Source organism: Salmo salar, chromosome 01, assembly GCF_965601325.2.
Source record: "Salmo salar chromosome 01, fSalSal1, whole genome shotgun sequence".
Taxonomy (NCBI): Eukaryota; Metazoa; Chordata; class Actinopteri; order Salmoniformes; family Salmonidae; genus Salmo; species Salmo salar.
Window position 1 is genome coordinate 165406404 of NC_138291.1, and position 71657 is coordinate 165478060.

General features: G+C 43.7%; 3 protein-coding genes and 1 pseudogene across 4 annotated transcripts; 2 read left to right on the forward strand and 2 right to left on the reverse strand.

Moving 5' to 3' along the window:
* The first annotated feature begins 11992 nt into the window (after nt 1-11992).
* Nucleotides 11993-20198, forward strand: LOC106568598 (torsin-1B-like; annotated as a pseudogene).
* Nucleotides 20199-20538: 340 nt separating this feature from the next.
* LOC106568932 (ribosome biogenesis protein NSA2 homolog) lies at nt 20539-26606 on the reverse strand. Its single transcript, XM_014139775.3, has 6 exons — nt 26412-26606; nt 25749-25936; nt 25379-25529; nt 24890-25069; nt 21375-21567; nt 20539-20929 (listed from the first exon to the last, which is right to left on the reverse strand). The coding sequence occupies exons 1-6, from the start codon at nt 26412-26414 to the stop codon at nt 20862-20864; spliced, it is 783 nt and encodes a 260-aa protein (XP_013995250.1). The 5' UTR covers nt 26415-26606; the 3' UTR covers nt 20539-20861.
* Nucleotides 26607-32419: 5813 nt separating this feature from the next.
* On the reverse strand, nt 32420-48447 carry LOC106568911 (beta-hexosaminidase subunit beta). 2 transcript variants are annotated; one of them, XM_045692491.2, is made up of 14 exons: nt 47997-48447; nt 47368-47519; nt 45824-45889; nt 42211-42257; nt 41802-41912; nt 41544-41645; nt 41087-41219; nt 40663-40843; nt 39741-39827; nt 39479-39551; nt 38814-38988; nt 34711-34801; nt 34465-34569; nt 32420-32838 (listed from the first exon to the last, which is right to left on the reverse strand). In XM_045692491.2, exons 1-14 carry the CDS (start codon nt 48257-48259, stop codon nt 32775-32777), a joined length of 1650 nt encoding a protein of 549 aa, XP_045548447.1. In that variant the 5' UTR covers nt 48260-48447; the 3' UTR covers nt 32420-32774. The 2 variants fall into 2 exon arrangements, with proteins under 2 accessions (XP_045548447.1, XP_045548451.1); XM_045692495.2 differs by lacking the exons at nt 42211-42257; nt 47997-48447 and having other exon boundaries at nt 47368-47409.
* A 2092-nt stretch (nt 48448-50539) lies between these two features.
* On the forward strand, nt 50540-61429 carry LOC106568903 (ectoderm-neural cortex protein 1). Its single transcript, XM_014139709.3, has 4 exons — nt 50540-50925; nt 52614-52841; nt 52985-54594; nt 57911-61429. Exons 2-3 carry the CDS (start codon nt 52620-52622, stop codon nt 54536-54538), a joined length of 1776 nt encoding a protein of 591 aa, XP_013995184.1. The 5' UTR covers nt 50540-50925; nt 52614-52619; the 3' UTR covers nt 54539-54594; nt 57911-61429.
* Nucleotides 61430-71657: the final 10228 nt, after the last annotated feature.

Below are 71657 nucleotides of genomic sequence, written 5' to 3' on the forward strand. Positions count from 1 at the left end.
CTGATCTGGTGGACTCACAAAACACAAATGCTTTGTTTGTAAACTATGTCTGAATCCGTAAATCTGTAAATTAAAAAAGAAATGTATATATATATATATTCTTGCCATCTGTTTTGCTTAATATAAGGAATTGATACAAGTATATTTTAGCAATTACATTTACTTTTAATACTTAAGTATATTTAAACCCAAATACTTTTGGACTTTTACTCAAGTAGTGTTTTACTGGGTGACTTTTACTTGAGTCATTTTCTATTAAGATATCTTTACTTTTACTCAAGTATGACAATTGGGTACTTTTTCCACCACTTGCAATACAACATCTTGGTCTGCCCTGTCAAGGGAATAAAAGAAAAACACTGAAAACACTAAATAAACATTCCCCTGATGATGGCAAATATCGTTCCACCTTATTTTCCTCCTGTTGAAAATCTGTCACTCAATGATGTCCTTAAGAGAGAAAGAGAGATAAAAGAAATGCGGCTGTTTATTTTTCCAATCTGGCTGGAGTGTTTGTGCAGATCCCTTTGGATAACAGAGGCAGATGCTGCCAAGAGTAGATTGGTCCGGGACGGGGAAAGGAGCGTGTGTTGGGATGAGCCCTCTCAGTTTTCAGACTTTCCATGTCTCACAGCTTCTCGCTCTATCAAAGGAATCCCAAATCCCTCAATTTCTCTCCTGTCTTATCTTTGTCTGGAAGAAGGCCTGTGTTTCGTCAGGGGCCATGGCCCTCATTACATCTGACTGTCCCACCGCATTACGAAAAACAGCCTTACACACACATACGAACACACACACACACACACACACACACACACACACACACACACACACACACATACATACAAAGACACACAAAGACACAGAGACAGACACACCGACAGAGACAGACATACAGACACACACAGACAGGGGGGAGGAAGAGAAAACACCCAAAACAGCAGAAAACACCCGGTCCTTTGTTTGGCTTCTTCCCTCACGAGGCAGAGGGCCTGTTTTGGCAGATTTACAGCCAGGCCAAAGACCAGAGAGAGTGCCAGGAAGGCAGGAGAGAGGCAGGTGGGAGTCAGGGGGTCCACATCACCTGACTGATCCTGATTCATTTCTCTAGCTCTGTTGTTCACCAGTCATACAGAAGCTGATGAAAGAGTCCACAGATCTCAGAACAGCCAGATTATATAACAAACAGCCAGGTCATCTTCCATAGCAGCCAGTCAGTCAGGGAGCCCGAGGGCTCTCATTCAACTAAAATACTAGATCTGTTTTGTACCTTATTGTCACACTTTTGCTGCTTTGCTGAATGTTCTAATCATAATGTAAGATTTATTGGAATATCAGTCCAGTATCATTAGTATCATCAGCCATCTTGCCTCTATAAAGCCATAGGCAAAGCAATATTTCCTACCAGTTTTGCAGGAAACCTATTTAGTTTTTCATCTGTTTCCCTCCCCCCCCCCTCCCTTTTTGGTCTCTGTTCCACAATTAAACTTATATTGTTATGTCTGTACATTTACATTCCAACTCACATTCTTTAATATAAACTTGTAAGTGTCACCTCAGCCCTAGCTAGAGTGGGCCAAGCTCCCGGTGGGGAGGCTAGACAGAGAGGGGATAGAACATGTAGCTTCTATAAACCAAACCATTATCTCTCTCTCCCCATTAATAAAATAGAAAGGTTTGATCTGAATGGCCAGAAAGGGAAATTAAGTCAAAGATTAACAGGTCACGAGCCGGGCAATGTTATTGGTAGAAAATACAACAAAATATGAACATGACCTTTTAATATTAAAGTAACAAAACAGAAATGTGACCCCAACTGTCTCCAAAACATAAACAGGAAGATAAACCCTGAGATGTCAAAGTGGGGAGTCAGAACGTTAAACAACATGATTCCCCTTGTTATGTCTGGGTCAATGATACATGTCTTTATTAATGTGTCCTCAGTCATCATGGGATCGGGTAGGTCTTGAATGGGTCTCAAGTACAGACGCACTATCTCTGTCCGTCTCTCCCTCTCTCTTCATGATCTGGCATGTCTTTACAACAATGTACAGTTCATGAAGTCAACTGTCGTCAGTGGTGTAGTGGTGCCTGGAGAAGTGGATATAGTCTAATTTTGCCAAAGAATTCCTACACGTTCCACCTGGTGAAGGAAAGGTGTGAAACACTCTATGACAAACCGTGACATACACACTCAATGATAAATCCCGTATTGGTCTTTCACAGTCAGGCCAACCCAAGTCGTACTGTGCAGGTAGACTAATAGTAGGGCAACTATTGAAACAGATAAATGAGGCTGTCAACTGTACATTTGCTCATAGGCCTACCGCCATTTGCACATTGTTGCGCTTAAAATGTTAAGAAATAATAGTTTATCAACATTTTAAGCTAAACATTCTGATGTGTCTCTCTCTCTCTCTCTCTCTCTCTCTCTCTCTCTCTCTCTACCTCTCTACCTACCTACCTACCTACCTACCTAATTTCATTAGCCAGATCTGGCATTGTGTGGGGGGACTAACATGTTGTCTAGAGTGATCTATGATTTTAAATGATTTATAACATATTTATTCAACCGTTATTTTAAACCAGGAAGTCACATTGTTTTAATATAGAATCTAATTTTCCACTTGACTAAGAAAACAGACCTGGGCCTGTACTAAAACAGTACCAGCATAGTGTTGCAACACTGCATCTGATCATCAGCCAACAACATTAAAATTCCTCACAAGTACACAGTATAGGAAAGTAGAGTACTCATTCCAGCAGAACCATCTGGCTTGCTCTATCTCTGACCCTGGCTGTGTCGCCCAAATCCTCTGGCTTATAGCACAGCTAATGAGACCATGTTAGAAAAGAACTCTCTTACAGATAGAAAAGAAAGGACACACCATATATTTTATTATATCATTCAGAACTCAACGAATTTGTGTTATATGGGCATGTGGATGGACTACTAATGGTGTATTTGGACAAATATATAAATGTTTTTCTCCATTCTCAGTTTTGACTGTTCAAATTTCTCAAAAATATTTTGATAGATGCGGTAAAGAGGTCACTGGAACTCTACCAAAACAATGGAAATGCCATGGAAACGCATGGGGAGAAGATGCTGAAGGGGATTTGTTGGCTTTACAAGGTGGCTGTTATTCAGCAGGATAATTCCATTGAGAAGGTAGATTTCTATTAAGGTAAAGCAAGACATTTACTGCAACACAATAATGCCCTCTTCTGGTAGGCTTGTCAATTCATTCTAAATAGGACAGGATAGGAGTGACACATTATTTGTGATAAAAAATTCAGATATACTGTATTGGTCCCTTTAAATCTTGATTGCTGAGTTTACTGTAATGACATTTAGAAAATCTATATACATAGGCTATCATGCAACCTTGTCGAAAATGAACTTTCATTTCATCTCTTAGGCCTATGTTGCACTCATCTTCAACCTAATAGTTTGTGTCCTGGATGACCAATGTTCTTAACAAATGTTGTCAATAATATCTATTTACACATGTTTATGTTTATTTTACGCTATGAAGAATGACATTTAATAAATTGTCCAACCTTGCCCTTTATACTGTGACGTCAGAGACAGACATACAGATACATTTTATTTGTCACATGCTTCATAAAACAACAGGTGTGAACTAACAGTTAAATGCTTATGGGCCCTTTCCAACAACGCAGAAAGAAAGAAATAGATAAATAATACAAAAGTTAAACCGTGCTTGCACGTACATGTCCACCATCTATGGTTCAACCCCCCAGAGCTGAGGCTCAACACTTGCCAGACATACAGTGACCTCCTTAATTATTGGGACAGTGAGCATTTTTTCTTCTTTTGGCTCTGTACATTTCTAAACACTTCTACACTGAACAAAAATACAAATGCAACATGTAAAATGTTGGTCCCATGTTTTATGAGTTGAAATGAAAGGAGTATTTCTGGCTGTAATAAAGCCTTTTTGTGGGTAAAAATTATTCTGATTGGCAGTGCCTGGCTGCCAAGTGGGTGGGCCTATGCCCTCCAAGGCCCACCCATGGCTGCACCCCTGCCCAGTCATGTGAAATCCATAGATTAGGGTCTAAGTAATTCATTAAAATTAACATGAACTGTAACTCAGTAAAATCTTTGAAATTGTTGCGTGTTGCGTTTATATTTTTGTTCAGTATACATTCATGTGGATGCTACCATGATTAAAGATAGTCCTGAATGAATCATGAATAATTATGAGTGAGAAATAGGGTTGAATGGCAGGAACCCGGTTACCGAGATTTACAGCCCATAACCACTACCTTTTCCTGGGATAAATAACTGTGAAAAACTAGTCAATTATAATAAATTATTTATATGAACAGCATGGTGTGAAATGGAACTGTTAAATGATATGCGATGTCTAAATCTGGCTTCTCTACATCCTCTGCGTGATGAATCATCAACGTTTAGCCTGGGGACATACAGCCCATCTCAGTCTGGAGCGCAGTTCACAACGCATGTAGACCTATCTCATCAGGGTAACTTTATTTATTGTGACAGGTAGGCCTACATTTGCTGCAGCATAGTCTATGCTACAGTAATATAAAGACCGAATGCACATCTAATTTACCCATATCCATCTGGCTTTTGGGGGTCACCTTATTTTTATTGTAAAGATATATTTTTTAAATTGCAGCTGCAGAGTTTTAAAACAGCCTATCACTCGAATATCGTTGCTTTAAATCAGAGCACGCATGAGCACTCTGTCGCAGTCTTTCCCTTGCTCCATCAACTCCATTCAAATTACATCCAAAATAAATCATCCTGTTCTAGAGGTATATATAGTCCTATATATACCCTGGAGCTGTCCTAGACTAGGTATTACATTCAATGCAGTATTAGCCTTATATTCACCTAATTAATGATGGATTATGCATATAAGCTTCTAACTTATAGCCTCTGTCTCTTGCGCAATACGCACGCACCTGTGCTCCGCTGGCCTCTCTCCTTAAAAAAAGCCTTCTGCATCTAATTCTAGTTCTATAGTATTCAAGGATGTCATTAGAATGATGAAGATAATGACCACGAAACGTATTTAATGTCACTGTTGAAAGCAAGGAAGGAATGAAGCAACAATACAGAGAGAAAGAGGAGGTAGGCTAATAACATTAGTGGAAATATTATGAAAGGTATATCAGCCTACTAATTATACAAATATTATATTTCAAAATTACAATCAAATTTGCGTGTAACTTTGTAGTCCGCATGTGCTGCACCAGAATAGCATGTTCTCTCCCGGTATTATCATGGTTTGAATGATGTGCATAATTCCAGACATATAATACAGTACATTAATATAGTCCACACTCTAATAAATAAGCCTACTGGAGCTAGTTTCATGTATTTACCCAAAAGAGCATATTGCTACAGTAGCTACATCTATGGGCTTTTATGTTTTTCTGTCATGTGTAATGTGCAGTAGCATATATCAAATATGTATTGGATAACAGCACAATCATTTGGGCTTTTTTGGTCTTGGGCTCATAAAAAGTATTTAATATATGGTTAATCAGGCTCAGGTAGCATCAGGCTTGAATTTTCAATCAAAGCTCTAATCAAATCCAGACATACAGTGCATTCGGAAAGTATTCAGACCCATTGACTTTTTACACATTTTGTTACGTGACAGCCTTATACTAAAATTGATCAAATAGTTTTTTTTTCTTATCAATCCTCACACAATACCGCTTAATGACAAAGCAAAAACAGTTTGTTTTTTAATGTTTGCACATTTATAAAATAAAAAAACCTGATATCACATTTACATACATTTTCAGACCCTTTACTCAGTACTTTGTTGAAGCACCTTTGACAGCGATTACAGCCTCAAGTCTTCTTGGGTATGATGCTGCAAGCTTGGCACACCTGTATTTGGGGAGTGTCTCCCATTCTTCTCTGCAGATCCTCTCATGCTCTGTCAGGTTGGAACGGGAGCGTCGCTGCACAGCTATTTTCAGGTCTCTCCAGAGATGTTTCAATCGTGTTCAAGTCGGGGCTCTGGCTGGGCCACTCAAGGACATTCAGAGACTTGTCCCAAAGCTACTCCTGTGTTGTCTTGGCTGTGTGCTTAGGGTCGTTGTCCTGTTGGAAAGTGAACCTTCGCCGCAGTCTGAGGTCCTGAGTGCTCTGGAGCAGGTTTTCATCAAGGATCTCTGCACTTTGCTCCGTTCATCTTTCCCTCGATCCTGACTAGTCTCCCAGTCCCTGCCACTGAAGAATCTACACAGCATGATGCTGCCTCCATCATGCTTCACCGTAGGGATGGTGCCAAGTTTCCTTCAGACGTGACGCTTGGCATTCAGGCCAAAGAGTTCCATCTTGGTTTCATCAGACCAGAGAATCTTGTTTCTCATGGTCTGAGAGTCCCTTAGGTGCCTTTTGGCAAACTCCAAGCCTTTTACTGAGAAGTGGCTTCCATTTGGCCACTCTACCGTAAATGCCTGATTGGTGGAGTGCTGCAGAGATGGTTGTCTTTCTGGAAGGTTCTCCCATCTATACAGAGGAACTCTGGAGCTCTGTCAGAGTGACCATTGAGTTCTTGGTCACCTCCCTCACCAAGGCCCTTCCCCCCCGATTGCTCAGTTTGGCCGGGCGGCTAGCTCTAAGAAGAGTCTTGGTGTTTCCAAACTTCTTCCATTTAAGAATGATGGAGGCCACTGTGTTCTTGGGGACCTTCAATGCTGCAGAAATGTTTTGGTAACCTTCCCCAGATCTGTGCCTTTACACAATCCTGTCTCGGAGCCCTACAAACAATTCCTTTGACCTCATGGCTTGGTTTTTGCTCTGACATGCACTGTCAACTGTGGGACCTTATATAGACAGGTGTTTGTCTTTCCAAATCATGTCCAATCAATTGAATTTACCACAGGTGGACTCCAAGTTGTAGAAACATCAAGTTGTAGAAACAACAAATTAGGATTATCAATGGAAACAGGATGCACCTGAGCTCAATTTAGAGTCTCATAGTAAAGGATCTGAATACTTATATAAATAAGGTATTCATGTTTTTTTACTTGTAATAAATGTGCAAAAATGTCTAAAAACCTGTTTTTGCTTTGTCATTATGGGGTATTGTGTGTAGATTGATGAGGGAAAAAAATATTTAATCAATTTTAAAATAAGGATGTAACGTAATAAAATGTGGAAAAAGTCAAAGGGTCTGAATACTTTCCAAATGCACTGTATCTATTTTGTTCAACTTATTTTTCATTTGCTGTTGTTTTGGCACGATTTGGTGATGCAAATGGATTTCTCCATTGCCAATAACACAACCTGAAATGAACTAAAACTGAAATGGAAGCAGAAATGAGAGTAAGAACTAGGATTAAAATATATAGGAAGATCGTAAAAGGGCATGTGTAATGTAAACATGTTGTGGTGTTCAACACTGAAAATCGTTCCACTTTATTTTCCTCCTGAAAATCTGTTGCTCAATGAAAGAGAGATAAAGGAAATGCGGCTGTTTATTATTCAAATCTGGCTGGAGTGTTTGTGCAGATCCCTTTTGATAACAGAGGCAGATGCTGCCAAGAGTAGATGGGTCAGGGAGGGGGAGAGGAGTGCTTGTTGGGATGTGCCCTCTCAGCTTGCAGGCTTCCTCTCTTGTCTTATCTCTGCCTGCAAGAAGGCCTGTGTTTCATCATTAAGTGCACTGATCCTCGAACATAATGACCACCACTTGGTCCCTCTGCGTTAGGAAAAACAGCTTTACACATACCCACAGAGATGAAGACAAAACACCAGGCCCTTTGTTTGGCTTCTTCCCTCATGAAGCAGAGGCCCTGTGTTTGGCAGATTTACAGCCAGGCCAGAGACCAGGAAGTGGCGAGTTGCTCCCGAGTGGCGCAGCAGTCTAAGGCACTGCATCTCAGTGCAAGAGGCGTCACTACAGTTCCTGGTTCGATTCCAGGCTGTACCACATCCGACCGTGATTGGAAGTTAATAGGGCGGCGCACAATTGGCCCAGCATCGTCCGGGTTTGGCCGGGGTAGGCCGTCACAGTAAATAAGAATTTGTTCTTAACTGACTTGCTAAGTTAAATAAAGGTTACATTTAAATAAAATTACAAATGAAAAAAGTGAGGCGGCAGGTGGAAGTCAGGGAGTCCCAGGGCTGCCGAAGGGGGCCACGTCACCCGATTGATCTCTACGGCTCTATTGTTTACCTGTCACACAGCAGCTGATTAAAAGAGCCCAGTGATCTCAGAACAGCCAGATTATGTAATAAACAGCCAGGTCACCTTCCATAGCAGCCAGTCAGTCAGGGAGTCCCAGGGGTCTCATTAAACTGAGATACCAGACCTGCTTTGTAACTTGTCACAATTTTGCTTCTTTACTGAATGTTCTGATCATACAACATTATTGCTACAAAAAAATAAAAACATGACCTTTTAATATTAAAGTAACAAAACGGAAATGTGACCCCAACTGTCTCCAAAACATAAACATGAAGATAAACCCTAAGATCTCAAAGTGGGGAGTCAGAATGTCAAACAATCACATTTATTTATAAAGCCCTTTTTATATCAGCAGATGTCACAAAGAGCTATACAGAAACCCAGCCTAAAACCCCAAACAGCAAGCAATGCAGATGTAGAAGCACAGTGGCTAGGAAAAACTCCATAGAAAGGCAGGAACCTAGGAAGAAACCTAGAGAGGAACATCTGAGGGGTCAGTCCTCTTATAGCTGTGCCGGGTGGAGAATATAAGTACATGGCTATTAAGGCCAGATAGTTCTTCAAAAAGTTCAAACGTTCATAGATGACCAGCAGGGTCAAATAATAATTACAGTGGTTGTAGAGGGTGCAACAGGTCAGTACCTCAGGAGTAAATGTCAGTTGGCTTTTCATAGCCAAGCGTTCAGAGGTAGAGGTAGAGAGAGAGAGAAAGAGAGGCGGAAACAGCAGGTCCAGGACAAGGTAGCACGTCCTGTGAACTGGTCAGGAGTCATCAGACCAGGTAGTCCTGAGACATGGTCCTAGGGCTCAGGTCCTCCGGGAGAGGAGGGAGAAATAATAAGAGGGAGCATACTTAAATTCACACAAGACACCAGATTAGACAGGAAAATTAAACCAGATAGCCCCCCGGCACAGACTATTGCACCATAGATACTGGAGGCTGAGACAGGGGGGGTCAACAGCAGTGGCACTGATGAGATGTGTCACACAGATGTACACACACAGTACACGTGCATATATACTTTGTATAAATGCATATATAGAACAGATAGATTTACATCCCCAAGATACATTAATACATGGTTTTGCGTAACATACAGTGCATCCCCCCCCTCAATCTACGCACAATACCCCATAACGACAAAGCAAAAAATGTTTTAGACATTTTTGCAAATGTATTAAAAATAAAACTGAAATATGACATTGTAACATTCGTCGTCTGAAGTAGACCAAAATGCAGCGGGAATGTGTATACTCATCTTCTTTATTAGAAGGAAAAACACAAATAAAATACTTATACAAAATAAACGACGAAGACAGTCCTGTAAGGCAACAAGCTATACATAGAACAGGAAACAACTACCCACAAACACAGTGACAAAAACCCTTACTTAAATATGACCTCCAATTAGAAGCAACGAAGAACAGCTGCTTCTAATTGAAGGCCAAACCAAAAACCCTGAACATAGAAATAGACTAAATAGACACAGACATAGAAATACACTAACATAGAAAATTGCCCAAAAAACCCCAAAACACACTAAACAAACACCCCCTGCCACGCCCTGACCAAACTACAATAACAAACAACCCCTTTTACTGGTCAGGACGTGACAGACATTAACAACAGTACTTTGTTGAAGCACCTTTGGCAGTGATTACAGCCTTGAGTCTTCTTGGGTATGACGCTACAAGATTGGCAAACCTGTATTTGGGGAGTGTCTCCCATTCTTCTCTGCAGATCCTCTCAAGCTCTGTCAGGTTGGACGGGGAGCATCGCTGCACAGCTATTTTCAGGTCTCTCCAGAGATGTTCGATTGGGTTCAAGTCTGGGCTCTGGCTGGGCCACTCAAGGACATTCAGAGACTTGTCCCGCAACCACTCCTGTGTTGTCTTGGCTGTGTGCTTAGGGTAGTTGTCCTGTTGGAAGGTGAACCTTTGCCCCAGTCTGAGGTCCTGAGCGCTCTGGAGCAGGTTTTCATCAAGGATCTCTCTGTACTTTGTTCATTAGTATTTATTTACAGTACCAGTCAAAAGTTTGGACACACCAACTCATTCAAGGGTTTTTCTTTATTTGTATTATTTACTACACTGTAGAATAATAGTGAAGACATCAAAACTATGAAAAACCACATATGGAATCATGTAGTAACCAAACAATGGTGATAAACAATCGATATATATTTTATATGTGAGTTTCTTCAAAGTAGCCACCCTTTGCCTTGATGACAGCTTTGCCACTCTTGGCATTCTCTCAACCAGCTTCATGACGAATGCTTTTCCAACAGTCTTGAAGGAGCACTTGTTGGCTGCTTTTCCTTCATTCCAAACCATCCCAATTGGGTTGAGGTCAGGTGATTGTGGGGGCCAAGTCATCTGATGCAGCACTCCATTGCTCTCCTTGGTCAAATAGCCCTTACATAGCCTGGAGGTGTGTTTTGGGTCATTGTCCTGTTGAAAAACAAATGATAGTCCCACTAAGCGCAAACCAGATGGGATGGCATATCGCTTCAGAATGCTGTGGCAGCCATGCTGGTTAAGTGTGCCTTGAATTCTAAATAAATCACTGACAGTGTCACCAGCAAAGCACCCCACATCTCCTCCTCCATGCTTCACCGTGGGAACCACACATGCAGAGGTCATCCATTCACCTACTCTGTGTCTCACAAAGACACGGCAGTTGGAATCAAAAATCTCACATTTGGACTCATCAGACCAAAGGACAGATTTCCACCGGACTAATGTCCATTTCTCGTGTTTCTTGGCACAAGCAAGTCTCCTCTTCTTATTGGTGTCCTTAAGTAGTGGTTTCTTTGCAGCAATTCGACCATGAAGGCCTGCTTCACGCAGTCTCCTCTGAACAGTTGATGTTGAGATGTGTCTGTTACTTGAACTCTGTGAAGCATTTATTTGGGCTGCAATCTGAGATGCAGTTAACTCTAATGTACTTATCCTCTGCAGCAGAGGTAACTCTGAGTCTTCCTTTCCTGTGGCGGTCCTCATGAGAGCCAGTTTCATCACAGCGCTTAATGGTTTTTGCGACTGCACTTGAAGAAATGTTCAAAGTTCTTGACATTTTCCAGATTGACTGACCTTCATGTCTTAAAGTAATGTTGGACTGTCGTTTCTCTTTGCTTATTTGAGTTGTTCCTGCCATAATTTGGACTTGGTATTTTACCAAATAGGGCTACCTTCTGTATACCACCCCTACCTTGTCACAACACAACTGATGGGCTCAAATGCATTAAGAAGGAAAGAAATTCCATAATTTGACTTTTAACAAGGCACATCTGTTAATTGAAATGCATTCCAGGTGACTACCTCATTAAGCTGGTTGAGAGCATGCCAAGAGGGTGCAAATCTGTCATCAAGGCAAAATTCCAGTGTGTGTGTGTGTGTGTGTGTGTGTGTGTGTGTGCGTGCGTGTGTGTGTGCGTGTGTGAGAGATATCTAATGTGTATTACTGTTATGACTTCATTTGAATGCTCATGGGGCCAGAAGGTTTTCCTGTCAACATGACCTGACAAGGAAAACCTCCAGGCCCTGCTCATAAACAGCAGAGAGTTGACTGATTGATGCATTACCACCAACACCGTTGTGTCATTGGGATGTCATCAGTAGTGATAACGAACTATTGTTCGTTTGCCTCTGTCCACAGGGGCGTTAGTCAGTGGATTCCCAACTGCGTGTTTGACATCCCGATAAAGTTGGTTGGGTTCTCTCTCTCAACGCAGCTTTCCTGTAACACCCCATGTGATGCGCTCACACACACAACGGGAATGCGGACGACCCAGCTTGCAACAGGAAAGGGACAGACCAGTGTGGGGGGCGAGGGTGGGGCTTGGACAGGAAGTTGAGAGAAACATTAGGAAGGGGAACAGGAAATTACCTCAGACGAGACAGGGGGAAGGGGTGAGAGAGGGGGAGAGCAAGAGAGAGAGAGAGCGAGCGAGAGGGAGAGAGGAAGGAGTGAGAGAAAAGAGAGAGAGCGAGAGGAAGGATTGAGAGCGAGTAAGAGAGCGAGAGAGAGGAAGAGAGAGTAAGAGAGCGAGAGAGAGGAAGAGAGAGCAAGAGAGAGAGAGAAAGGAGTGAGAGAAAAGAGAGAGAGCTAGAGGGAGAGAGGAAGGAATAAGAGAAAGAGAGAGCGAGAGGGAGAGAGGAAGGAGTGAGAGAAAAGAGAGAGAGCGAGTGGAAGGATTGAGAGAGAGAGTAAGAGAGCGAGAGAGAGAGGAAGAGAGAGAAAGAGAGAGAGGGGAAGTAGTGAGAGAAAAGAGAGAGCGAGAGGAAGGATTGAGAGAGAGAGTAAGAGAGAGAAAGAGAGAGAGAAAGAGAGAGAGAGGGGAAGTAGTGAGAGAAAAGAGAGAGAGAGGCAGGAGTGAGAGAAAAGAGAAAGAAAGAGAATAGATAATACACACCAGGACAATACAGTACTATACTGTATATACTGTAGGGTGATCAGATGGTACGTCACAGAAACTTTCTCCAAGGTATCCCATTGTATTATAATGAGCTACTCTACGTTATAAGTTAGAAAGTAAACATCCACCAATACCCTAAGTCTATATTTACATCTCTAGTTAGGAAGTGACTTCATATCCAACATCATCCTCCTCCTCCTTATCCTCCTCTTCCTCCCCAGTCTTACTCTCTCAGGCGAGGAGAGTGACGCATAAAAATAATTCAGATCACGAACAGAGGGTCAAGAGAGAATGGGGGTACCATTCTATTTTTGGAGGGCTACCATATTTCATTTTTCAAATGATAGGTCATGGCCGGTCCCTCTTGTGGTAGATCCTGGGTTGTAGTTAAAAACATGGTTTTATCTATTTGGTGTTACAACCTTGAAATTCTTTGGGTTGGTCACTAAGAAAACAAGTTTTAAAACCCCTTCAATATTATTCGATAGCCGTCACGAACGTTGTTGTAATGATTGGACCAAGGTGCAACGTGGAATGGTTTCATCATCTTTATTCGAGTGAAACGCACAGAAAACAATAAAGAGCAAAACGAACCGTGAAGCCAATGTAGTGCTCGCAAGCAACTATACATAGACAAGATCCCACAACAAACAGGTGGGAAAAGGCTGCCTAAATATGATCCCCAATCAGAGACAACGATAGACAGCTGTCTCTGATTGGGAACCATACCAGGCCAACATAGAAATACTAAAACTAGAGTACCCACCCTAGTCACACCCTGACCTAACCAAAATAGAGAATAAAAAGGCTCTTAGGTCAGGGCGTGACAATAGCACAATAGATTTGTGGTTTGGGGGCCTCTACAAAAGCCTATATTTCAGCCCTCTACAGAAAATGGACTCGGGTGATATCATTAAAATTACTATTTTCCAGGAGAGCCCAGCTCAAGGAGCAGAGAGAATACAGTATATGGTGAGAGGGATCTATATGGCTGATGTGTTCAGGTTGGGTGTCAGCCAAAACCCCTATCCATTAAAACTCATATGCACAAATTTCAACCACCTCTCACTGGGGAGAATGAGAGTGTTTGAGACACAATGAGAGAGAGAAAGAGAATGAGTGAATGGGAATGAGGCCAACACCAGACCAGCTTTAGTCAATGGGGCAGGATCTGAATAATGACTGTTATAAATTATCCTGCTAAAACGTGAGAAATGCATATTTAAACTTTTGACCATAATGTAAAGGAAAGCAAGAGGAAGTGGAAAAGGATATAAACCACACGGGATAAATGACTGGTTTGATGGCGGCATGGACATAATGGAATAGCAGTTCAAATGTAGTTGATTTCCCTCTGACTGTGGTCATACATTTTGACCTGACGACGTCCCAGGGAACTAAAGATGAAGCACCATGTTGACTGTTGTCCATCTCAAGGTAACAGCTGAGACAAATAAAATATGTTTTCTCTAGTTAAACACAGAGAGCACGCACGAACACACACACACCTGTTTGAACACTCACAAGAGCAGTTCCCTTTCAAAGAGTATGTGCCCTTCACAGATGAGGAAAAACAAATGTACTGTGTGTACCAGCCAGATAGGCCAAACTTAAATGTCCTGTCACTGCTAATGGTGTATTCTGGGACACAGAACAAATTATACTGTGAAAACCGTGAAAGAATATTGTAAAGTACAGAAGCTTAAAGGATTAATGAACTGAAATACCTAGTGTGAGACTATGTTGGTAGCGTGACTGAATAAGATCCCCTGTGTTACCATGTAAGTGTGAGATCACCTCTGAGTAGAGGGGGTCTGTTATGGAGTCCGTACCATCTGGGAACCCCCACTGTGACAGGGGTCTTGGGAACAACCTGCCTGGGTTGAGAGGAGGAAGGATGAGGAGATGACACACAAAATAAATGAATGAGCAGAAACAACAGGAGGAGAAGAGAAACAAACAAACACAGGGCTAGTCTTACAGCCACCTGCTCCATAGACCACTGACCCTACACCCTAAACCGTACTCAGCCCCAGTAAACCTATAGCTATTAGTTGTAACTGCCAACTAACCCTAATCACCAAACCAGATCTTAAACCATTACAATCCACCAGTGCATAAAAGCCCCTTAGATATTAATTTCGAATCCTAAAAATGTAATTAGATCTACAAGGACATTTTATTGATCTGCCAGTATTTTCATTTAGAGATTCTGGTAAATTCTTTGATGTTTCCTACCAATTATTATTGGATTATTTACCATGGCAACCACTTGTTAGTATAAAAACAAAACTTATTTCTCAGTTCGGTTGGCTTTTGTGGAGATCAGACCGTTTTCATTTGCAGGGATATTTGTGAGTTTTTGACCAAGTACTGGGCTTCTGTGTCTGTCATCACTCTTTGACCGCAAATTAAAAACACCTCAAAAATCCAAAAACTTCCATTTTTCAAACATATGACTATTTTACACCATTTTAAAGACTCTCCTTTATCTAACCACATTGTCTGATTTAAAAAAGGCTTTACAACGAAAGAAAAACATTAGATTATGTCAGGAGAGTACCCAGCCAGAAATAATCACACACCCATTTTTCAAGCTAGCATATAATGTCACAAAAACCAAAACCACAGCTAAATGCAGCACTAACCTTTGATGATCTTCATCAGATGACACTCCTAGGACATTATGTTATACAATACCTGCATGTTTTGTTCAATCAAGTTCATATTTATATCAAAAACCAGCTTTTTACATTAGCATGTTTTGTTCAGAACTAGCATACCCACCGAAAACTTCCGGTGAATTTACTAAATTACTCACGATAAACGTTGACAAGAAACATAACAATTATTTCAAGAATTATAGATACAGAACTCCTTTATGCAATCGCGGTGTCCGATTTTAAAATAGCTTTTCGGTGAAAGCACATTTTGCAATATTCTGAGTAGATAGCCCGGCCATCATGGCTAGCTATTTTGACACCCACCAAGTTTGGCACTCACCAAACTCAGATTTACTATAAGAAAAATTGGATTACCTTCGCTGTTCTTCGTCAGAATGCACTCCCAGGACTTTTACTTCAACACCCAATGTTGTTTTGGTTCCAAATAATCCATAGTTATATCCAAATAGCTGCATTTTGTTCTTTCGTTCAAGACACTATCCGAAGGGTGACGCGCCGGTGCGTATCGTGACAAAAAAAATTCAAAATATTCCATTACCGTACTTCGAAGCATGTCAAACGCTGTTTAAAATCAATTTTTATGCGATTTGTCTCGTAAAATAGCGATAATATTCCAACCGGGAGACCTTGTTTTCGTTCAAACACTGAAAATAGAAAATGGAGTCTTCACATGCACGCGCGCACCAGTGTCATTGTTCTCAGAACGACCACTTTCCAAAAGCCCTACTGTTTTTCGCCCAGGGACTGCAGAGTTATCATTCCCCGTTCTGGCGCCTTCTGAGAGCCTATGGGAGCCTTAGAAAATGTCACGTTACAGCAGAGATCCTCTATTTTCGATAAAGAGGCTACAGAAGGCCAAGAAATGGTCAGACAGGGCACTTCCCATATAGAATCTTCTCAGGTTTTGGCCTGCCATATGAGTTCTGTTATACTCACAGACAGCATTCAAACAGTTTTAGAAACTTTTGAGTGTTTTCTATCCAAATCTACTAATTATATGCATATTCTAGTTTCTGGGCAGGAGTAGTAACCAGATTAAATCGGGTACGTTTTTTATCCGGCCATGCAAATACTGCCCCCTATCCCAAACAGGTTAACTGACTTGCCTAGTTAAATAAAGGTTTAATAAATAATGTTTGTACCATGTTGTGTTTTCATATGTTGGTATATGCTATGTTTATATGCTATGTTTTCTGACTTGCCTAGTTTAAAAAAATTATGGTGAAACTTGCCAGCCAAACAGAAAAGCTAGGCGAAGCAATTCAAGCATTTATGAAAGTCGTAATTGAAAAAAAGTATTTTATAAGACATAAGGCGTTTACAATTATTAAGTGGAACTTTATAGTCACGCGGGAACATCACGTGCCCAGCATAGTCCTCCCTTCAAAATGATTTGGCAATAATTATTTATTCGAAAAACACAGTTCCCATCATTTGTCGAAATAAGAAAGTTTAACAGAAGAAAAATCCGCCCGTTGGACAGAAAAATGCTTTGCATTAGAAAATGTCTCATATCTGCTGTTTCCATTACACACATCTAATGATTTTTTGTGGTTGTTGCGACATTGCTTTTGTCGAATAAACCTGGGTCCCGAGTGAAGCAGCGGTCTAAGGCACTGCATCTCAGTGCTATAGGCGTCACTACAGACACCCTGGTTTAAATCCAGGCTGTATCACAACCGGCCGTGATAGGGAGTCCCATAGGCACAATTAGCCCAGTGTTGCTTATCGACCAACACCACCACATGTATTACTAATCACGTTATGAAGATTACCACCTATCCCCATGGATCGGTTTGAATGATGATGTATTAGTGATCAATTTCTACCCCATCAGGTTTGGAAGTTGACCTAGATAAGAAGCTTTTTGGTCAACATATTGCCTCCAGAGTCATCCTTAAAGCTATAACGGGTTTCATGAACAATAAAACCTCTAAAATGCCCCTGGTGCTTTCTCTACATGGCTGGACTGGTACGGGGAAGAACTTTGTCAGCCAGCTGATAGCTGAAAACATCTATAAGAAGGGCATGGCCAGCCGTTTCATCCACCAGTTTGTATCTACAGTTCTTCCCCCATCAGAGAGAGATTGAGAACTACAAAGTGAATTGCTATAATTTAATTTCTTTACCCAGAAAAGTAATTAAGTATTAGTAGGAAGGAAATTCTCAGTAATCAAAATCTGTAAGATATAGGATGTAAATGTATTTTGTGGCTATGCTGTAAGTTATTCTTCACAGCTCTAGTCTGTGTTTATACTGTTGTGTTCATCCCCATTACCCAGTCAAAGCTGCAGCAGTCGATCAAAGGCAAAGTCACCAACTGCCCACACTCCATGTTCATCTTTGATGACATGGACAAGATGGACCCTGACCTGATCGACTGCATAAAGCCATACCTGGACTACTACCAAAATCTGGATGGGGTCTTCTACTGCTAAGCCATCTTCATCTTCCTCAGGTAGGGGAGACAGACCAGCAGTGTGTTTAAGAAATTAAGTGTTTAAAAAATAACTTTTGTATTTTCTTTAAGTGGACCTACGGTCGTGGCCAAAAGTTTTGAGAGTGACACAAATATTAATTTCCACAAAGTTTGCTGCTTCAGTGTCTTTAGATATTTTTGTCAGATGTTACTATGGAATAATGAAGTATAAATACAATAATTTCATAAGTGTCAAAGGCTTTTATTGACAATTACATGAAGTTGATGCAGAGTCAATATTTGCAATGTTGACCCTTCTTTTTCAAGACCTCTGTAATCCGCCCTGGCATGCTGTCAATTAACTTCTGGGCCACATCCTGACTGATGGCAGCCCATTCTTGCATAATCAATGCTTGGAGTTTGTCAGAATTTGGGTTTTGTTTGTCCACCCGCCTCTTGACCACAAGTTCTCAATGGGATTAAGGTCTGGGGAGTTTCCTGGCCATGGACCCAAAATATCGATGTTTTGTTCCCCGAGCCACTTAGTTATCCCTTTTGCCTTATGGCAAGGTGCTCCATCATGCTGGAAAAGGCATTGTTCGTCACCAAACTGTTCTTGGATGGTCTGGAGAAGTTGTTCTCTGAGGCTGTGTTGGTACCATTCTTTATTCATGGCTGTGTTCTTAGGCAAAATTGTGAGTGAGCCCACTCCCTTGGCTGAGATGCAACCCTACACATGAATGGTCTCAGGATGCTTTACTGTTGGCATGACACAGGAATGATGGTAGCACTCACCTTGTCTTCTCCGGACAAGCTTTTCTCCGGATGCCCCAAACAATCGTAAAGGGGATTCATCAGAGAAAATGACTTTACCCCAGCCCTCAGCAGTCCAATCCCTGTACCTTTTGCAGAACATCAGTCTGTCCTTTATGTTTTTCCTGGAGAGAAGTGGCTCCTTTGCTGACTTTCTTGACACCAGGCCATCCTCCAAAAGTCTTTGCCTCACTGTGCGTGCAGGTGCACTCACACCTGCCTGCTGCCATTCCTAAGCAAGCTCTGTACTGGTGGTGCCCCGATCCCGCAGCTGAATCAACTTTAGGAGACGGTCCTGGCGCTTGCTGGACTTTCTTGGGCGCCCTGAAGCCTTCTTCACAACAACTGAACCGCTCTCCTTGAAGTTTTTGATGATCCAATAAATTGATTTAGGTGCAATCTTACTGGCAGCAATATCCTTGCCTGAGAAGCCCTTTTTGTGCAAAGCAATGATGACGGCACGTGTTTCCTTGCAGGTAACCATGGTTGGCAGAGGAAGAACAATGGTTCTAAGCACCACCCTCCGTTTGAAGCTTCCAGTCTGTTATTCGAACTCAATCAGCATGACAGAGTTATCTCCAGCCTTGTCCTCGTCAACACTCACACCTGTGTTAACGAGAGAATCACTGACATGATGTCAGCTGGTCCTTTTGTGGCAGGGCTGAAATGCAGTGGAAATGTTTTTGGGTGATTCAGTTCATTTGCATGGCAAAGAGGGACTTTTCATCTGATCACTCTTCATAACATCCTGGAGTATATGCAAATTGACATCACACAAACTGAGGCAGCAGACTTTGTGAAAATTAATATTTGTGCCATTCAACTTTTGGCCACGACTGTACAGGCAACCATTATACTATCTTTCCCACAACTGTAGTGACTAGTATTTTACTTAGCTGAAAGTCAGCTGTCAATAAGTTATTTCTGATCTCTTAATATTTACTGTGTGTTGCTCATCTCCATAGCAACGCTGGAGGAGATAAAATAGTTCAGGTGGCCCTGGACTTCTGGAGAGCAGGGCGAGACCGAGAGGAGATGGAGCTGAGGATTTGGAAACACCGCTCTCCTTGTCCGTGTTCAACAAGCAGAGTAAGCCAGCTGTTCACTATCACTCTTTAGATGCACTGTTGTAACTCGTTCTTGTACTTACCAAATCATGCATTGAAAGTTCAAATCACACGTGTCTAATGTTAAGATTCGTCCCTTTTGTGTTTATAATCCTGGGATTAGAAAACAAGGCTTTCTAGACCTCAAATACAAAATTCCTGTTCTTTTATTCTGTCCATCCTTGTTTCTTCTCCCTAACCCATCTTATTACTGTCTCATTCCACCTTTCTCATCTTCTCTGTAAAGGTGGGTTCTGGCACACTAGTCTGAGCCTGGTGGACTTCTTCGTCCCCTTCCTGCCTCTGGAGTACAAACACTGTCTGATGTGTGGCATGGCTGAGATGACCGCCAAGGGCCTGAAGCCCAACCAGGAAGTGGCTAACCAGACGGCCAGAGAATTGATTTACTTCCCCAAAACAGAGAAGCTCTTCTCCGTAAAGGGCTGCAAGACCATCAGCAGCAAGCTGGACCACTACACAGTGTTGCAGAGTGAACAATCTACGAATCATGATGAGTAGTAATTTAGGATGAAAGGTGATTTTGTAGGTCTGATCAATCGGTCTGCAGTTGCCGACAGCAAAGAAAAAGGGAACAGCTGCTGCCTACTCTACTGTGGGGACATTCTTAATGAGAACATCTCCGCCAGTGACAGAAAGTGGATGACCCTCAGGTATCCTGACATCAACAGGCTTGCCTGCTGTCAGACTTTTCTGAGGAGTGCAGGGGACTTGTATAGGCTGGCTTTCTCCCTTTCTCACACCATCCTTTTTCACAAGCATTGCTCTTAATCAGTTTTAAAGGACCCCCCCTTCTCAGAGCGCAGTCACATATGACTCTTGTTGTGAGGCAATATGCAACCAAGAAAATCTGAAAAACAAATGACAAACATTTAAAATGTTTTATTTAGTCACATTCCTTTGAGCACGTTTCAGAATTTAGTTACAAGACACCTTGTTGCAAAATATGCCATCTGATGTTTTCTCCATCTCCAACACACGGTTTAACCACAGATGTCCGTTATTCCATGCCAGCCCCAACTCTGGCTGTATGTTACAGGCACAGTCTGTATAGAGGAGCGGTTGCCCGGACACAGATTAAGCCTAGTCCTGGACTATTAAACAAGGTCAATGGAGAGTCTCCATCAATGCTTTAGTCCAGTACTAGGCTTAATCTGTGTCCGGAAAAACGTCCCATAGAGTTCTTTATTTTACACCAGCAGTACAGCATTAATGCAGCCGTCGTTTTCTGGGTTATTTGTCACCTGGGCGTATTTACCTGAGGAAGAAGAGACATTTTAATCCCTACATTTCATAAATTGAATTACACCGACAGATTGTATGCAGTTTTATATTAGTGTTGTCAGGAGTGAGATCAATCTAATACATTGCCATCACTCACTATTCTTTACTTTGGCCTCACCGTCTTATAAATCAGACATTTCTGCACCGTTTAATAAAAGTATACATCCTCCTGTAGCAATGCCGGACAAACACCAACCCCCACAATTCTGCAGCCCTCTGGTTAAATAAATAACATATATAGGGCCGGTTTCCCAGACAGTCTAGGCTTAGTCGTGGAGTAAGCATGTTTAATGGAGAATCTCCATGGAAAGTGCTTTAGTCCAGAACTAGGCTTAAATTGGTGTCCGGGAAACCGGCCCATACTGATCCAGATAAATATCCATAGACACAGCCATGTGAGAGGACAGGAGCTGACTCACCCCAGATGACCTTTCCCCCCTGCGTTACCAGGCCCAGCTCGCTGACGTTGACCTCTACCACGGTTCCCTTGGTGATGACCCCCAGGGTGGTGTAGAGGGGTGACGAGGGGTTCTTCTTCACACCCAGGATGGGAAGACAGAATGTGGCCTTCAGCTCCGGGTGGGTCACGTGGGCCTTTTTGAAGCGTAGACCCTGAAGAGAGGAAAGGGCAGAGGCGGGTGGGACATTTACTTCAGGGTTTTTTGCCTCTTAACTAGGAACATCATTGAAAGAAGTGGAAAAATCTGTTCAACACAGAAGTTTGCCAATGGTCCCCAACGAGCAAAAAGGTTTAAGTCAAGTCAATTTAAGTTGTTTTACGTCATTTAGTTGAGTGCACTGGTTGTAACTAAATTGCTCTAGACTGATACATTTGTAAAATGTAGTCGCTCACACAGTGATGAGGGTGTTTACAGGTCAAAGTTTCAAACACTGCAACTAACTGAGAAAGGCGTCAACATGCCAAATACTGTATATTAGAGAACACACACATTAGGGCTGGGCGATACATTCAAATTAATGATCTTTTTGCATGATATTCCAAATTGCCTGTATCGCATAATTTAGTTTTGGATTTATGAGTGTTTATATCCACTTGTTCTCATGTCTTTTTGGTCTTGTCTCGTTCACTCCTTCTGTGGACCTTTCCATTCACACCAGAGATCTGTATATAATGACGAGATGCTCATGTCTCCGCCCTAACACTGGGAGTCGTTGTCCCAAAGGCGGGAAGGCAGGTGACAAGCTTAGGTTAAAAATAAGCCCATAGAAACGCATTGGCCTTAATTTGTACAGACTTTGGCGAGAGTGAAAGCTCTGATTCGGCTTTTTCTCCCAAGCTCCTCCCCCTACCACGCAAACAGTTTCAACTTGCTACTTGCATTTGAGATTTGGTCCAACAGAAATTGCTCATATAGACACCGAAACACATGGAGACATTTTAATGTAAGATGATAAATTAACCTTTCGAACCATACCCTGTTGATGTTTCAACTCAAATCTTGAGCAGAGCATACACTACTAAAAACAGATGTACCAATTTTCATTGTGGAAAATGAATGCTCAGTTTCACACGCATTACTGTACCATTTATCACTAGCAGCATTTTAGTCAAATAAAGATTGCAATACAGGCCGTTTAGTTGGTTTTATAAAATGTGCAATAAGCATTAAACAATTATATGGAATTGGCAACTCGTTCCCATTCTGAGAAATAAGGTAGGTCACTTAATTTCAACATCTGAACAAAGTTGACAGGCTAGCATGCTGTTAAAATAGATGGAGACGGACAGAAGGTTGTGTTCATAACAATTGAATTGTTTTGCCTTGTTAGCTGAATTCAGAGCTTTTGAAATTATACCTAGATCAAAGTTGGCTGAACTTGCAATATTAATATTAGGGATGCGCAAAATAAAAATCGGTGAGCATATCGGAATTGAGCGATATTATCAAAAAACGCCAACATCGGTCCGATGTCCAGTTTAACACCGATGTGCAAAACTGATGTCAAGGCTGACGTGCATACCTCTAACGTCATTACGTCATCTACATATATATATATATACACATATATACATACACACATATACATACATACATATACACACATCTATCATATATATATATATATGATAGATGTGTGTGTGTGTGTGCATATATATATATATATATATATATATATATATATATATATATATATATATATATATATATATACTGCTCAAAATAATTAAGGGAACACTTAAACAACACAATGTAACTCCAAGTCAATCACACTTCTGTGAAATCAAACTGTCCACTTAGAAAGCAACACTGATTGACAATAAATTTCACATGCTGTTGTGCAAATGGAATAGACAACAGGTGGAAATTATAGGCAATTAGCAAGACACCCCCAATAAAGGAGTGGTTCTGCAGGTGGAGACCACAGACCACTTCTCAGTTCCTATGCTTCCTGGCTGATGTTTTGGTCTCTTTTGAATGCTGGCGGTGCTTTCACTCTAGTGGTAGCATGAGACGGAGTCTACAACCCACACAAGTGGCTCAGGTAGTGTAGCTCATCCAGGATGGCACATCAATGCGAGCTGTGGCAAGAAGGTTTGCTGTGTCTGTCAGCGTAGTGTCCAGAGCATGGAGGCGCGACCAGGAGACAGGCCAGTACATCAGGAGGCGTGGAGGAGGCCGTAGGAGGGCAACAACCCAGCAGCAGGACCGCTACCTCCGCCTTTGTGAAAGGAGGAGCACTGCCAGAGCCCTGCAAAATGACCTCCAGCAGGCCACAAGTGTGCATGTGTCTGCTGAAACGGTCAGAAACAGACTCCATGAGGGTGGTATGAGGGCCTGACGTCCACAGGTGGGAGTTGTGCTTACAGTCCAACACCGTGCAGGACGTTTGGCATTTGCCAGAGTACACCAAGATTGGCAAATTCGCCACTGGCGCCCTGTGCTCTTCACAGATGAAAGCAGGTTCACACTGAGCACGTGAGAGACGTGACAGAGTCTAGAGACGCCGTGGAGAACGTTCTGCTGCCCGCAACATCCTCCAGCATGACCGGTTTGGCGGTGAGTCAGTCATGGTGTGGGGTGGCATTTCTTTGGGGGGCCGCACAGCCCTCCATGTGCTCGCCAGAGGTAGCCTGACTGCCATTAGGTACCGAGATGAGATCCTCAGACCCCTTGTGAGACCATATGCTGGTGCGGTTGGCCCTGGGTTCCTCCTAATGCAAGACAATGCTAGACCTCATGTGGCTGGAGTGTGTCAGCAGTTCCTGCAAGAGGAAGGCATTGATGCTATGGACTGGCCCGCCCGTTCCCCAGACCTGAATCCAATTGAGCACATCTGGGACATCATGTCTCGCTCCATCCACCAACGCCACGTTGCACCACAGACTGTCCAGGAAGTTGGCGGATGCTTTAGTCCAGGTCTGGGAGGAGATCCCTCAGGAGACCATCTGCCACCTCATCAGGAGCATGCCCAGGCGTTGTAGGGAGGTCATACAGGCACGTGGAGGCCACACACACTACTGAGCCTCATTTTGACTTGTTTTAAGGACATTACATCAAAGTTGGATCAGCCTGTAGTGTGGTTTTCCACTTTAATTTTGAGTGTGACTCCAAATCCAGACCTCCATGGGTTGATAAATTGGATTTCCATTGATTATTTTTGTGTGATTTTGTTGTCAGCACATTCAACTATGTAAAGAAAAAAGTATTTAATAAGATTATTTCTTTCATTCAGATCTAGGATGTGTTGTTTAAGTGTTCCCTTTATTTTTTTGAGCAGTATGTATGCATGTATATACACACACACACACACACACACACACACACACACACACATCACACACACACACACAGATATATACACACACACAGATATATATACATACATACATACATGTGTGTGTGTATGTGTATGTGTATGTATATACACACACACACAGTATGCTAGTGAGTAATGGCGCCATCCTTCTTACCATGGGTCGGATGAAGCGTTCATATTTGGGAGGCTTGCGGGTGAAGTTGTCACCTACGAAGCACACTTTGGTCACCATCCTCTTCCAGGCCTTCTTCTGCCTCTTGCCTGTACGGATTACTTTGAGCACCTCCGTCTCCCCCTGGGCCCGAACCTTGGGCAGGGGCACCTCCCATTTACCCTACAGGGAGAAACAGAATATCCGATCAGAGACCATTTCAGGACACCTTTAAGAACCTGTTTTCAACTAAACTGGCTTGGGCTTTGCACACGTAGGTCCAATTTCATTGAAAGTGCATTTAAGTTAAGGACTAGGCTTAAAATGGGATTGCTGGAAACCAATCCATACAGTATTATGTTGACATTTGAAACAATTAGTCTGACAACAGATGGGATTCAGCTAGGTATTGTTCCCTTTTATACAAGATAATCTGTCTAGAGATGCACTGTCTTCGGTGAGACATGATGAAGAAAGGCATCGAATACTCACAGCCTTCTCCTTCCTCTTCTGTTTGATCATGTTTGAGAGGATCTTGGCGCGTGACTGTCCCTCTCTGTCCAGCAAGTAGGCTGGTACTGCTCCCTCAGGCGTCTTGTCGTCGTTCTTCTGCTTGGTCTTCCTCTGTTCGTGCATTTTGAGGCTGTGGTGAGACAGGTTGTGGTACATAGCTGTCAACAAACAGCGGTAATGGCAAATCAAAGGAAACATTTGTTTGCCCGCGCTACAGACAGCTATATTGGTCCGTTAATACAGGACTAGTAAAGCCCAGTGCACTACTTTCATTATAATAAAACAAGAAAAATGTTATTCTGATTTTTCAGAGGGTGCTGCAGCATGTAGTGTACGACCATATACTTACGTCTTCTTCATCTGGATCTTCTCTGAGTGCCTCTGTTTGTGGTAGAGTTTGGCCTTCAGACCAATCATCTTCCTGGCTTTATGTGAGCGCTCATGGGCCTCACGGCTCTCCTTCTTCCTCTTCCTCTCCTGATGGTCCAGGCGCTGGCCATGGCGCTTACGATGTAACTCAATGTGTTCGTTCTGGGGCTGGGGTAAGAGGCAAAGAAGAATTACAGTTCGACTTCTTTTTTAAAGGGTTGTGGTTTTCTGAATGTGTTTTAAGTAAACAAACATCACAAATAATGAATGATTTCTGAATATATAAAAGGTCGGCTTACTTGGCTCAATATGTTTGGAATGATGACCATTAAAGTAACTTGGTTAGCTAATTGCTGATTGATTAGCGTTAGCTACTTGAGGTAAGGCAATATCAAAACAATTCAGTCCAGCGGGCGTATTCCTAAAGTATGTTTCATAGTAATTTCAATAAAATGATATTAACTATTGTGCATCGGATTTGCAAATATGTATCTGAAACAAGCCGTGATTTTATATCCAGAGCAGTTCGACCAACATAACACATTTGAGACACTGTCGTCAGGCGTCTGCCACATGTTAACTAGCCAGCTAGCTAACATCCTATCAAATATGTTATATAGAACGTGAACCGTGGATATCTTACCATTTTGTGTCTTGAATGTTACGTGTTCAGGTACAATACTTATTTTATGGAATTGGTTGTTTCAAATGTGTTTTTCTTTCGTCGTTTTGACTTAAGGCTTGGGTCGTTGGTGTTTATTTTCCCCGAAGCCAGAATTTTAGAGGAAGTACGTAATTTAAGTGTCCTCAAACAAATTCCGGAAAGAAACCTGGTGCGAGGGTTCAGAACTGTCCCGTTGCGCACTATATATAAACTGTACTAAATTGACGAGTTACCTATAAATTATTAATACAATTTAAAAAATCAGGCCAGTTTTAATACTCATTACACTTTGCTTTTTAAAATGTAAAACCGGAGGTGAAATTCTGATGGGAATGTATTTTGAAGGTTGCTTTCATGAGGAAAGTGTGCGGAAAATGTGGATAGATTTCTTATAGTTGCATCATTGAGATATGAATACATTACTGTTTTTGATTATTGTTATCATGAAAAATGATGGCCAGGCATTTAAAGAATGTGTTTAGCTTATTTGACAGTCAGTTCAAGGCCAACAGTAGGTGCTAAGTTTAGAGTTGAGCAGGGGCGAAACTGCCATCAAGGCAAAGGGTGGCTACTTTGAAGAATCTAAAATATATATTTTTTTATTTTTGTTTAACACCGTTTTAGTTACTACATGATTCAATGTGTTATTTCATAGTTTTGATGTCTTCGCTATTGTTCTACAATGTAGACAATAGTAATAATAAAGAAAAACCTTTGAATGAGTAGGTGTAAAAACTTTTGACTGGTAGTGTAAAACACTGTTTAATAAAATCAATTAGGCTATATGTACTGAACTTGTCTGATCCTTTAAGCATGCTGTTTGATTAAATAATTATGATACAAATTACTCAAGAGCTAACCAGAAATCAAGCCTAACCAGAAGGGAAAAAAACGGTTCCCGACGCTCCTCCCGCTGCTGCTGGCCTTCACAGATTCTGCTATTATGCTCCTGAAGTTGCCGGTAATAGGCTACACCAGCAGTCAGCAACTTTTATCATTTGGAGTGCCAATTTATCTTACAAATTTTACCAATCTGAGTGCCAGTTATGATTTGCATATGCACATTTTTGTGGAACAGTTTCATTTAGTATCTCAAAATCATTATCTGTGGTTAATCTACATTCTAAATCTAAATGAAAATTATACAAATCTAAAAGTGACTTGCCATTGCCAACTATGTAAAAATGTCCTACATAAACACAAAACATAAAAACATTGTAGCCTGCAGGTAGAAAATATCCTGATAAAAATAAATATTCTATTAATCACATTGGCTACCCATGACCTGTCTGTAACAAACTTGAAATATTGTATCAACAATCAACTGGATCACCTGAAACTTGCTCTACCAAACTTGAAACTATTAAAAAAAATAAAAAATTAATTGAACCTTTATTTAACTAGGCAAGTCAGTTAAGAACAAATTGTTATTTACAATGAAGGCCTACCAAAAGGCCTCCTGCGGGGGTTGGGGGCTGTGATTAAAAATACATTAAATATAAATATAGGACAAAATACACATCATGATAAAAAAGAGACAACACAACACTACATAAGAGACCTAAGACAACAACATAGCATGGCAGCAACACATGAAAACACAGCATGGTAGCAACACAACATGACAACATGGTCGCAGCACAAAACAGGGTAAACATTGTTGGGCACAGACAACAGCACAAAGGGCAAGAAGGTAGAGACAACAATACATTATGCAAAGCAGCCACAACTGTCACTAGGTGTCCATGATTGAGTCTTTGAATTAAGAGATTGAGATAAAACTGTCCAGTTTGTGTGTTTGTTGCAGCTCGTTTCAGTCGCTAGCTGCAGCGAACTGAAAAGACGAGCGACCCAGGGATCTGTGTGCTTTGTGGACCTTTAACAGAATGTGACTGGCAGAATGGGTTTTGTATGTGGATGATGAGGGCTGCAGTAGATATCTCAGATAGGGAGAAGTGAGGCCTAAGAGGGTTTTATAAATAAGCAACAACTAGTGGGTCTTGCGACAGGTATACAGAGATGACCAGTTCACTGAAGTTTATAGAGTGCAGTGATGTGTCCTATAAGGAGCATTGGTGGCAAATCTGATGGCCGAATGGTAAAGAACATCTAGCAGCTCGAGAGCACCCTTACCTGCCAATCTATAAATTCCGTCTCAATAATCTAGCATGGGTAGGATAGTCAACTGAATCAGGATTAGTTTGTCAGCTGGGGTGAAAGAGGAGCGATTACGATAGAGGAAACCAAGTCTAGATTTAACTTTAGCCTGCAGCTTTGATATGTGCTGAGAGAAAGACAGTACCTTCTAGCCATACTCCCAAGTACTTGTATGAGAAGACTACCTCAAGCTCTAAACCCTCAGAGGTAGTAATCACACCTGTGGGGAGAGGGGCATTCTTCTTACCAAACCACATGACCTTTGTTTTGGAGGTGTTCAGAGCAAGGTTAAGGGCAGAGAAAGCTTGTTGGACACTAAGAAAGCTTTGTTGTAGAGCGTTTAACACAAAATCCAGGGAGGGGCCAGTTGAGTATAAGACTAAGATTCTGTGCCCTCAGAGTTTCCAACGCTAGTTACATCGGGACAAACACAGCTGTAGGCTATTTGTGCACAGGATAAGAAGTAATCAGGTATTTTATGACGTTTCCACTGGATAAGAGCATTACATTTGTCCTTTTAATGTTGAGTGGTTATCGAAAGAGCGAGCACTGGAAATATTGTTCAAATACTTTGAGGAACTTTTGTCATTCTCAATTGATTCTAAAAACAGACTTAGTTTACTTGCTGTTTGAGGTGAAGAAAAATTACTTTGAGAAGCTCCACAGCTCATTAGTGGTGGTGAGTTAAGACAATTAGAAATACTTTAAGACGTCCCCAAATGGGCACATTTATAGGCCTACATTTGCATGCAGACCATGTGGACTATTCCTCCTCCTATAAGCATAATCAGGTGTGCGTCCTTACTCAACATTGACAGGAGTGTTTCAAACAAAAGATGATATACAAATTGACAAAACTCAAATGGAATGAAATAAAATAAAAAATAGTTTCTCACAAGTGTAGTATAGGTTGTGAGTTCTGCAAAACACATGTCCACTCCAACAATGAGAACTGTAGGCCTAAATGACTGTAAGAATAATACAGGCCCTAAAATGAATACCCGCCACCTGCCAAATGCGGGTAGATTTTGGCACTGGCGGGTAAGATGTCCATTTCCCCAGCCACGTTGGCAGGTGGTTAAGATGTCCATTTCCCCAGCCACGTTGGCAGGTGGTTAAGATGTCCATTTCCCCAGCCACGTTGGCAGGTGGTTAAGGCTCGACAGTGTGAGCATTCCACTCGCATTTGAGAATAAAAATAGTGAAGTATGATCATATTTATAGCAAAGTAAATGCTGCAGTAGCTGTTTTATAAATGAGAAACTACCTGTTGAATATATTCCAACTGGCAGCGGGAAGAGCTTCATCGGATTGGTCGACTTGATTACCAACCAGAGCAGAGGATGGCCATTTGTTTGAAATCAAACCCCTCAGCCAATTAGATGACCAGAAACTTCTACAGGAGGCCAGGATAGCTCTGATAGAACAGGTAATGGAAATGACATCATCATCCCAACTCAACAGAAACCCAGAAATTGGTAGATCACGAAGCAAAACGTTTGGGAACCCCTGATCTAGTGTGGATGTAGGAAGATACGCCTACTGATAGCTAACATCACTTTACAAATAAGAGTATCAATCAAATTCAATCAAATGTATTTATAAAGCCCTTTTTACATCAGCTGATGTCACAAAGTGCTGTACAGAAACCCAGCCTAAAACCCCAAACAGCAAGCAATGCAGGTGTAGAAGCAAGGTGGCTAGGAAAAACTTCCTAGAAAGGCCAGAACCTAGGAAGAAACCTAGAGAGGAACCAGACTATGAGGGGTGGCCAGTCCTCTTCTAAGTACAGCACAAAGCTGTGTAAAAGCTGAGCTGAACCACCCAGAGATTCTACAGTTAGTATTTAAATTGTTCTCCTTCACAGGTTTTGACACGGTTCCAGGAGGGGGAAGAGGAAGAGTGATTTCATATATGTTACGAATCCAATTTGTACAATATGTTATGAATTTGTTGTGCTTATCTTCAAAAACTGCATAGGGACACCGTTTGATAGTGCTGTGTACACAATGAGATCTCTGCCTATGTACTGTACCGTAGTCTCGTCGTGGATTTGTGAGTGTCCATAGAAGGAGAGTGTCCACAGAAAATAAGTGTTCATAGAAGAAGACATTATTAGCAATGCAGTAGTGGGTTTGTTGGTGATAGTAGTACTACGGTAGTAACAGTGCCCCTATTAGTAATACTACGGTAGTAAGTGTTGTTTATCCCTCTGTAGGCTCTGAGGCTGGGGGAGGGTGACAGTGGGGGAGGAGCACCTGAGCTCGGTGACCTGGCTCAGAGACGAGAGGCTAGCCGGGACATCCAGAGTTGCCATGACAACGCCCAGGCCGAGAAGAGGTACTTTAATATTGCCGGGGCGGCAGGTAGTCACTGGTTTGAATCCCTGAGCTGACTAGGTGAAAAATCTGTTGATGTGCCCTTGAGCAAGGCACTTAACCCTAATTTCTCCTGTAAACCGCTCTGGATTAGAGCATCTGCTAAATGACTAAAATGTAAATGAAACCTCACATAGTGACAGACCATCTTCTACTTATACCAATCAATCCACAATGAAAGTAAATAGCCATTTCTGAAATGAATCATGTCATTATTGGAGACACTTAAGGGCAGTGTGAATTGTACTATTCGTTTTGCTGTTTGTCTTGCTCATCTCCAGTGGGTCTTGTTGCCAGCGAATGATGAATCCCTTTCATCACTATTCTAAATGCAGATTGTAATAGAACTGTATCAGAGACATACAGTAGACTCATCAGTTAGCACCATAGAGATAGGATTCTAGTGCACAAAAACCTGTTTTAGCATGGGCAGCGCCAATGCGGAATTTCACCATTTTGAAGTAGTCAACTGGGTGGGACTCCCTATGGGTTAAGGAAGGATCACATAATTCCATCCAGGTCACCAGGAGGGATCAGCCAATGATTTATACCCGTGAGGAAACATTACATAACTGCAAATAGCAGTAAATCGCCAACCTTGACTTTATACCTGTTCAAACAAGACACTAGGTGGCAGTGTGCACCCTTTCCGTTTGTTTGCCAGCTCACAGAATTTGGACTACAAAATGGAGACAGTCTCCATGGCGCCGCCCATGTTCTCACAGACGCCATAATCGGACAGGTATAATGATGCGAAGTCCATGTTTAGCACCTTTTACCAGGGTCATATTCACTTTTTTCTAAAGTGTGCACTAATAAATATGTCGCAGGTCGTAATGAATCTAATCTTTCCTCCTCGGTTTCAGGGCTACTCTACCGCCCTGCGAACTCTGACGCCACCTTCTCCTTCTAGCTAGACAGCTACAAGGCCATGAACATCCAGCACCAGAACACCCTGCTCAACAAGATGGCTGGCCTCGCCTGATGACATCACCTCCTGTTCCTAAACTACAAGAAATGGCTGCAGGACTTGAGATTGTTGCACTTCGAAACTGAACCGTTATGGTTTGACAAATCTCGGCATCCAGTTCAAGCATGTGGCATGGCCATGTTTTGTGTCACAAGAGATTAGGATTGGACTAATGGACTTTTGTACCGAACAATAGCACAATTCAGTGGTTATAGTATGTTTCTGTGGAATATACATGATGTTTGAATGTAAATGTAATCCAGGAATGCCACTGTCAATACTCTTGTAAGGTTGTTTGCTGTGCAAACAGATTAATCAAGAACATGGTAGTCTGTGTATGAGCGCATATAGTAGTGCTGCTGAACATATTGTAGTAAAATGTATAGACATTGTATGAAAGATGATCTTGTGATGAAATGTGTCATTTCCATGAGTATGTAACTATCACACTTCAGGTGTCCACAGCACTGTACACAGACAACTGACCTTGCAAAGGTTTATTATTATTAAGTCCCATGTGGCTCAGTTGGTAGAGCATGGAGCTTGCAATTTCAGGGTTTGAATCCCACAATGGGACCAGTATAAAAAAAAAAATGAAAATGTATGCACTAACTACTGCAAGTCGCTGTAAGAGCATCTGCTAATTGACTAAAATGTAATTATTAATCATTTGAATCATACATTCATATAAAAAAAAAATTGTTTTCTAAAAACAAGATCAATGTGACATTACATGGAATGAGGATTGTTCTGGAAAACATTGTTAAAAAAAACAAATTTTGGCTCGCATCAGTGCATCAATGAAGTCATGAAGACGATCACAGTGGTCTTCACTTTTCATACCCCTTTGTACTCATGTGCACAGTAACCTGTAAAGAGAGGCTCAGCTGGGATACCACGCCTGGGGAGGGTGGGGGGGAGAGAGTTACCAGTCAAGAGAGAGAGGACAGGAAGAGAGAGTTACCACATTGTATACTACCGTCAAGAGGTGATGATTCTTTTTACTACGACTGGGGGGCCACCATGGAATGAAATAGAATAATAATACAGAGAAGTAAACTCAGCAAAAAAAGAAACGTCCCCTTTTCAGGACCCTGTCTTTCAAAGATATTTGGATCTTTATGAATTAACTTCACAGATCTTCATTGTAAAGGGTTTAAAACACTGTTTCCCATGCATGTTCACTGAACAATAGACAATTCATGAACATGCACCTGTGGAACGGTCGTTAAGACACTAACAGCTTACAGACAGTAGGCAATTAAGGTAACAGCTATGAAAACTTAGGACACTAAAGAGGCCTTTCTACTGACTCTGAAAAACACCAAAAGAAAGATGCCCAGGGTCCCTGCTCATCTGCATGAACGTGCCTTAGGCAAGCTGCAAGGAGTCATGAGGACTGCAGATGTGGCCAGGGCAATAAATTGCAATGTCCGTACTGTGAGACGCCTAAGATAGCGCTACAGGGAGACAGGACGGACAGCTGATCGTCCTTGCAGTGGCAGACCACGTGTAACAACACCTGCACAGGATTGGTACATCTGAACATCACACCTGCAGGACAGGTACAGGATGGCAACAACAACTGCATGTCCGCAATAGGCTGAGAGAGGCTGGACTGAGGGCTTGTAGGCCTGTTATAAGGCAGGTCCTCACCAGACATCACCGGCAACAACGTCGCCTAAGGGCACAAACCCACCATCGCTAGACCAGACAGGACTGGCAAAAAGAGCTCTTCACTGACGAGTCATGGTTTTGTCTCACCAGGGGTGATGGTCGGATTCGCGTTTATCGTCGAAGGAATGAGCGTTACACTGAGGCCTGTACTCTGGTGCGGGATCAATTTGGAGGTGGAGGGTCCGTCATGGTCTGGGGCGGTGTGTCACAGCATCATCGGACTGAGCTTGTTGTCATTGCAGGCAATCTCAACGCTATGCATTACAGGGAAGACATCCTCCTCCCTCATGTGGTACCCTTCCTGCAGGCTCATCCTGACATGACCCTCCAGCATGACAATGGCACCAGCCATACTGCTGGTTCTGTGTGTTATTTCCTGCAAGGCAGGAATGTCAGTGTTCTGCCATGGCCAGCGAAGAGCCCGGATCTCAATCCCATTGAGCACGTCTGGGACCTGTTGGATCAGAGGGTGAGGGCTAGGGCCATTTCCCCCAGAAATGTCTGGGAACTTGCAGGTGCCTTGGTGGAAGAGTGGGGTAACATCTCACATCATGGCAAATCTGGTGCAGTCCATGAGGAGGAGATGCACTGCAGTACTTAATGCAGCTGGTGGCCACACCAGATACTGACTGTTACTTTTGATTTTGACACCCCCTTTGTTCAGGGACACATTATTCAATTTCTGTTCGTCACATGTCTGTGGAACTTGTTCAGTTTATGTCTCAGTTGTTGAATCTTATGTTCATACAAATATTTACACATGTTAAGTTTGCTGAAAATAAATGCAGTTGACAGTGAGAGGATGTTTCTTTTTTTGCTGAGTTTATGTATCTCTATGGGCACGACTTACTGGACCATGCGACAGCGGTGCTTGGCTAGACGACTGTAGGCATCGTTTAGGTCCCTCACATCCCTGTCACTCCACAACCGCTCCCCTACAGCACTGGCACGGGGCCTGAGCATAGGAGAGAAACACGTTATGGGACCAAGACTTCTTAGTAATTAAACTGTAGGCTATAACATTGCTGAACATATGTGTGAGATAGATGAGAGAAAGGATGTTTCATTATTATTAATGTGGTGTTGCCTGGTGTACCAGAGTCTAGGGGTCAGGTTGGTAGCATCCACATATTCTCCCCACAGACATGCCTCTCCTCCAATCACCAGCTTTTTCTGGGTATCTGTGCCTGGGTTCAAAGGGTAATTTAGGGGTCAGGGGGTAATCACATTCACATAAACATCATATGTAAACATTTATGTATGTCAATATCTGTATTTAATCTTACCATGTAAACAGAGTTTCTGGAGGGATATTTTTCTGCTACTTCAGTCAACAGGCTTGCACTTAGTTGCACAGAAATCCAAACCGTGTGACCATCGGCTCATAAGAAAAAAAGCAGATTGCTTTTGGCACGGGGAGCGTTTTCCCTATTCAGACTCAGAAAGTGGGTGACCTCAGAACTGTGTCACATGAATCCACTAGCACTCTAGAACAGCAGGGCCAGGCAAAGTCTTTATCAACAAACTATAAAGCGAGTCATTCACTGTATTGGTTTTTGCTGCCCTACTGTTAATATTGAGTGAGGTATCGTCAGTGGTGGAAAAAGTACCCAATTGTCATACTTGAGAAGTAAAGATACCTCAATAGAAAATGTCTCAAGTAAAAGTCATCCAATAAAATACGACGAGTAAAAGTCTAAAACTATTTGGTTTTAAATATACTTAAGTATCAAATGTACATGTAATTGATAAAATGTACTTAGGTATCAAAAGTAGAAGTATAAATAATTTAAAATTCATTATATTAAGCTAACTAGGCGGCACGATTTTCTTGTTTTTTCATTTACAGTGTGCCCCTGGCTAACACATCATTTACAAACGAAGCATGTGTTTAGTGAGTCCGACCAGATCAGAGACAGTAGGGACGACCAGGGATGTTCTCTTGATAAGTGTGTGAATTGGACCCTTTTCCTGTCCTGCTAAGCATTCAAAATGGTACAAGTACTTTTGGGTGTCAGGGAAAATGTATGGAGTAAAATGTACATTATTTTCTTTAGGAATGTAGTGAAGTAAAAGTTGGCAAAAATATAAATAGTGAAGTAGATACCAAAAAAAAAAAAAAAGACTTACGAAGTACTTTAAAATATTTTTACTTAAGTACTTTACACCACTGGGTTTGTGATGAGTGTTGGGGCCAGTGTGCAAAACGACAAACTAAAAACTCCTCAAACCTTAACATGAACAAGCACCAAATAAGTTGGACATTTTAAGGATGCACGAGTTGAACTAACACAGCAAAGACAAGTAAGAGCCGAGGAATGGTACTTTCTCAGAAATAAAGCCTGTCCAAAGCATCTATATGGGCTGCCAATGTAAACGCAGCCTAATTCTGATTGTTTTTTCCCCATATATATATATATTATTTTTTTTAATTAGTGGAGAACAATATCAGAATTTATCTGCCTGTGTAAACACAGCCATATAGGGCACACACCATTGAAGTTCTGTGGGTCGAACTTGTAAGTGGCCTACCAGTCTTGGCCGTAGGAGATGCGGTTGAGGTACCAGGGTGTGGATAGCAGGGTCTGGTAGCCTGATGCTGTGACCCTCGTCATCTCAGCCTGGTACTGCTGCTGGTTGCCTTTCCACATGTGGATTAGTGAGCCTGCCTTTAGCTACATACAGCAGACACACACATATATACACATGCAACATGTGATTGAGAAATAGCCTTAGCAATTAGGAGTATTATTAGTACTAATTAGGGTAGAGTAGTATTTTTTGGAGAGAAAAACATTAAATAGAAAAACAAAATGCCACAGCAGAGCTCTCATGGATAAGCTTGCATTCAAGATGCGAAACATAGCAGTGACCAATTGAAGGAGCGGTCCTCTTGTCAGACGCTTCCGGTGGGGTGGTTTATATCAGTGCATTGGCATTTGTCTCTCTTTGGGGTAGACATCACAATACAGAGTTGGCTGCATTTGTAAGGTTTTACAGTGCATTCAGAAAGTATTCAGACCCTTTGATTTTTCCCACATTTTGTTAGCCTTATTCTAAAATTTACATTTTAGTCATTTAGCAGACGCTCTTATCCAGAGCATGCATTAAATAAATGCATGCATTTATTTTATTTAAAAAAACATCTTGTACTGGCCCCACGTGGGAATCGAACCCACAACCCTGGCGTTGCACACACCATGCTGGCGTTGCAAACACCATGCTCTACCAACTGAGCCACAGGGAAGACTAGATCAAATAGTTTTTTGCCCCCACTCAATCTACACACAATACCACAAAGCAAAAGCAGGATTTTAGAAATGTTTGCAAATGTATTAAAAATAAACTGAAATATGATATTGACATAAGTATTCAGACCCTTTACCCAGTACTTTGTTGAAGCACCTGAAGCAGCGATTACAACCTCAAATCTTCTTGGTTATGAAGCTACAAGCTTGTACACCTGTATTTGGGGAGTTTCTCCCATTCTTCTCTGCAGATCCTCTCAAACTCTGTCAGGTTGGATGGGGAGCATCGCTGCACAGCTATTTTCAGGTCTCTCCAGAGATGTTTGATTGGGTTAAAGTCCGGGCTCTGGCTGGGCCACTCAAGGACATTCAGAGACTTGTCCCGCAAACACTCCTGTGTTGTCTTGGCTGTGTGCTTAGGGTCGATGTCCTGTTGGAAAGTGAACCTTCGCCCCAGTCTGAGGTCCTGAGCGCTCTGGAGCAGGTTTTCATCAAGGATCCCTCTGTACTTTGCTCCATTCATCTTTCCCTCGAGCCTGAGTCTCCAATTCCCTGCCGCTGAAGGTTCTCCCATCTCCACAGAGGAACTCTGGAGCTCTGTCAGAATGGCCATTGGGTTCTTGGTCACCTCCCTGACAAAGGCTCCTCTCCCCTGATTGCTTAGTTTGGCCAAGGGGCCAGCTCTAGGAAGAGTATTGGAGGTTCCAAACTTCTTCCATTTAAAAAAATGAAGGCCACGGTGTTCTTCGGGACCTTCAATGCTGCACAATTTTTTTGCCAACCTTCCCCAGATCCGTGCCTCAACACAATCCTGTCTCAGAGATCTACGGACAATTAATTCGACCTTATGGCTTGATGGGACCTTATATAGAAAGATGTGTGCCTTTCCAAATCATGTCCAATCAATTAAATTTACCACAGGTGAACTCCAATCAACTTGTAGAAACATCAAGGATGATCAATGGAAACAGGATGCACCTGAGCCCAATTTCAAGACTACACACACACACATACATATACACATACACACATATATATATTTTTTTAATACATTTGCAAAAATGTCTAAAAACCTGATTTCGCTTTGTCAGTATGGGGTATTGTATGTAGATTAATGAGGATTTATTTATTTAATCAATTTTAGAATAAGGCTGTAACGTAACAATGTGGAAAAAGGGAAGGGTTCTGAATACTTTCTGAATGCACTGTATGTCAACTTCTTGCTCATAATGTTTAACATGGTACAGTGTTGCTGGTCTTGAATGTAACCCTGATATAAGAGAAGCATTGTGCAGCTGAAAAACAACGCATCATGAATGCCAAGTGAACATGTACAGAAAGGAAAATAACTGACAACGTAGGAATTGTCAGGGATAGTATTTGGAAAGTAATACACTGCAACAAGCCATGAAGATGTATACTTCGGGCCCCCTGTCAACATTGTAATACAGTGTTTCTCAATAATGGTCCTGGGGACCCAAAGGGGCATTTTATTTTTTGCCCTAAAATTACATAGCTGATTCAAATGATCAACTCATCATCAAGCTTTGATGATATGAATAAGGTTTTTAGTGGTAAGGCAAAAACACCCCTTTGGGAACCCAAGACCAGGATGGAGAAACATTTGTAATGGATTTAAACAAGACACTTTTTCAACTGAATAGGCTGCTCTCAAAACCAGCAAGAGCTAATGGCACAATATGGAGCCAAACCCGCCTTCCAACAGTCACCATCGCCATACAACAACTTTCTTCCAGAGAGCAGAGATTTCGATACAGCTGTGCAATATCCAAGCGCAAACCTGTTGAGTGAGGTCTTTCAGTTTTTAATCACCATTTTGGCATTTTCAGCCTTGGCGTGTTAGGCTAAAACTCAGAGCAATTTCCATAAATAAATAAATAAATAAAATACGTTGAGAGTATAAAAACACCATCTGATGAAGCCAACTGACCCTTGAAGCCGAGTGGCTCGGCTCTGTAGTACTTCTGCCAGTCCTGTCCATAGCTAATGTAGTCTAGGTACCAGGGGGCGGAGAGGATGGTGGTGAAGCCCGCCTCCGTCACCTTCTGAAGCTCCTCCTCCACCTTGTTCCCCATCCACACATGCACTACCGTGTCCGACTTCAACTGCAAGTATTACACTGATTTGTTAGACTCAGAAAACATGTTTGTCTGTGCATTATTTGTGGATGTGGTGGTCAGACTTGGGTTTCAAATAGCCGATCGATTCAAATACATTGAGCGTTTGCTTGAGTCTGATGGGAATTCGATTAAGCTTCCTCGAATGGGTGGCATTTTCAGTTTTGGGACTTTTCTATTGGTCTATTAATCCAGGCAAGCTCAAACAGACACAGACTTTAAGTTCTGGTGGTTATCAGATAGTATTAGTATTATCTTTTCCTTTCCAACTCTAACAGGGGGGAAACTATAGAAGCCAAGCCATGAAGCTAAATGTACTACTATGTAAACACAAGGTAAGAATTGAGTAGGGTAACTGAAGATATTTTGATTATAGAAGTATCAGAATTTGATTTCAGAAAATGACCCTTTGATTTCTAGACATCGGAGTGGCTACTTTTCAATCTGCCAGTGCTGATAACTGCTGTTGTTCGGCTACCTTAACACCGTTGTCAAAGACCTCCTGCCAGATCATGTAGCCCTTGTTGGTAGTGGTGACGATATCCAAGAGCCTATCATGTGACAGAAAATAACCACATGATAACGTGAATAATTAAGCTTCAGAAAAAAAGAGTGGAAATCAAGGAGAGGAAATCTTTGAGAACATATGGATAAGTTACGGTTTCTCAGGTTGGCCGAATGACTGATCAACGTAATTTGTTTCACTTTAAGGCCATCCAGAGGTCTGAATGAAGCCACACCTCTGCATGTAGAAAGACTCCAGCTTGCTGTAGTCCATCCCAAAGCCTTGCTGCTCCATGAACTTCTGGATGTCAGGGTTGGACTTCCTGTGGATCACAGAGGCAGAAAGTAGAAGTGATTTTTATTGATGTGAGCCAAGACACGGCCTACCGTACGGGTTTCTGTGATTTAATTTCCATTGAGTGTCAAACAAGCCAGTGTCACATGGCTGTTGGCTATTGACAATTATTGTGGTCATACATTTGTAGTGGATGAGGAGTCTGTGGTTAAGTGGGTGCTGTGGTTAAGTGTGCCATTAAACCCCTACAACTCATCCAGAACGCCGCAGCCCGTCTGGTGCTCAACCTTCCCAAGTTCTCTCACGTCACCCCGCTCCTCCGCACACTCCACTGGCTTCCAGTTGAAGCTCGCATCTGCTACAAGACCATGGTGCTTGCCTACGGAGCTGTGAGGGGAACGGCACCTCCGTACCTTCAGGCTCTGATCAGTCCCTACACCCAAACAAGGGCACTGCGTTCATCCACCTCTGGCCTGCTGGCCCCCCTACCTCTGTGGAAGCACAGTTCCCGCTCAGCCCAGTCAAAACTGTTCGCTGCTCTGGCACCCCAATGGTGGAACAAGCTCCCTCACGACGCCAGGACAGCGGAGTCAATCACCACCTTCCGGAGACACCTGAAACCCCACCTCTTTAAGGAATACCTGGGATAGGATTAAGTAATCCTTCTAACCCTCCCCTACCCTCCCCCCAAAAAAGATATAGATGTACTATTGTAAAGTGGTTGTTCCACTGGATATCATAAGGTGAATGCACCAATTTGTAAGTCGCTCTGGATAAGAGCGTCTGCTAAATGACGTAAATGTAAATGAATATATTAACTGTAACTCCCATTGGAAAATGCATGTTAAATGTCCCTGTCTCACCAGCAGCTGAAGTTGACCTCGTCTCCTCCCAGATGGACGTAGGCATCAGGGAACACTGTGCTGACTTCCTTGAAGAACATGCTCATAAAGTCATAGGTTGTGTTGAGCATGGGGTTGACCGGTCCGAACGAACCAGAGGGGCTGGCTCCAGAGTAACAGGGGGTCAGCAGGTCCTTCTGCCCTGGAAGGGGTGAGCATGAGGGGGAGGGAAGCATGAGTGAGATGGGTGCATTCGAGAGGAAAGAGGAGTCATTTGGTGCAGATAAAACCAATGCAATATCAGGTAGCTGCATATTTCAGTTAAATTCTTACAAAAATATTATGAAAATGTGCATGTCTAAAGGACAAAAGACAACCCTGACCCCCTAGAAATGAACCCCTCGATACAGCCAGAAAATGTTCATCTGAATGACCTCACATTCACCTTTGCCCCATGACTGAGTGTGCCCAGGGGTGTCAAACTCGGGGACAACCCGAATGCCCCTTAGGCGAGCAAACTCGATGATCATCTTCACATCAGAAGGCGTGTACACATGTGTGTACGGCTGGTATGCTCCCTGCAGTCACAGGATAGAAAAAGTTATCTACACACATTTGACATTTATATGAAACATGCATCATTTATGCACGTCCTGTACTTCATGATCACAATGAAGTTTAGACTGGTTATATATCCCTACATCTATGATTACAGATGTGTTAGCAATATGATGGCTCTACCTAGCCCTCCAATAGGCCTTGTGAAGCACTGACCATATTCTTTTCACATTTCACTTCCACCATATCCCCTTCACCCATCTAGTCCTTTCAGGTATGTGAAAACTGAAGGCATAGCAGCTGAAATGGTACCAGGATATCAATAACAACGCCCATCCACTCACATGTTGACTCAGCTGGGGGAAGGTACGGCTCAGGTAAGGGAAGGAGGGGTCATCTACTATGTGCCAGTGGAACACATTGAATTTGTTCCACGCCATGGCTTCCTGTGTATGGATTGGGGGAGAACATGATGTTATGAGTATGACGTTATGTTATGCCATTATTACAAATTGAAAATGATTTGAACATATGGCCAATGCAAACATTTAACCATAACAACACAGTGAACTGAAATCAGGATCCATGTATCGTCCTCTTACCAGATTGGCTAAAATGACTTTGATGGGCAGGAAGTGACGAGAGGTGTCCAATAAGAGGCCTCGATGTGCAAACCGTGGGAAGTCGTGAATGTCTGTCCTATTGATGCTTTTCTGTGAAAATAAAACAATTTTAAAATGAAAGTATTATTGAAATATTGGTACAATTTAAACTACTTATATATAATGAATACTGAGGCCAAAACCACAATGTTGGATTGAAAATAGCTTGCTAAATTGAGGGCAACTGAATGTCCAAATGTGTTGATGCAATACAAAACACTTGGAATAATAACAAATGAAAACCGGTGAGGTAGTTTACTTCCGCAATCATACGACTGGTGTTCAGACATTGGTAAGGCCTCCTGGTTGAATGTAGCAAACTATTCACATGGCACTAACGCAAACTTACTGCTCCATATTCATCCTTATACACCAACTGGCTAAAAGTCTCCAGACCTAGCAATTAGGAAACGAGACACAGACAATGGTTAATCAACAGTCACAATCGCAACGATTGCAAAGACATGCTTTACAACTAGGGATGTGCACCTTACCATTTCAAGAGGATTCGATACGCATCTAAACGTATGGGCTCCGATACCATACAGGACAGATACGTTTTAGTTTAGTTTGAAACGATTCATAAGAGTCGGTTTGATATGTGGTGTGTGTGTAAATGATGTATGTCTATAGTGCATGTACTATGTAGGCCCCTGAGTTGAGCCATAAGGGAGACTAGGCATCTACCATCTCATTACCACTATCAGATTAGGTGGGTGCACTGTAGCCTGTTTTTGGTCCCCCACTTTGGTTCTGAAATCACCATCACACACTTGTCATTTTTGCAGATTAAATGTTTGAGCTAGTATCAATATTTATCGTTTAGAAATTAGCTATGACAAAGCCAATACATGGCACAACTTTGGATTTCACCCCCCCACATATCTCAAAATCAAATGGGTTTGATCGTTTGGAAGTTAACAGAGTGATCTTCTCTTCTCTCGCTTCTGCCACACAGTTCTCCTCGCAAAAGTGACTGCTGTCCTCGTTATGAAGTTATCAACTTTACCCTGTATATCAAAAAACGACCAAATACTCTGTTTAAAGCAAAACTACCAACACTATTGCAGACGCTCTTATCCAGAGCGACTTACATGAGCAATTAGGGTTAAGTGCCTTGCTCAAGGGCACATCAATAGATGTCACCTAATCATCTCTGGGATTCGAACCGGCAAGCTTTCGGTTACTGGCCCAACCTCTTAACCGCTAGGCCACCTGCCGCACAGTGCGCAGTTTGACTAGGCTACTGATATCGCCTTGAGTTGTTCTGCATTCAAAATGACTTGTAGATCAACAACAAAATAGTCACATGCAGTTTGACACTGAAGGATAGGACTTCAGTTGTCACAATAGATGGTCTTTTCGGAAGGTATGAAGAACGTAATATGAGCAACAACAACACATTGAACTGCTGATTCAGAACGTTTGAATAGATTTTCTGACCGATGTATGCTACATTTGGGTCAGTTTGTGGTCCGCGGACCAATGCAATTGTATCTTAAACATTTGAATCTGTGACCGACGGGTATCGGTGAATTGTTACATCCCCATTTACAACACACTGCTGCAAACCTGGATATGTCTCAAATCAAAGTTAGCCATATGCACAGGAAACAGTGTAGTGTTGTAAACAGTACAATGAAATGCTTACTTGCAAGCTTTCCTCTCAGGACAACAGTACTATGGAAAGTATAAGTCTCAAAGATCAGGTTATGGAATGGCCAATTAATTAGGTCCGATTTCAAGTTTTCATCAATCAATAATTGGTATTTTTGGCCACCGATTTGCAGATTTTATTTATTTTTTATAATATTTTTTAATTAGGCAAGTCAGTTAAGAACACATTCTTTTTTTCAATGACGGCCTAGGAACGGTGGGTTAACTGCCTTGTTCAGGGGCAGAACGACAGATTTTTACCTTGTCAGCTTGGGGATTCAATCTTGCAACCTTACGGTTAACTAGTCCAACGATCTAACCACCTGCTATACATTGCACTCCACGAGGAGCCTGCCCGTTACGCAAATGCAGTAGGAAGCCAAGGTAAGTTGTAGCTAGCATTAAACTTATCTTATAAAAAACAATCAATCAATCATAATCACTAGTTAACTACACATCGTTGATGATATTACTAGTTTATCTAGCCTGTCCTGCGTTGCATATAATCGATGTGGTGCGCATTCGCGAAAAAGGACTGTCTTGCTCCAACGTGTACCTAACCATAAACATCAATGTCTTTCTTAAAATCAATACACAAGTATATATTTTTAAACCTGCATATTTAGTTAATATTGTCTGCTAACATGAATTTATTTTAACTAGGGAAAATGTGTCACCTCTGCAACAGAGTCAGGGTATATGCAGCAGTTTGGGCCGCCTGGCTCGTTGCGAACTGTGTGAAGACTATTTCTTCCTAACAAAGACAGCCAACTTCGCCAAACGGGATGATTTAACAAAAGCGCATTTGCGAAAAAAGCACAATCGTTGCACGACTGTACCTAACCATAAACATCAATGCCTTTCTTAAAATCAATACACAGAAGTATATATTTTTAAACCTGCATATTTAGCTAAAAGAAATCCAGGTTAGCAGGCAATATTAACTAGGTGAAATTGTGTCAGTTCTCTTGCGTTCATTGCACGCAGAATCAGGGTATATGCAACAGTTTGGTCCGCCTGGCTCGTTGCGAACTAATTTGCCACAATTTTAGGTAATTATGACATAACATTGAAGGTTGTGCAATGTAACAGGAATATTTAGACTTAGGGATGCCACCCGTTAGATAAAATACGGAACCGTTCCGTATTTTACTGAAAAAAATAAACGTTTTGTTTGAGATGATAGTTTCCGTATTCGACCATATTAATGACCTAAGGCTTGTATTTCTGTGTGTTTATTATACTATAATTAAGCCTATGATTTGATATTTGATAGAGCAGTCTGACTGAGCGGTGGTAGGCACCAGCATGCTCGTAAGCATTCCTTCAAACAGCACGTTCGTGCGTTTTGCCGGCAGCCCTTCGCAATTCTTCAAGCATTGCGCTGTTTATGACTTCAAGCCTATCAACTCCCAAGATTAGGCTGGTGTAACCGATGTGAAATGGCTAGCTAGTTAGCTGGGTGCGTGCTAATAGCGTTTCAAACGTCACTCGCTCTGAGACTTGGAGTAGTTGTTCCCCTTGCTCTGCATGGGTAACGCTGCTTTGAGGGTGGCCGTTGTCGATGTGTTCCTGGTTTGAGCCCAGGTAGGAGTGAGGAAAGGGACGGAAGCTATACTGTTAGACTGGCAATACTAAAGTGCCTATAAGAACATCCAATAGTCAAAAGGTATATGAAATACAAATCGTATAGAGAGAAATAGTCCTATAATAACTACAACCTAAAACTTCTTACATGGGAATATTGAAGACTCATGTTAAAAGGAACCACCAGCTTTCATATGTTTTCATGTTCTGAGCAAGGAACTTAAACGTTAGCTTTTTTACATGGCACATATTGCACTTTTACTTTCTTCTCCAACACTGTTGTTGCATTATTTAAACCAAATTGAACATGTTTCATTATTTATTTGAGGCTAAATTGATAGTATTTATGTATTATATTAAGTTAAAATAAGTGTTCATTCAGTATTGTTGTAATTGTCATTATTACAAATAAATAAAAATTGTCCGATTAATCGGTAGCGGCCTTTTTTTGGCCCTCCAATAAATCGGTACCGGCGTTGAAAAATCATAATCGGTCGACCTCTAGTTAGTACTTCCTGTAGCTCTCAAGGTCTAGACACAAGAAACTCTAAAGGCAACCACAAAAGTTGCACCTGGGTTATGAAAACAAGTGGAATGTTATAAGCATGCAGAACAATAAAGGGTTATTACAGTATGAAAATAGAGGATGTCGTGACGTCTTGAACAAACCTCTTCATCAGAATATAAACAGTGTGTAGAATAAAAGCCATGACCCCTACCTCTCAGAGCTCCCCACACCTTAGGTGCTTTCAGCACAGCAACAGGAGAGTCCACTGACAGTTTGTCTGTGGAAAGGCAGAGAGAACACAGTCCTATGTTGTGTTTTAAAATGTGTTAACATCCAATAATGCATATTGATTCAAAGACAAGCATGTGTCATGGTTACCCATCTACTTCTTTGATGTGTAAGTAAATACATTCATTTCTCTATTAGTTTGGGGCCTTGAAACTCGTCCACAACCAAACTTGCATGTGTACCACTGGTGTGCATTCATGAAACAGTAGCTAAGGGCCTTCACAACAAAGACCTGACCGTTGAATAAATCCATTATCTCCAAAACAATCCAGGTAATCCCTCTGTGGGATAATCTCAATTGCATTTCCTTGATTCCTTGCGTCTGCTCTTCTCAACTCCATCTCAAAACCCATTGGATGAGAAGGTCAGAGGTACCGCCCTTCTGACCATCTCATCCAATGGGTCTCCCTCTTGGTCTACTACTTACGTAAAATATACTGGCAGACGTAAACCGCACCAGAGGATAATACTCCCCTAAGCACTGGTGTGGGATGATGAGACCCCGAGCCCTCTGGGGAGGCCCCTCCACTATACGACTGAAGTCTCTTCCATTTGCATTTATCCTGCTCCAGTCCAAACTTGAAAACATGGGCCCATAGTCACTGAGTCTCAGGAGTGCTGATCTGGGATTAGGTCCCCCCTGACCATATGCTTTAGAAATCAGATCCTGTGTTAGCACACTCTGAAAGTCTTTGTGCATACAGACCCTGTCTTAGAACACCAGCACCTGTCTTTTCTTACTAGCACTGACTTTGCTGACAGCAGTTTTATTGTGGTAAAATGTACATATTATGACTGAGATATGTAGTTGTCTCTCCTAGCTACCTTAAGATGAATGTGTAACAGTATAGCTTCCGTCCATCTCCTCGCCCCTACCTGGGCTCGAACCAGGGACCCTCTGCACACGTCGACAACTGCCTCCCACGAAGCATCGTTACCCATCGCTCCACAAAAGCCGCAGCCCTTGCTGAGCAAGGGGAACAACTTCTTCAAGGTCTCAGATTGAGTGACGTCACCGATTGAAACGCTGTTAGCTTGCACCCCGCTAACTAACTAGCCATTTCACACCGGTTACACTCACCCCCTTTTGACCTCCTCCTTTGCCGCAGCAAACAGTGATCTGGGTCACGGCACCAATGTAACAGTATAGCTTCCGTCCCTCTCCTCGCCCCTACCTGGGCTCGAACCAGGGACCCTCTGCACACATTGACAACTGCCTCCCACGAAGCATCGTTACCCATCGCTCCACAAAAGCCGCAGCCCTTGCTGAGCAAGGCGAACAACTACTTCAAGGTCTCAGAGTGAGTGACGTCACAAATTGAAACGCTGTTAGCGTGCACCCCGCTAACTAACTAGCCAATTCACACCAGTTACAAATGCACTATAATTGTAAGTCGCTCTGGATAAGAGTGTCTGCTAAATGACTAAAATGGAAAGGTAAGACAAACACCATGCCTGTGCACTCACATGACTCGTCAGATGTCACACTGGGGTAGCTGTCACACTCAGAGTCAGCTGATGTGATCCACACCTGTAATTCAGACATGTCAGAGGCCAATGCCTTTTTGCTCTTGTTTTGCCCTTGCTTTCTGGAACTGGTAAAGATGTACTCATCATACCTAAAGGAAGGAGGAACAAAACCAGTGTGTCATGTTTGTGACAATTGGTCTAGAACCCCAGGAAGAGAAGGAATGTATGTAAGTAGAATGTCTATCCATAATACACTTCAGCAGCAAGCCATTTGTATTTATACATTAATTTATCTCGTACTTTTGAAAAACGTTCAGATTGATACATCTGTAAGCCTAATTAAATAAAAATTGACTACCGGCATTTAAAGCAAACGTTATTGAAATGGGACATCTGAAGTTTAAACAATAACAAGCGACACCTTTTGAGGTAAACAGTTTAGGGTTGGGGCTGGAGAAATGTAACGCCTCATTCATAAACTTATGAGGCAATTAATTTATACTCTTCAAGAATCAATGGGTACATTCATTTAAAAGTAAAAAAAAAAAAAAACGCATATTGCCACTTTAAAAGGAGCTAACGCAAAACAAATAAATCATGAAAGCATGCTGATGCCTGTTATTTACCTTCGATATGCATTTTGAAGAAGTCTGCAGCTCGCACCAGAAGACGATTCTTTAGCGTCGAATATATGGAAGCTAGCACCGCTGAGTTTGAATACTACCGTGGATATTTGGACTTTCTGAGGCAACGGCCAAAGAGATCCATACGGAGAATCACCCAAAGTAGGCTCCTCGTCTATTTCAGCGTCATTATAATCATAATCTTGCGTTGCCCAGCAGACAACAACCGCGAGCAACAACGCTGCAAACTTCAGCGTCGCAAACATGATGTCCTATGGTGTTGCCAGTCTGCTGACAACTGGCAAGACTGTATTAGCCTCGAGCGGGTGGGGCTTGAATCAATGTGGAAATGGGACGAAATCTAATCTAGCAAATCATATAAGACATCTCATATGTCTCTGTTTATCTATTGAGCCATGAGACAGTACATCACTGAAAACCGAGCATTTGTTTGGTTAATGGTCAAGCAGCCAGTGTAACATGTGACCATAGGGACTGGCTAGATGACCTTTCAATCTAGCTATCTGAGGACTTTCAACTCATAAATAATGTAAAGGAAATATAAATACATTATTTATGATTTAGAGGTCCTCAAGATAGCTAGGCTATTTATTGTAAATGCCTACTACAAGTATGAATATCTAGAATATTTCCACAAACACATTACAACATGTTTATGTTTATTTGCTCTCATCCCCACCGGATGGATTAAAGTCTTATTGCCACATAAATAGATCATGGTTAAAAAAAGCATATGAACAAAATACATAAGCAGGTTGAGGGGTAATCTAGCCAGTACCTATGGTCACATATTACACCGGCTGCCTGAACATTGACCAAAGGAATGTTCGATGTTCAGTGAGTAAGAAGACTTTATAATATGACTCCTTGCTCTTTGAACGTTCTAGAATCAACCTTTTCTCAAGCTTTAATTTTCTCCAGCAAGTGGCGATGTTGTCACAAAAACAGTCATGTTTCACAAAGTTGTTTCAGACTCTAATGATGTTTTCATTCAGTATCACATCAATCTCAACAATATCTCACCATTTCACAATTTCTAAGTGGATTAATTATTTGTGACAATATGTTTCGGCAGTAAAACTTTTGGAATTTTGCCAATGTTGCATGCCAAAATGACCTATATCCATCTAAACGTACTGTCTGTCCATTATATTTTACAAATATGAACACATTTAGGTGTAAAGACCCTGGCAGGCAAAATGTAGATTCCACGTAATTTGTACACTAGACTATGTTGGGTCATGGCCAGGCCTCTGGTCACGTGTATATTGGCACACGTACAGAGCCTCCAGAAAGTATACCATACCCCTTGTCTTATTCCACATTTTATTGTGTTACACACTGAATTCATAATGGATTAAAGCAACAAAACACATCTCACCCCTCTACACACAATACCCCATAATGTCAAAGTGAAAACATATTTTTGGAAATGTTGCAAATTTATTGAAAATTAAATACAGAAATGTCTCCCTGAAATATTCATCTCTGAGTCAGTACATGTTTAATCACCTTCGGCAGTGACTACAGCTGTGAGTCTTTCTGGGTAAGTCTCTAAGAGCTTTGCACACCTGGATTGTACAATATTTGTACATTATTATTTTCAAAATTCTTCAAGCTCTGTCAAATTGGTTGTTTATCATTGCTAGACAACCATTTTTAAGTCTTGCCATAGATTTTAACTGTGAGGCAGTCTTTTTGGTAAGCAACTCCAGTGTAGATTTGGCCTTGTGTTTTACATTATTGTCCTGCTGAAAGGTGAATTAATCTCCCAGTGTCTGGTGGAAAGCAGACTGAACCAGGTTTTCCTCTAGGATTTTGCCTGTGTTTAGCCCCATTCCGTTTGTTTTTTTGTCCAGAAACACTCCTGATAGAGAAATATGTGATTCCAATGACATCAACAACCAATTAGTATACAATTAGTAGGCAATACCTACTCACAATTGATCAAAATCACATGATGCACACCTATGATGTCATTGGAAACGTTTATCTTCCTCTATGTTTTAGTACAAAACGTAGAAATGCACCATTTTCACGTTGATGTTGAAATGGTGCTGGAGATGATGACTATGAAGTTGGAAAATGATGACGTTTCCCTTTAAGGAAGTTGACTTCATGGAAATCAAATGTAGCCTAATATAAATCATATTTTGTGCATTTTATCATTCAGTAGGCCTCGTATGGTGTGGAAATCTGAACTCATGTCTACATTACAGAGTGTAGGTAGGCTATAGGCTATATAGGCCTTCTGACGGATCAGGATAAAATGTGTCTGTTTGTAATAAAGGGCACAGTTCTGCAGGTGAGTAAATTGTACTACTCTTAGATTTGAGTCGGCAGACTCTTTCTCACTGACTATTTTACTGTTTTATTACTTCTCCCTTCCGTTGTCATCCTACCGCCTCTGCTGCTGCTGCTCCGTTCCCATCACACTACTTTGCATAGCTTACCTCTCCCACTCCGCTTCCTCGACACGAGGACGTTCCTCCCCCTTTCTCACTATAAACACACCCATTGATTTTACCGAGGGAAGACCCGAATCAACCGAGCGCACGGTATGCACTATCCACATAGAACTGCTATAGGATCAGAAGCAAGTCTGGAGTCAGTCCGCGAGCGCAAACCTTTATCTTTATTTCTTAAATCTGGACGGAACGACGAATGTTGAACTGAAGATCTCATCACTGAACGACACATTTGGATGAGTCGAGTCCATTGACATCTATATAGGATAGAAATATTGTCCAGATCCTTTCCAAATAAGGCTATTCCTTTTTGAGGAACCCAAGACGCGCATTCTCCCAAGCACAAGTGGCTTGCTTGAACCAGCATCGTGGCTACTCTTCCAGCAGTGGCATGTTCGAGGGATAAAGCAGACAAAATTGAACTCCTACTTTCACCCAAAGAGGTAGGAATGGCACATAGTCTATTTGTATTTTTCACATTTGAGAATTGTTATTGCCATTATTGTTGGTGTTGTGATATAGGCTCCATGCATGGAGGAGCTCTGATGGAGCATTTGAGAGGATCACATCTACCAGTATTGTGTATTTTATGTGGGAAACGCCTGATTTAAGAACATAGCCTAAAGACACCATCCTGTAATGGATTTTGCAGCATGACACTTAAAGGAATTCCTCAAACATCTGTCTAGGAGATGCCATATTAGAATAGTTTAGAGGACAATATTCAGAGGCAACGTTGTGTTTTTACATTTGCTTTATCATGTTAATTGGCTGCATATATTCTAACATACTTTAACGAGAGAAGCAAGACAAAGCAAAGATTGAGCTCATATAGCCTAAAATGTGTTATTTTTAGGGCATGAAGAGGACTTTTAGCATGTGTACGTCTTTTATAAATATATTCAAGCAAATCCCATCTAGAAACACTGAGGCTATATTTATAAAAATAAGAAATCATCCCTTACAATTGTAACCATTATAATGTGTTGTCTTCTTATTGATTAAACCCGGTCTATTCTGAATGGTCTCCCTGGGTGCCCTTCACAGCTGCTCCCGGTGTAACGAGATTAACGGAGGGCATCAGGTGTGATAATAGTGCCAACATAGCTGCTGATGTGTCATTAATGTGCCTTATTCGGTTAAATTCGGCAAGGAACACAATTTTAGTCCCGTGGAGCGTTGGGTTTAACAACACAATTAACCTCTCGCGCAGAGACGATGACAGCGACTCGGGGACCGCCGGCATTGTATTGGTTACATGACAATTAAGACTGATTGGATTTGAATATACACTCGTAGATGACGGCTGTTTACACTGACGGGTTACATTGGCATTTTGCCCAGTGATAGGGTTTATTTTTCCTGCAGGGATTGGACAGTTATAGGATACACATGCCTTGCTGTTTACTTTTGCAAGTTTTCTCCCTGCCTAGCCCCCCCACCTCTTCTCTCTGTATCCCTGGTCCACTTTGAACACCTGGCAATGATTTGACAGATTCCAGCCAGCCCCAGACATCAGATCAGACAGGGTCTGTGTGTGTATGTGTCATGACATCATCCGGCACAGCAGCTATCTGTCTGCCTGTCCCAGTCATATCAGCGCCTCTGGCAAACAGGCATTGCTTTCTTGATCCCAGCCCAGGGAGCGACCCTGCTGATATTGATCATATCACACACCCTGCCTGAAATCAAAATGAGACTGAGAGGTTGCATTCCAAATGGCACCATATTCTCTATATAGTGCACTACTTTGACCAGAGCCTATAGGGCTATAGGGAATGGGGGCCAATTGGGATGCATTCTGAGAATGTGATGGAGACTCACTACCCCTCCTTAGGACTGTGTAGAGATGAGTAATACACTCTTACAGGGTTTGGCTTGGCTTGGACTAGCTTCCATTTATATTCAGGGTTTCTGGTTAGAAAAAAGACTTTGAACTGTAGGCTACATCCCAATGCTTTAAATTTAAATATATTATCATGCATTTTTCTATGATGTGTTTGTATGGGTTTCCATATGTTTGTATGTGTTTTCTTTTTAGAATCACTCATGCCACTGGCTATGTCTATTACTTGATTATTATACAGTATAATAATGCAAATACAATTCATAATTTGTTCTCTTTCTCCAGGATTCAATGAAAATGTCTGTGTGCGTCCATGAGAACCGCAAGTCGCGTGCCAGCACTGGCTCCATGAACATCTACCTGTTCCACAAGTCGTCGTACGCTGACAGCGTCCTGATGCACCTGAACACGCTGCGGCAGCAACGTCTCTTCACCGACGTCCTCCTCCATGCCGGGAGCCGCTCTTTCCCCTGCCACCGTGCCGTGCTGGCCGCCTGCAGCCGCTACTTCCAGGTAAAAACACTGTTACCCAAGGCAGGGTACTGTTGGTGTTTGTCATTGGAAAACAAGTCACGTTTAGCTGCCATGCTAACACTAGCTGGACTAAATGCTAATGCGCTAACTCTTGGTTTCCCACCTCCTTGTTTGTCCGTCAGGCTATGTTCTCTGGAGGTCTCCGGGAAAGCCAGGCCAGCGAGGTTGACTTCAGGGACTCCATCCACCCTGAGGTCCTGGAGCTGTTATTAGACTACGCCTACTCCTCTCGCGTGGTCATCAACGAGGAGAACGCAGAGTCTCTCCTGGAGGCCGGGGACATGCTGGAGTTCCAGGACATCCGGGACGCCTGCGCCGAGTTCCTGGAGAGGAACCTGCACCCGTCCAACTGCCTGGGCATGCTGCTGCTGTCCGACGCCCACCAGTGCACCAAGCTGTCTGAGCTCTCCTGGGGCATGTGCCTCAGCAACTTCCCCGCCATCTGCAAGACAGAGGACTTCCTGCAGCTCCCCAAAGACATGGTGGTGCAGCTCCTGTCCCACGAGGAGCTGGAGACAGAGGACGAGAGGCTGGTCTACGAGGCCACCCTCAACTGGGTCAACTACGACCTGGAGAGGAGGCACTGCCACCTGCCGGAACTGCTGCAAACTGTCCGCCTGGCACTCCTCCCCGCCATCTTCCTCATGGAGAACGTGTCCACGGAGGAGCTGATCAACGCCCAGTTAAAGAGCAAGGAGCTGGTGGACGAGGCCATCCACTGCAAACTGAAGATCCTCCAGAACGACGGGGTGGTGAACAGCACCTGCGCCCGGCCCAGGAAGACCAGCCACGCCCTGTTCCTCCTGGGAGGACAGACCTTCATGTGTGACAAGCTGTACTTGGTGGACCAGAAGGCCAAGGAGATCATCCCCAAGGCGGACATCCCCAGCCCCAGGAAGGAGTTCAGCGCGTGCGCAATCGGCTGTAAGGTCTACGTGACCGGCGGGAGGGGCTCGGAGAACGGTGTGTCCAAAGACGTGTGGGTCTATGACACAGTGCATGAGGAGTGGTCCAAGGCGGCGCCCATGCTCATCGCCCGCTTCGGCCACGGGTCAGCCGAGCTGAAACACTGCTTGTACGTGGTTGGAGGACACACGGCCGGCACCGGCTGCCTCACCGCCTCGCCCTCGGTGTCCCTGAAACAGGTGGAGCAGTTCGACCCGGCGGCCAATAAGTGGACCATGGTGGCTCCGCTGAGGGAAGGCGTGAGCAACGCGGCGGTGGTCAGCGTCAAGCTGAAACTCTTCGCCTTCGGCGGCACCAGCGTCACCCACGACAAACTTCCCAAGGTGCAGTGCTACGACCCGCAGGAGAATTGCTGGATGGTTCCGGCCTCCTGCCCGCAGCCCTGGCGCTACACTGCCGCCGCCGTCCTCGGCAATCAGATCTTTGTGATGGGCGGGGACACAGAGTTCTCGGCGTGCTCGGCCTATAAGTTCAGCAGCGATACCTACCAGTGGACTAAAGTGGGAGACGTGACGGCTAAGAGAATGAGCTGCCAGGCCGTAGCGTCAGGTAACAAACTGTATGTGGTGGGAGGCTACTTTGGCACACAGCGGTGTAAGACTCTGGACTGTTATGACCCAACACTGGATGCTTGGAACAGCATCACTACCGTACCCTACTCCCTCATCCCCACTGCCTTCGTCAGTACCTGGAAACATCTCCCAGCCTGACCTGCATGGCATTCTGGGATAGCCCCACACCTCCATCCCAACCCCCCTCTCATGAGGTATGGTGATCAGTCTCTCTCTCTCTCTCTCTCTCTCTCTCTCTCTCTCTGTCTCTCTCTGTCTCTCTCTGTGTGTGTTGTTTGTTTGTTTGTTTGTTACTATCTGTCAGTAGGGGAATGAGATGGAATGTATTAGTGATACACTGGGCAGTCCAGACTGGAGAGTCCAAGCGATTTCAAGTATTCTCAGCTGAGCTGAGTGCATAAGACAGTTTCTTGTTGTCAGTTTTTCTAATAAACACTCTTCGTCACATATCTATTGGGCTGTGTTTTGAGCTCTCATTGTCACATATCTATTGGGCTGTGTTTTGAGCTCTCATTGTCACATATCTATTGGGCTGTGTTTTGAGCTCTCATTGTCACATACTGGGATGATATAAGTAAAATTCCCAGCTCATAGGTTAAAGACAGCTGTTTTCATTCAATGGCCAGTAGATAAAAATCCCGTTCTCCCTCAGTCACCCTACAAAGATCCTGATTGAATCAAGCACAAATGGACTATTGATAGAGTAATTAGATTGCCATGCGATTTTGGCCATGGCTGAACTGCATGCTTTGAATACTAACCAAGCAGCCGCAGCTATTTGATTTGTGTCTATCGATACCAGTGAAAACCACAGATACAGGGAGAAACAAAATACACCAGACCACTGTGTGGCGAGAGGGGAGTGAGTGATAGGATGGGGGATTGTATGTGTAGGTTATGAGAGTTATGAGACGGCAGGGTTGGGGTGAGACAATTTTGACTTTGTGGCTGGCCTAAGGGGAAATCACTCAGTTCTGCCTACAGGACAAGACTCATAACAATAAACTTCAACCTACACGAGGCAGTGAAGGAGGAGGCACACAGGGGGTAATTGAAACAGAACAGAATACTTTTATTGTCCCTGTGGGAGAAATTTGTCTGAGGGGGTTGAGAGGGGGGAGGCCAATTAGACAAGTTACATGCCGGCAAGCTACAACATCCTGGTGAGGCTAATCCACTCTCAATTGCCTCTTTTTGATGGGTTTATGGTGCTCTGGGTGGGAGGTGAGAGAGAGAGAGAGGCAGTCTGGAGTTACTGAGATGAGGAGAAGGCAGAGGGTGGTAACAGGGAGTAAGGCTTTGGTGCCTGTCTTTCAGAGAGAACGCGGCTGCACAGCCATGCAGACAAGCAAAACACAGCCAGTACACACACACTCCGGCCCTGACAAATAACAGTGCCTGGACAGGAAGTGAGTGTTTACTGTTGCTCTGAGCAGCCCCAGTCTCTCCCACCTCTCCCCTGTGCCCTGTGTCTGTGTGTCTGTCTGTGTGTATCTGCAAAGCCTTATAGTAACCACTCTCTGTCTCCTTGACGATAAGCAGGCCAGACGGATGTAGAGCACAGACCATTGGCAACCCTGCTCATTCTGAACACTGGAGACCCTGGTGTCATAATCCGACTCTCTCTTTCACACACGATCGCATAAAGGCAGACACATGCACACATGCGGACAGATGCACACACACACACACACACACACACACACACACACACACACACACATGCAGACACACAATTGGCAGACCTTCTCATTTTGCAGACCTTGGTGAAATGGCCCTCAGCTCATGAGCCAAAGAGAGGGGAGAGACAGAGGGAAGGATAGATAAATAGATTGATTGGCCTGGGATACTGATGCGCCTCTCTGCTCCACTATTCTCTGCTCTCCTTTGATGAAATGCTCCCTGACTTAAGTGCACATTTTTCTTCAGTGACTCATCTCTGAAACAGAGACTGCAGTGAAAGCTTTAACCCTCTAGACTAGACCAATGCAAAATACTGCTTTTGGGTGTACAATTATTTCAAATTTCAGTCACTGATTTATTGTAAGGCCTGATCCTCTCTTTTGCGTAGGTGCCCATTTTTCTGTAAACAGTCATAGTGTGGAGTGGTGACTCCACACAGAGACACAGTGACACTGATGTATTACTGGCCACTAAATAGTGGGAGGGGAGGAGAGAAGGGTGAAAAACAGATCTCTCCTCTTCAGTTAGTCTGTTTTCACACTTTTTTAGTTGCTCAACACTCCCCAGGGGGACTCCCCTCTACACTTCCCTCTCCTCTCTCTTCATCCCTCCCTTTTCCCTTCCTCTCTCTCCCTCTATTAGGTCTAGTCCGTACTGCTGGCTTGTACTGGTTACAGCCCCACTAGGTATCTGGTGTCAAGCAAATTCATGCTTTTGTTCAGAGATCTGCTTTAGTCTCGCAAGGGTGCCAATACTGATAAAATCCAATTTGTTATCATTCCATTTTGTAACTTCCAAGGTTGGTAAGGACTGGGAAACTCCAGGGTATAGAATCCTTCAAAATCTGAAATGAGGATTTCATTATCAGTCAGCTAGCTCCTTCCACTCATGCGTTGGAGAGGATAGAGATGCTTGCTTATTGTTATTCATCCTTTGCTATGCGATGACCTCCAGGCAGATATCCCCATCACTAGGCCAGTATAACTGGATCTTTCTGGAAGCTTAAATGAGAAAGGCCTCTTCCGGGTGGCAGAGTTGGCGGAGCGACCGTTATGCACTCGTGTGTGTGTGTGTATGTGTGTGTGTGTGTGTGTGTGTGTGTGTGTGTGTGTGTTTGCCTGTGTGTGTCCGTGTGCGTGTGTGTTTGCATGTGTGTGCCTGTATGTGCGTTTCCTCTAGCTACCACAGCCAGTTGTAAGATAGGGCCACATGGGAAGAAGGCGAGAGATGGGGGAGGAGGATATGTATTTAAAATGGATATTAGACTCGCGTTACACATGGGGCCTTCCCAAGGCTATAAACCATCTGCGGTGTAATGCTGAAAAAAATAAAGCTTTTAAAACCAAAAAGTCAGAATAAGATGCAGAGCGGAAGTCAAAGGCCGTCAGATTTGAAATATCTAGCTGGATTTAGATTTGGGGGAGCGATAAAAAGAACCCTAACTGTGTCGGGGGAATGGCAGTAAAGTGGATGATTTCACAAAGGAGTCCATTAGCCTTCTAGCCTAATGCATGATATCTCTGACAAGTCTCTAGAGAAACAGGTGCAAATGCCACGGCAGGCAAGGCAGTGTCTGTTTAGTTGTTTTTTTTTACTGAGGGGAGAAAGAGAAGGAGTTAGGGGGGACAGTAAAGGAATGAAGATAGGGTCTGGAGTCTATCTGAGGGATTTTTCTGTCCCTGAACTTTTGAATCTTAGCAAATGTGTTAAATTGTCTACTTTTGAGCCTTTTTTCGAGGCGCAAAAGCAGAGATATTTTCCATGACGCCTTAAACACTGTTTGTCTAATGGGTATTTTTTTTCTCTCTCTCTCTCCTTTTTCCTCAGATTTCTCTGTTTTGCATCATGCACTGGATTCCAGCTGTGAAGATAGAATCACACTCTTTAACTTCCTGTTTGTGCAATAAAAAAAAAAGAATTTCAAATTTTCTTCATGAAAAACGGAACCATTGTATAAGTGTGAAAACACACCTTGATCCACCCTAATGCTACTGTGAGTTTACAGACGTTTAAAGAACCATCAACGCTCCTGAGAGGACCTTGTACACAGAATGATGTCAATGATGTCATATCGTTTCTGAGAGAGAGGTTTGGACGTTATTCATGCAAACAAACCCAACAACCTGCTGCTTGTACTGTAAGATCCAACAACCTGCTGCTTGTACTGTAAAATCCAACAACCGCCTAATCCCAGTGTACTATCGGCATACCGCGCCTGTGCTTCTCAGCCTTCCATGAAAGACCCATCAACATATCAGTCAGTCACACACTCACACAGCCGGGATTTCTTTCCATTCAATCATGAAATACTTGTACTACGGACCATGTCTTTGCTCTTCTCACTCTGATAATTCTGTGATATGAAATTAGAAAGAAGAAGAAACATCCTCTGCACAGGGCCTTTAATTTAATAGCATGAAGGAGGACCTGTTTGGACATAGGATACATATGAGGGGAGAGAGGAGAGTGACCAGATACGGACTCCTCTTCAGCTTGATTATAACCAACTAATCCATAAACAGTTTTCTCTCCCTAGTGTATCTGAGACTTTAGATTCTTCTTGTTCCAGTCGTTCTGCCCTCGCCAAGGAAGAGGAGAGAAAAAGACAGATTGACAACCTCCTCCCCTCCTCTTCCTGTCCCCATCACCTAGTAGGCGTTTGGGGTTTAAAATGTTGTTATGGGTGTTGGAAGTTCCTCTTTTGCAGTTTGCTGTGAGCCCTGGCTCTAGCTGTCACTATGTGTTGTGAGGACTTGGAAGTGCCAGCACCAGCTGAGTCTGAGAGGGGAGTTGGGGAGAGGGTGAAGGAGGGTCATGTCCTGACATGTCTACCGATGCCTCCTCCAACCCCATTCTTGCAGTTGGTCACTACACTCTCCTGATCCAAAATAACAATAATCCAAGAAGAGAAGTGGACAATGCAACACAGAACTGAAGAAAATTCTAATTCAAGCTCAGTTGGACACTAAGGGCTTGATTCAATCTGTAGCGCTGAATATCAGGGTTACAGCGTGATTGAAATTGAAAGGCAATGTTTCCATATTCGCGGAGACTGCATTCACGGTAATAGCTGCATATGTCGGCTCAATCCGAAATTACCTTTAAAATGTTAAGCTTCCTATACGGATTGCATCTAGCCCTGAAGGGTTTGCTCTTGCACACTATTTACTGTTGTTCTGAAGTAATTCCAATGAGCAGTATTGTTTTGTTGGATCACTGATGGATAGTTTTTCTACTTTGCCTAGAAGATTATTCTGAACTCTTCAGAGCATGTACCATGGACATGGGGACTCAAGTATGATTGGCATGATGAACTTCTCTGGTCAAGAGCATCTTGTTACCTTCCTAACCAAAACTGAAACGTAATACATTCTTGTCTTATCATTCTCCAGTGTATCATGTTTCATAAGTCTTAATTTATACAAAAATGACTTTACTTTATTTATTGTTTCTCTGCCTGCATTAATTTCCAGGTAAATTAAAGTAGATCTTTTTAAGGGTAAATCATGCATGACCCTTTTTATAGATGCTCTATTTTATTGTTTATCCTTTGGTCTGCTTTTTTTGCACAGTTCAGTTTCTCCCAAAGTGCAACCTGTTCCAACCATTTGGTCAGTGAGGTGAACAGGTCAGAGGTCCGGGGTTAGGAGTCAGTGTAGGGATGGACACTTAGATTACCTAGAGTGCAAGTGGCCAGTGGGTGGGTCAACAAGGCCTTGCTTAGAGAATGTGTTTGTTTTAGAGGTGGACTCTGGGTAGAGTAACATCTCACATTTAAATGTTGACTCTGCTATGAGGCATATCTGCTTTATTCTAAGTCCCACACTCAAATATTCAATATTCTGACATGAGATGAGCGTATGTAGCTCAGACTTCTGTGTACATCATTTATCAATGTCCATGGGAGACTTGCATGAAAAATACAAGCTAAGCATGTAGATCTCAAGTCAGAATACTGCCATTTTAGTGTAGTGTGAGTGTGAAGATGAGGAAGAGGATGTGTAGTTAGCTGAATCCTGTAAATTTAAAGGGCAGGCAGACACCGCAGTGCTCTTCACCCTATGGGCACTGATGTATGGGAGGGAATATGAAAGGGGAGAGTTACAAAGACCAACAAAGAGAATGTCTTAAATACTTGCGTCCAAAATTTTGTACCAGTAGTTTATTTCTGGATGTTTTTGTCTGTTTGTCTGTCTGGGTGGCCAAAATATTGACATGTACAGTTTAGCATGATGAAATCATTGTCAAGGTCAACATAAAAGCTAACGGTTGTATAGATTTTCCCAGGCAGGATGTGTTCTGGATGGATTCAGTGAATGGCCTCAATCCCTTGTATTCCACATTCCTGTTTGATTATTTGAGCCACCCACCTCCTTTCCTTCTCCCAGCCCACCTTCCACCTCCCAGCCCTCCTACCACCTCCCAGCCCTCCTCCCAGCCCAACTCCCACCTCCCAGCCCACCTCCCAGCCCACCTCCCAGCTCCCAGCCCAGCTTCCAGCCCACCTCCTAGCCCACCTCCCAGCCCAGCTCCCAGCCCACCTCCCAGCCCAACTCCCACCTCCCAGCCCTCCTCCCAGCTCCCAGCCCTCCTCCCACCTCCCAGCCCTCCTCCCAGCCCAACTCCCAGCTCCCAGCCTTCCTCCCAGCTCCCAGCCCACCTCCCAGCTCCCAGCCCACCTCCCAGCCCACCTCCCAGCCCAGCTCCCAGCCACCTCCCAGCCCAGCTCCCAGCCCACCTCCCAGCCCACCTCCCACCTCCCTGCCCAGTTCCCAGCCCAGCTCCCAGCCCTCCTCCCACCTCCCAGCCCTCCTCCCACCTCCCAGCCCAGCTCCCAGCCCACCTCCCAGCTCCCAGCCCACCTCCCAGGCCTACAAAAGCACAAACTGTTTAAGGAATTCTATGGAGAACTCATTGGCTCCTTGATGTCGACCCCCTAACCAACCCGCCCACAAAACACTGCACCTTTCTCCTCACCAATCAGATAAGAGGGTTCCTTTTAGAACATAAGTTACCCTGGCAACGGTCAACAGTGAGTGCCCCTCCAATTTACAAGTGATTGTTCAGTGTCATTTTTTTCCTTCTCTCATTTCTCTTTTTGCCCCCTCTCTCTTCCCCCTTTATTGGGATTCAGTCACTTACGTGTAGTGTGTTCTGACTGGCTTGCTCTAGGCATTCATCCAAATTATGTCAAATTCTTTATAAACACTTTCAATGTGCATTTGCTTTCATTTTTTTCTGTCATGTTTCAATTTTTTTCTAACATTGTTTTGTACATGTGACAGATTTTTTTTTCACAGTGTGAAATTCATGGCAAAATAAATGAGTTTTTCCTCTTTACTGTAATCACTTGCCTTACCTGTCTTTATTTGCAATTGAGCTTTGATATATTGCAACTATTTGTGTAACTATTTGGTGTACACACACAATGACCTCTAAAGAAATGTATTTTAACACTATGCTTAAACCAACATCCAATGTCTTTCCCAGGCTAAACTCATGAAGGCACGTGACGGTTTTGCATACAGGCTATCTATCATTCCTAAGACAAACTTCCCCCATAAAGCTCCTGCAAATATTTTGACATAGCTCTTGAGTAGTAGGAATGAGGAAAAGTACAACCCACTCATTCCAGCAGTAGCACCATAGCCTTGGGTTCCGAAGGCCTAGCAAGCTCATTATTGCATGTTTCACATATTTAGGCAGCTTTAGAGGGAATGTAGTTCACTTTAATTGCCCCACAGTATTAAAGCCCACTGTATTATCCCTCCACACAGCCTTTTGTTCTGGTAGAGGAGAGACTAAAATAATCCTATCTACTGTATTCCTGTGGCTTTCCATCTCCGCTCAGTTCTGCTCTCACTCTGTTCTCTGTCTGTTCTCTCACTCTGTTCTCTCACTCTGTTCTCTCTTTCTGTTCTCTCACTCTGTTCTCTCACTCTGTTCTCTCTGTTCTCTCACTCTGTTCTCTCTGTCTGTTCTCTCACTCTGTCCTCTCTGTCTGTTCTCTCACTCTGTTCTCTCACTCTGTTCTCTCTGTCTGTTCTCTCACTCTGTCCTCTCTGTCTGTTCTCTCACTCTGTTCTCTCACTCTGTTCTCTCACTCTGTTCTCTCTCTGTTCTCTCACTCTGTTCTCTCTGTCTGTTCTCTCACTCTGTTCTCTCACTCTGTTCTCTCTGTCTGTTCTCTCACTCTGTCCTCTCTGTCTGCCTCCTCGTCTCCACTCTGTTCTCTCTGTCTGTTCTCTCACTCTGTCCTCTCTGTCTGTTCTCTCACTCTGTTCTCTCTGTTCTCTCACTCTGTTCTCTCTGTCTGTTCTCTCACTCTGTTCTCTCACTCTGTTCTCTCTCTGTTCTCTCACTCTGTTCTCTCTGTTCTCTCACTCTGTTCTCTCTGTCTGTTCTCTCACTCTGTTCTCTCACTCTGTTCTCTCTGTTCTCTCACTCTGTTCTCTCTGTCTGTTCTCTCACTCTGTTCTCTCACTCTGTCCTCTCTGTCTGTTCTCTCTGTTCTCTCTGTTCTCTATGTTCTCTCACTCTGTTCTCTCTGTTCTCTCCACTCTCTCTCACTCTGTTCTCTCACTCTGTTCTCTCACTCTGTTCTCTCACTCTGTTCTCTCTGTCTGTTCTCTCACTCTGTTCTCTCTGTCTGTTCTCTCTGTCTGTTCTCTCACTCTGTTCTCTCACTCTGTTCTCTCTCTGTTCTCTCACTCTGTCCTCTCTGTCTGTTCTCTCTGTCTGTTCTCTCTGTTCTCTATGTTCTCTCACTCTGTTCTCTCTGTTCTCTCACTCTCTCTCACTCTGTTCTCTCACTGTTCTCTCACTCTGTTCTCTCTGTCTGTTCTCTCTGTCTGTTCTCTCTGTCTGTTCTCTGTCTGTTCTCTCTGCCTCTTCACTCTGTTCTCTCTGTCTGTTCTCTGTTCTCTCTGCCTCTTCACTCTGTTCTCTCTGTCTGTTCTCTGTTCTCTCACTCCGCCTCTCTCTCTCTCCTCTCTCTGCTCTCTTTCTGTACTCTCTCACTCTGTTCTCTCTCTGTACTTTTTCTCACTCTGTTCTCTCTGTTCTCTTTCTCACTCTGTTCTCTCTGTTCTCTTTCTCACTCTGTTCTCTCTGTTCTCTTTCTCACTCTGTTCTCTCTGTTCTCTTTCTCACTCTGTTCTCTCTGTTCTCTTTCTCACTCTGTTCTCTCTCTCTGTACTCTGTTCTCTCTGCTCTCTCTCTGTTCTCTCTGCTCTGCTCTCTCTGTTCTCTCTGCTCTCTCTCTGCTCTCTCTCTCCTCTCTCTGCTCTCTATCTGCTCTCTCTCTCTGCTCTCTCTCTCCTCTCTCTGCTCTCTATCTGCTCTCTCTCTCTGCTCTCTCTCTCCTCTCTCTGCTCTGCCCCCTGCTCTGCTCTCTCTCGCCCTCTGCTCCTCTCTCGCCGCCTCTCTCTGCTCTCTCTCTCTGCTCTGCCCCTCTGCCTGCTCTCTCTCGCTCTCTCTTTCTCTGCTCTGCTCTCTCTCGGCTCTCTCTGTTCTCTCTCTCTCTGCTCTCTCTCTCGGCTCTCTCTGTTCTCTCTCGCTCTGCTCTGCTCTCTCTCGGCTCTCTCGGTTCTCTCTCTCTCTGCTCTCTCTGTTCTCTCTCTCTCTCTGCTCGGCTCTCTCTGCTCTGCTCTCTCTCGGCTCTCTCTCTCTGCTCTGCTCTCTCTCGGCTCTCTCTCTGTTCTCTCTCTATCTGCAGCTTGGGAAGGAACAAGGCGAAATAGACTGCCCAGATACTTTCCCTTTTTCTGCCATGTCACCTAGGCAACGGTGACCTTTATCTGCTGAAAACTGTGGGGGCTGAGGAAGGAAAAAGGAGAACTCTCTCCCTCCCTTCCCTCATCTCTCACTTCCTACACCCTCCACTCGCTCTTTCCAGTGCAGAGAATACGGTACATATCTGCTTGCCAACTGTGGACTCACTGTGTTTAACGTTTCCTTGTCCCTCTAACAAGTTGAATATCCCATTAGTGTGGAGACTGCAAAGCAGAGAGCACAGCACAGCACAGCCCAGCTGCTTAATAAGACAGCATCCCAAATGACCCTATTTAGTGCACTACTTTTGACCAAAGCCCTATGGAGTTAGGGTGCCATTTGGGACTCAACATAACACTGCATTCCTCTAGCACTGTGGAGTCCAGCTCCTTTCCTTTCTGCTCTGCTTAGTGATTGGTGATTGGTGACAGCAGGTTCTGAAACACCAGTTTAACTGGCTCCAGTCCTCACTCGCCATAGACAAACACAACACACGTACCCTTTCACAGAAAGATCGGGAACGCCACTAAAAGAGACATTCTTCAACTTCATAGGTTGGACATGTGCTATTATTCAGCTTCACTTTTGTGGTTAGAACTGAAAGTTTTGCGAAGCCCAGGCTTTTTTGCGGTGTATCCGTGAGATGGAATGAATTTTCTTCCCTCTTTACTTTCCTCCTCATGGGACAGGGCACAAGATTTGGCCAAAGACAGACTCCAGTGGTAGAATATTGTTGCTGCCTTATGTCCCACCCGGGACAAAGAGGACTGAGTAAGTATGTTTATTTTCCTCCAGTGGCAATGCTGTATGACAAAGATACACTGATTAGCACTTGAGTTGAAGTTTTGGTCTGTGTGTGAGGGACTGGGAGGCTCCTCTAGTGCCCCTATGTGAGTTAACAGTCCCTTATTAATCAAAGGTAATGGAATATCCTGTCTAGCAGGAAATAGCTCCTGTTTCCCTTAACATAACATTACCAATGATAAGTTGACCTCGAGTGATTATTGGGAAGTCTGTCCTCACCAAGTTCAGTTCAAACCCCTGCTTTGTGCTGCAGATGGATGGAGGGAGGGACACAGAGAGAGACAGAGAGAGCGACAGAGCGAGAGAGAGACAAAGAGAGACAGAGAGAGAGAGAGAGAAACACAGAGAGAGCGAGAGAGTGAGAGATTGAGAGAGACAGAGAGAGAGCGAGAGAGAAAGAGAGAGACAGAGAGAGAGAAAGAGATGAAACATATTCATATTTAGAAAGACTGCTTTTAAAATATAACAGGGACAGAATGATTGCCCACCCAGGCAGCCACCTACGCTCTGGCAGCAAGTACTACGTGCCCACAGGCGATAAAAACAATGTTCCTGCATGTCACCGTTGCCTGGCAACACGTTTGGCACCTCTCTGATTCAGCCTTACCAGTTCGCACGCACGCACGCACACACACACACACACACACACACACACACACACACACACACACACACACACACACACACACACACACACACTGGGTGTGAGCCTCCTGTCAAAGTAGAGTTGAAAAGAGAGAGAGGTCCTTTGAGATGTGCCAGCCCTTACTCCCCTTTTACATCACCAATAAGATAGACAGAGAGAGACCAGGGAGCTTCAGGCCAAGTAAATATCACAGCAGAAGAGACATGTACCCCTGGAGGGACTTTAAGTGACAAAGTCAAATATTATCTTCATGGTGGGGTCATTTTTATGTTGAATTTAGGGCCACCTTTCATTTCCAGTTGTGCTGCAGGTTTTCAGATCTGTGAGACAGGTGGGGAGTGATCAAGAGCACACTGTATGTGTAGTTTATGAATTATTAATACGAGGTAACATAGGCCTCTCAATGAGGTAACATAAGCCTCTCAATGAGGTAACATAAGCCTCTCAATGAGGTAACATAGGCCTCTCAATGAGGTAACATAAGCCTCTCAATGAGGTAACATAGGCCTCTCAATGAGGTAACATAAGCCTCTCAATGAGGTAACATAAGCCTCTCAATGAGGTAACATAAGCCTCTCAATGAGGTAACATAAGCCTCTCAATGAGGTAACATAAGCCTCTCAATGAGGTAACATAAGCCTCTCAATGAGGTAACATAAGACTCTCAATGAGGTAACATAGGCCTCTCAATGAGGCAACATAAGCCTCTCAATGAGGTAACATAGGCCTCTCAATGAGGTATCATAGGCCTCTCAATGAGGTAACATAGGCCTCTCAATGAGGTAACATAAGCCTCTCAATGAGGTAACATAGGCCTCTCAATGAGGTAACATAAGCCTCTCAATGAGGTAACATAGGCCTCTCAATCATAGGCCTCTCAATGAGGTAACATAGGCCTCTCAATGAGGTAACATAAGCCTCTCAATGAGGTAACACAGGCCTCTCAATGAGGTATCGTAGGCCTCTCAATGAGGTAACATAAGCCTCTCAATGAGGTAACATAAGCCTCTCAATGAGGTAACACAGGCCTCTCATACAGCACAGCATGTGGCTTGATGTATTGGTTTTTAGCCCACGGATCCTGGTCTGTGTCCGAAACGGCACGCTACTCTCTATATAGTGCACTTTTTTTGGCCTATGGGCTCTGGTCTCCCTCTATCCCTCTATCCCCTATCCCTTCCCCTTCTCTCCCTCTCTCCCCCTCTCTCTCCCTCTCTCTCCCTCTCTCTATCCCCCTATCCCTTCCCCTTCTCTCCCTCTCTCCCCCTCTCTCCCCCTCTCTATCCCCCTATCCCTTCCCCTTCTCTCCCTCTCTCTCTCCCTCTCTCCCCTATCCCTTCCCTTCTCTCCCTCTCTCCCTCTCTCTCTCTCCCTCTCTCCCTCTCTCTCCCTCTACCCCCCATCCCTTCCCCTTCTCTCCCTCTATCTCCCTATCCATTCCCCTTCTCTCTCCCTATCCATTCCCCTTCTCTCTCTCTCCCTCTCGCCCCTATCCCTTCCCCTCTCTCTCTCTCTCCCTCTATCCCCCTATCCCTTTCCCTTCCCTCCCTTTCTCTCTCTCTCCCTCTATCCCTCTATCCCCCTATCCCTTCCCCTTCTCTCCCTCTGTCCCTCTCTCTCTCTATACCTCTATCCTTCTATCCCCTATCCCTTCCCCTTATCTCCCTCTCTCCCTCTCTCCCCCTATGCATTCCCCTTCTCTCCCACTCTCCCTCTCCCTGCCTCTCTCCCTCTATCACACTATCCCTTCCCCTTCTCTCCCTCTCTCCCTCTCTCTCTCCCTCTATCCCCTATCCCTTCCCCTTCTCTCCCTCTCCCTGCCTCTCTCCCTCTATCCCCTATCCCTTCCCCTTCTCTCCCTCTCTCTCTCCCTCTCTATCCCTTATCCCTTCCCCTTCTCTCCCTCTCTTCCTCTCTCCCTCTATACCTCTATCCTTCTATCCCCTATCCCTTCCCCTTATCTCCCACTCTCCCTCTCTCCCTCTCTCCCCCTATGCATTCCCCTTCTCTGCCACTCTCCCTCTCTCTCCCTCTATCACACTGTCCCTTCCCCTTCTCTCCCTCTCTCCCTCTCTCTCTCCCTCTATCCCCTATCCCTTCCCCTTCTCTCCCTCTCCCTGCCTCTCTCCCTCTATCCCCTATCCCTTCCCCTTCTCTCCCTCTCTCTCTCTCCCTCTCTATCCCCTATCCCTTCCCCTTCTCTCCCTCTCCCTGCCTCTCTCCCTCTATCCCCTATCCCTTCCCCTTCTCTCCCTCTCTCTCTCTCTCTCCCTCTCTATCCCCTATCCCTTCCCCTTCTCTCCCTCTCTCCCTCTCCCTGTCTCTCTCCCTCTATCCCCCTATCCCTTCCCCTTCTCTCTCTCTACTCACTCTGTTTTAACTCCATTCTTCCTCATTAGATCCTCCTAGCTTTGTCCTTTTTCCTCTCTGTGTGCAATCCTTGGAGAGACCTTGCGTTGATTGGGTCGCCTTCCAAATGCCGTCAGCGCCTGGTTTACTACTTGAACATAATCTGAAGTGATTTTCCATCAGAATGAGGACAGTTGTTAGTTTTGCGATGGAATTAATCGAACACTGGGGAGCAACAAACAACCACTGATCTTTGCCTGTCTGCTCTGCCTGTCTGCTCTATCTGTCTGCTCTACATGTCTGCTCTGCCTGTCTGCTCTAACTGTCTGCTCTTGCCTGTCTGCTCTGCCTGTCTGCTCTACCTGTCTGCTCTTCCTGTCTGCTCTACCTGTCTGCTCCACGTGTCTGCTCTAACTGTCTGCTCTTGCCTGTCTGCTCTTCCTGTCTGCTCTAACTGTCTGCTCCACGTGTCTGCTCTAACTGTCTGCTCTTGCCTGTCTGCTCTACCTGTCTGCTCCACGTGTCTGCTCTAACTGTCTGCTCTTGCCTGTCTGCTCTAACTGTCTGCTCTTGCCTGTCTGCTCTTCCTGTCTGCTCTACCTGTCTGCTCCACGTGTCTGCTCTGCCTGTCTGCTCTACCTGTCTGCTCTTCCTGTCTGCTCTACCTGTCTGCTCCACGTGTCTGCTCTGCCTGTCTGCTCTACCTGTCTGCTCTGCCTGTCTGCTCTACCTGTCTGCTCCACGTGTCTGCTCTGCCTGTCTGCTCTGCCTGTCTGCTCTTCCTGTCTGCTCTTCCTGTCTGCTCTGCCTGTCTGCTCTGCCTGTCTGCTCTTCCTGTCTGCTCTACGTGTTTGCTCTGCCTGTCTGCTCTGCCTGTCTGCTCTGCCTGTCTGCTCTACCTGTCTGCTCTAGATGTCTGCTCTGCCTGTATGCTCTACCTGTCTGCTCTAGATATCTGCTCTGCCTGTCTGTTCTGCCTGTCTGCTCAACCTGTCTGCTCTGCTTGTCTGCTCTGCCTGTCTGCTCTACCTGTCTGCTCTAGATGTCTGCTCTAGATGTCTGCTCTGCCTGTCTGCTCTGCCTGTCTGCTCTAGATGTCTGCTCTAGATGTCTGCTCTGCCTGTCTGCTCTACATGTCTGCTCTAGATGTCTGCTCTACCTGTCTGCTGTAGATATCTGCTCTAGATGTCTGCTCTGCCTGTCTGCTCTACCTGTCTGCTCCACCTGTCTGCTCTAGATGTCTGCTCTAGATGTCTGCTCTGCCTGTCTGCTCTTGATGTCTGCCATTGATGTCTGCTCTGCCTGTCTGCTCTACCTGTCTGCTCTGCCTGTCTGCTCCACCTGTCTGCTCAATATGTCTGCTCTAGATGTCTGCTCTAGATGTCTGCTCATCCTGTCTGCTCTAGATGTCTGCTCTAGATGTCTGCTCTGCCTGCTGCTCTAGATGTCTGCACTGCCTGTCTGCTCGACCTGTCTGCTCGACCTGTCTGCTCTACCTGTCTGCTCTAGATCTCTGCTCTGCCTGTCTGCTCTGCCTGTCTGCTCTAGATGTCTGCTCCATCTCCTCTCGTCTTTCAGATTCAATCTACAAAGATTGTTCTAAGAAGCTGAAACATGAAACTATTTAGGAAAACAAGCTCTTGGAGTTGTTGTTTGTGTAAAGAGACAGTTGACTGGGTGTGTGTCCCAAATGGCACCATACTCCCTATATAGTCCACTACTTCTGACCAGTGCTGTAGGTAAAATGGTGCCATTTAGGACTCAGTATGGGTGAGTGTCAGGAGAAGGACAGGGGGAAACAGAGAGTGGTGTCAGTCAGCGGCTGCGCTCCGCTTCTCTTGGCTTATCAGTGTCAGAGTTGACACACCTCATCTGTGGAATGAAGCACCAGGATGCTCCTTAGCCTGGTCCTGTCTCAGCCCAGAAACTTCTCAATGGGTTTACAGATGCAGATTGGACGTGACACGACAAAACATTTGGAGTGGGATGTGATGCTCAATGCTATCTCTCAGATGTGAGCGTTAACGAAAGGAGCTAAAGTAAATGTTGGCTTATGGAGAGAGTGTCAAGCCTTCTCTGACTAATAAGACAGAGGATCGCAACAGTTTCTCAAGGCTTTTCTTGGGAAGCAGCCTAAGGCCATAGTTATCTGATGGCTGTGGTTAGCCTAGGCTACTATGGTTTAGCATGGTAGAAGTTACCAGCTTTGCCAAATCCCAGTTAAAGCCAGTAGTATATTTCTAATGTTGCCAAATCCCACAAATAAGATATTTCTGATTACATCTTTGGATAGTGTGAAATGAGTTAACAATACTCCAGACAAGGTTTGTGCTGTTCATCGTTCGAAAGCCTATGAAAATAGCTGCTCATAGCAAGGTCATCAGAAGCAGGCAGCTGGAAATGTTTTATGAGGAGCTCAATAAGCTCTGTTTTGTCCAACAACTTTGACACCTACCTACCTCACCGTGCAGCATATCTTCCAGCTCCACACCTAGAGACTAATGGTTTTACAAAGCTTTATCCTTGGGAAGGTATGAAACTCCCTATCCCATACTGATAAGAAAACTGACTGCTGCTCTCTCTCTCTGTGAAGCACTGGGGCTGAGGCTCCATACCTTTGTGTTGCAGCCTAGCCTTGTAACGCACCCCCCGCCCGCTCTCATTTCTCTCACAGCAGCAGATAAAAAAGCCTTCCTTCCCTCATACTTCGTGCTTGTAAATTCCAATCACCCTACCGCATCGCTCTGTTGAATATGCGATACGTTTTTTTTTATCAGACTCTTTCATATAAGATAAAATGTGTTTAGGGTCATTAGAAAGTAATTATTAACGTCTTAAGAATTGCTTTTAGTGCCACTTAGCTTACCTCAGCACTCAGAGGCGTATCTCATGGATAGAGATGAAACACCATAGGGAGTACTTCATAAGGTGGATGCACTCTGTGTCCAAATGGCACCCTATTCCCCATATAGTGCACTACTTTACTAGGACTTGTACTCAGAGTATTCGCGGACCAACTGGCAAGTGACTTCGCTGACATTTTCAACCTCTTCCTAACTGAGTCTGTAATACCTACATGTTTCAAACAGACCACCATAGTCCCTGTGCCCAAGAAAGCGGAGGTAACCTGCCTAAATGACTACCGACCCATAGCACTCACGTCGGTAGCCATGAAATGCTTTGAAAGGCTGGTCATGAGTCACATCAACACCATCATCCCAGAAACCCTAGACCCACTCCAATTTGCATACCGCCCCAACAGATCCACAGATGACGCAATCTCAATCGCATTCTACGCTGCTCTTTCCCACCTGGACAAAAGGTGAGAATACTGTTCATTGACTAGAGCTCAGCATTCAACACCCTCCAAGCTCATCACTAAGCTAAGGACCCTGGGACTAAACACCTCCCTCTGCAACTGGATCCTGTACTTCCTGACGGGCCACCCCCAGGGGGTAAGGGTAGGCAACAACACATCTGCCACACTGATCCTCAACACCAGGGCTCCTCAGGGGTGCGTGCTTAGTCCCCTCCTGTACTCCCTGTTCACCCACGACTGCGTGGCCAAACACAACTTCAACACCATCATTACATTTGCTGACGACACAACAGTGGTAGGCCTGATCACCGACAATGATGAGACAGCCTATAGGGAGGAGGTCAGAGACTTAGCAGTGTGGTGCCAGGACAACAACCTCTCTCTCAATGTGAGCAAGACAAAGGAGCTGATCGTGGACTACAGGAAAAAGATGGCCGAACAGGCCCCCATTAACATCAACGGGCTGAAGTTGAGTGGATCGAGAGTTTCAAGTTCTTTGGTGTCCACATCACCAACAAACTATCATGGTCAAAACACACCAAGACAGTCGTGAAGATGGCACAACAACACCTTTTCCCCCTCAGGAGACTGAAAAAAATTGGCATGGGTCCCCAGATCCTCAAAAGGTTCTAAAGCTGCACAATCGAGAGCATCCTGGCCGGTTGCATCACCGCCTGGTATGG

Excerpts from the sequence above, each read along its gene's own strand:
- LOC106568932 (XM_014139775.3), bottom strand. Across the intron at positions 25,070-25,378 it reads AGAAGAGGAAGGAGAAGGCT|GGTAAATGGGAGGTGCCCCT; the intron begins GTGAGTATTCGA and ends TTCTCCCTGTAG. Across the intron at positions 20,930-21,374 it reads GGGGGGAAAGGTCATCTGGG|GTAAATACGCCCAGGTGACA; the intron begins GTGAGTCAGCTC and ends CTTCTTCCTCAG.
- LOC106568911 (XM_045692491.2), bottom strand. The coding sequence starts at position 48,259 with ATGTTTGCGACGCTGAAGTTTGCAGCGTTGTTGCTCGCGGTTGTTGTC. Across the intron at positions 41,646-41,801 it reads AAGTCATTTTAGCCAATCTG|GAAGCCATGGCGTGGAACAA; the intron begins GTAAGAGGACGA and ends ATCCATACACAG. Across the intron at positions 40,844-41,086 it reads CACTCAGTCATGGGGCAAAG|GGCAGAAGGACCTGCTGACC; the intron begins GTGAATGTGAGG and ends CACCCCTTCCAG.
- LOC106568903 (XM_014139709.3), top strand. The coding sequence starts at position 52,620 with ATGAAAATGTCTGTGTGCGTCCATGAGAACCGCAAGTCGCGTGCCAGC. Across the intron at positions 52,842-52,984 it reads CCTGCAGCCGCTACTTCCAG|GCTATGTTCTCTGGAGGTCT; the intron begins GTAAAAACACTG and ends TTTGTCCGTCAG.